The sequence below is a fragment of the Budorcas taxicolor genome, chromosome 19 (genome assembly GCF_023091745.1).
Source record: "Budorcas taxicolor isolate Tak-1 chromosome 19, Takin1.1, whole genome shotgun sequence".
Lineage (NCBI taxonomy): Eukaryota > Metazoa > Chordata > Mammalia > Artiodactyla > Bovidae > Budorcas > Budorcas taxicolor.
Genome location: NC_068928.1, coordinates 35041303 through 35112016, shown reverse-complemented (window position 1 = coordinate 35112016; position 70714 = coordinate 35041303). Strand labels below are relative to the sequence as shown.

Genomic DNA, 70714 nt, shown 5'->3' with positions numbered 1-70714 from the left:
CGATGAACATGAATCTGAGTGAACTGCAGGAGTTGGTGATGGACAGGAAGGCCTGGCATGCTGCGATTCATGGGGTCGCAAAGAGTCGGACACAACTGAGCAACTGAACTGAACTGAACTGATCCAAAGACTTCACAGATGACATTGAGAGAGTGGCCAAATCTTTAGTGGCCTTACAGGACCAACTAGACTCCCTGGTTGAGGTGGTTTTACAGAATAAGAGGGGGTTAGACCTACTGACAGCTGAAAAGGGAGAACTCTGCCTCTTCTTAAAAGAAGAATGTTGCTTGTATGTAAACCAATCAGGAATAGTCAGTGACATGGCCCAACAGCTAAAGGAACAAATCTTAAAAAGGAGAGAGGAACCCGAGCAAATCCCTGGGGTAACTGGAACAATATCTGGAGCTGGACATCATGGCTTCTCCCTTTAACCGGTCCTCTCTTCATGTTCTTTGTGGCACTCTTGGTAGGCCCTTGTTTTCTCAATGTAATTACCCAGTTCATAACCTCGCAGATTGAATCCATAAAGTTACAAATGGTAAGAGCTCAATATAGCCCCCTAAATGATAGGGAACTCTGAATGTCCTACTAAAACATGAGCTAATGCTTTCTACAACGAGTGATAGAAGCCTCAAGAGGGGGGAATGAAGAGGAAAGGTAAAATTTTACCTGCTCCGTCTGCCTCTGTAACTCAGCTTGCTCTTTGCAAAGTCTGGATCACGTAGGTCACGTAGTCTCAGAAAGTGGGGACTTACAATACTAAGAACTGGAGCTTATCTCACTCACCCTTGTCCTGCTCTTCGCAATCGCCCAGTCCCTGCAAATCTGCTTAATCATGCCTGTCCATGTAAAGGTCAGGCATCCCCCTCCCCATCTTGACGAATGCTCCCACGCACACGAAACCCCTTAGTTTAAACCAGTCTATTAGCAGCTAGTGTTGCCCACTATAGTCTGTCTATAAAAACTCTGTAACTCCTTTGTTTGGGGCTCAGAGCTTGTAGTGCACTCCTCTGGGCCCGCATAATAAACCCGAGTTCTCCAACTCTCTGAATGTGGTGTTTGAGTACTGGTTTCTGCAACACAATGCCTTGGTGAATTTGGCTTGCTGAGGAGTCAAACATCCATATTCATCCACTTTATTGGTCTGTACTCTTTTTTTTTCTTTTTCTCAAGTAGTGTCCTTGTGTTTTTGTTATCAGAATAATGCTGGTCTCATAAAACCAGTGAAAATCATTCCCTCTCCTAGTTTTTGGTAGAGTTGGTGAAAGACTGGTATTAATTCTTTTTAAATTAATGGGCAGAATTCATTAATGAAGTCATCTAGTCATAAAACTTTATTTGTTTTAAGGTTTTTGATCACTGATTTAATGTCCTCACTCATTACTGGTCTTTTCAGACTTTTTATTTCACTATGAATCAATTTTAGTTGGCCTAAGAGTCAAGGAGTTTGTCCATTTTTTTCTCCTAGGCCATCCACGCTGTTGGTGAGTTATTTTGATAGTAGTCTCTTATGATCTTTTTTATACGTGTGGTATCAGGTATGGTGTCTCCCCTTTTCTGTCTATTTTATTTATTTTGAGTCCTCTGTCTTGATGAGTCTACCTAAAGTTTTGTGTATTTTTCTTATCTTTTCCAAAACTGTAGCTTTTAATTTCATTTTCTTTTTAGTTTCTATTTCATTTATTTTCATTCAAATGTTTGTTATTTTCTTTGTTTTACTTACTCTGAGTTTAATTTGCTCTTCTCTCTGTAATCCTTCTCCTCCATGGATCACAGCCTTGTCATGGTGCAGGGTCTTGCGTTAAATCAATGAAGCTTTGAGCCAATCCATGCAGAGCCACACAAGACAGATAGGTCATAGTGGAGAGTTCTGACAAAACGTGGTCCACTGGTGGAGGGAATCACAAACCACTTCAATATTCTTGCCTGAGAAACCCATGAACAGTATGAGAAGGCAAAAAGATATGACACCAGAAGATGAGCCCACCAGATTAGAAGGTGTCCAATATGCTACTGAAAAAGAGCAGAGAAACAGCTGCAAAAAGAATGAAAAGGCTGGGTCAAGGTGGAAAGGCCACTCAGTTGTGGCTATGTCTTTTGGCAAAAGTCAAGTCCAATGCTATAAAGAACAAAGTGCATAGGAACCTGGAAAGTTAGGTCCATGAATCAAGATAAATTGGATGTGATCAAGCAGGAGATGGCTAGCGTGAACATCGACATCTTAGGAATCAGTGAACTAAAATGGACAAGAATGAGCAAATTTAATTCAGATGACCATGATATTGATTAGTGTGGGCCAGAATTCCCTGAGAAGCAATGCAGTAGCCCTCATAGTCAACAAGAGAGTCTGAAATGCAGTATTTGGGTGCAATCTCAAAAATGACAGAATGATTTTAGTTCATTTCCAAGGTAAATGAATCAGCATTACAGCAATCCAAGTCTATGTCCCAATCACTAATGCTGAAGAAGCTGAAATTGAAGGGTTCTGTAAAGACCTAAAAGACCTTCTGGACCTGTCACTAAAAACAGATGTCCTTTTCATTGTGGGGATTGGAATGCAAAAGTAGGAAGTCAAGAAATATCTAGAGTAACAGGCAAGTGTGGCCTTGGAGTGAAAAAAGAAGCAGGGCAAAGGCTAACGGAGTTTTGCCAAGAGAACACACTGGATATAGCTTCCAACAGCACAAGAGACGACTCTACACGTGGACATCACCAGATGGTCAACACCGAAATCAGATTGAGTATATTCTTTGCAGCCGAAGATGGAGAAGCTCTATAGAGTCAACAAAAACAAGACCTGGATCTGACTGTGGCTCAGACCTGTATCTGATCGTGAGCTCTTCATTGCAAAATTCAGGCGTAAATTGAAGAAAGCAGGGAAAACCACTAGGCCATTCAAGTAGGACCTAAATCAAATCCCTTATGATTATACAGCAGAGGTGATGGATAGATTCAAAGGATTAGATCTGGTGGACAGAGTGCCTGAGGAGCTATAGACAGAGAGGTTCAGAACATAGTACAGGATGTGGTGGCCAAAACCATCTGAAAGAAAAAGAAATGCAAGACTGCAAAGTGGTTGTCTCAGGAGGCTTTACAAATAGCTGAGACAAGAAGAGAAGGGAAAGGCAAGGGAGAAAGGAAAGATACACCCAGCTGAATGCAGAGTTCCAGAGAATAGCAAGGAGAGATTAAAAAAAAAAAAATGCCAAGAAAAAGGGGAAAACAATAGAATGACAAAGACTAGGGACCACTTCCGGAGAAGGCACTGGCAACCCACTCCAGTATTCTTGCCTGGAAAATCCCATGGGCGGAGGAGCTTGTTAGGCTGCAGTCCATGGGGTCTCTAAGAGTCAGACACGACTGAAGTGACTTAGCAGCAGCAGCAGCAGCAGAGACCGCTTCAAGAAACTGGAGATATCAAGGAAAGATTTCATTCCAGGATGGGCATGATAAAGGACAGAAATGGTAAGGACCTAACAGAAGCAGAAGAGATTAAAAAGAGATGGCAAGAATACACAGAAGAACTATACTAAAAAGGTCTTAATGACCTAGATAACCACAATGGTGTGATCACTCATCTAGAGCCAGACATCTTGAAGTGCGAAGTCAAGTGGGCCTTAGGAAGCATCACTATGAACAAAGCTAGTGGAGGTGATGGAATTCCAGCTGAGCTACTTCAAATACTAGAAGATGGTGCCTTAAGGTGCTGCACTCATTATGTCAGGAAATTTGGAAAACTCAGCAGTGGCCACAGGACTGGAAAAGGTCAGTTTTTCATGTCAACCTTAAAGAAGAACAATGACAAAGCATGTTCAAACTACCGCACAATGGCACTCATTTCACACGCTGCTGCTGCTGCTGCTGCTAAGTCGCTTCAGTCATGTCCAACTCTCTGCAACCCCATAGATGGCAGCCCACCAGGTTCCTCTGTCCCTGGGATTCTCCAGGCAAGAATACTAGAGTGGGTTGCCATTTCCTTCTCCATTTCACATGCTAGCAAGGTAATATTTAAAACCCTTCATGCTAGGTTTCAACAGTTCATAAACTGAGAACTTGGAGAAGCTGGATTTAGAACAGGCAGAGGAACCAGAGATCAAACAGCCAACATTCGATGGATCATAGAGAAAGCAAGGGAATTAAAAAAAAAATCTGCTTCTGTTTCATTGACTACACTAAAGCCACTGACAGTATAGATCACAACAAACTGTGGAAAATTCTTAAAGAGATGGGAATGCCAGACCATCTTCCATGCCTCCTGAGAAACCTGTATGTAGGACAAGAAGCAACAGTTAAGACTGGACTTCTAACAATGGGCTGGTTTAAAATTGGGAAAGGAGTACATCAAGGCTGTGTACTGTCACCCTACTTATTTAACTTATATGCAGAGTACATCATGCGAAACTCAGGGCTGGATGACTCACAAGCTGGAATCAAAATTGCCGGGAGAAAGACGAGACACCTCGGCTATGCAGATGACATCACCCTCATGACAGAAAGCACAGAGTAACTAAAGAGCCTCTTGATGAGGGTAAAAGAGGAAAGCGAAAAAGCACCCCTTGCTGGCAGAACTGCTGAACCCATTTAACTTTGGGCATTCACTGAAATGGAGATTATATCCCATAATTTCTCCAAAAACAGTTAAGCAACAATTAATTGGAAATAATATGACATGAAATGAATGTAGACATGAAGGTTACAACTTACACCAACTCATTCAAAATTATTCTTAGGCAGATTTAAAATACACAGTTATTCAAAATTATACAAAAAGACATAAAAGACTGGGAAGGAGTACATCAAGGCTGTACACTGTCACCCTGCTTATTTCAATTATATGCAGAGTACATCATGAGAAACGCTGGGCTGGAAGAAGCACAAGCTGGAATCAAGATTGCCGGGAGAAATATCAACAGCCTCAGATATGCAGATGACAACACCCTTATGGCAGAAAGTGAAGAGGAACTAAAAAGCTTCTTGATGAACATGAAAGAGGAGAGTGAAAAAGTTGGCTTAAAACTCAACATTCAAAAAACTAAGATAATGGCATCTGATCCCATCATTTCATGGCAAATAGATGGAGAAACAATGGAAACAGTGACAGACTTTATTTTGGGGGCTCCAAAATCACTCCAGCAGCCATGAAATTAAAAGATGCATGCTCCTTGGAAGAAAAGTTATGACCAACCTAGAGAGCATTACTTTGCCAATAAAGGTCCATCTAGTCAAAGCTATTGTTTTTCCAGTAGTCATGTATGGATGCAAGAGTTGGACTATAAAGAAAACTGAGCACCGAAGAATTGATGCTTTGGAACTGTGATGTTGGAGAAGACTCTTGAGAGTCCCTTGGACTGCAAGGAGATCCAACCAGTCCATTTTAAAGGAAATCAGTCTTGAATATTCATTGGAAGGACTGATGCTAAAGCTGAAACTCCAATACTTTGGCCACCTGATGCGAAGAACCAACTCATTTGAAAAGACCCTGATGCCAGGAAAGATTGAAGGTGGGAGGAGAAGGGGACGACAGAGAATGAGATGGTTGGATGGCATCACTGACTCAGTGGACATGAGTCTGAGTGAACTCTGGGAGTTGGTGATGAACAGGGAGGCCTGGCGTGCTGCAGTCCATGGGGTCACAAAGAATCAGACGTGACTGACCGACTGAACTGAACTGAACCAATCTACATAACCTTGTGTTTTGTTTCATAGATCATGAGCTTTGAATTTTAATACACAACACAAAAAGGAAATCCACGAAAAAGGAGCAAGTAATATCATGGTCTTTAAACAGCTAAAGATTTCTACCCTGTGAAAGACCTCCTTCAGAAAATGAAGAGATAAGACAGAAGCAGGGAGAAAAGTACTTGCAAACACATATCTAATAAAGGATTTGTCTCAAATAAACAAACACCTCAAACAGAAACCACCCCACTCAAAATAGGTAAAAGATAGGGACAGACACCTGGCCAAGGAAGACATACAGAGTATACAAAAATATGCTCAATGTCATACACCATTAGGGAATTACAAATCAGCGCAACAATGGGATATCACTGCACACCTGTGAGAACTGCTGAGCTCCCAGAAAATGACAATACCAGTTCTTGGAGGGTGAGGAACAACAGAAATTCTCTCTGCCTACTGGTGGAATGAATGTGCAGCCACTTTTTAAGATAGCTTGGCAATTTTTCCCAAAACTAAGCAAGTCTCACCTTGGGATCCAAAAAGTGTGCTTCCAGTATTTAGGCAACTGCTTTGAAAAATTATATCCAAACCAAGGATGGAATTATGCATAACAGCCCTACTTATAATGGCTAAAAACTGGGAGAGATCAGAAAGTACTTCAACAGATACATGCATAAACAATTTGGGGTACATCCCTGTTAAGGGGAACAGAATACACCATCCCCAAACATTCTTTGGCATAAGGATTATTTTGACCTGATTAGTTTTTTAAAAACACACTGAAGAATTTCAGAAAACTGAGTAAAGTTTGCCCTTTGTGAGGGACATTTACATCTAGAAGGGAAATCTCCATTCCAATGGTGTCTCCCTGTCTATACCAGGAACACAAAGATGACTAAATTGCTAGAAACTCTCATCAGCGAAGTCCTGAGTTAAGCTGCATAACAACCATACCCTTGTTTATTGTGCTTTGCATGATAACCTGTCATAACTGGCCTCCCCCATTCCCCAAAGTCTTTTTTGTTTGTTTTTAGCTGAAGATGTATTTTAAGTGATGACTTGGGCCATTTCAGGGAGTTAACTCAGTTTTCCTGGTTATCTCCCATGTATGAATGATGTATGAATGTATTCAAATTCTCTTTGCTTTTCTCCTATTAATCTGTCTTTTAAGACCTACAGAATCTCAACCAAGAGCCTAGAAAGGGAGAGGAAAAATTGTTTTTCCTGCCATGCACATGCAATGGAGCACGACTGGGCAATAGAGGGAAATGAACCATCAACCCATGGAAAGACACAGGTCAGTCTTTTGCATATGGCTAAGTGAAAGAATCCAGTCTGAAGAAGCCACATGGAGTATGACCCCACTTAGGACATCTAGGAAGGACAAAGCTACACAGATGATAGCAGACCATGGCATGGAGGTCTGAAGGATTACATGTGATACTTCAGGGTAGATACTTGTCGCTATGCGTTGTCCAAACCCAAAGATTTGTAAAGCCCAGGGGGTCAATCATAAGCTATTCAGATTTAGTTATTTCGGATGTAGGAGTGTCACAGGGTGGAATACTGCGACATAGAATCTATTTTAAAAATGTATGGGAAAAACTGTCAGGGTGGGGGCAAAAGGTGCTGACCTGAGTTAACTTTAGAAATGAATGGAATCTGTAGACTAAAGGCAAAACGGACTGTACATAAACAAGGGGCTTTATTTTGGGGGTTCTTTCCAGGGTGTAGTAGCTAACAATGCTGAAACTTCTGCACATGTAATCTGGAAAGGAGCAATACACAGATAAAGGGCAGATGGTGGGAGCCAGGCTCCTCAATGTGGGAATCCAAGTTACGAGAAGCAATAGGAGAGCTTCTACTCTCATAATCCTCGATCTGAGTTTCCTGGGAGGGTGGACTGGCTGGGAAAACACACAGATCTTTACCCTGGGAAGACCCTGCAGGTGTAGGAACATCACACCCCATGTTTCCACCTATATGGACAAGAAACAATCAGACCTCCAAAATCAGCCAAAGGCAGCTTTTAGGACCTTCTTGTCCCCAAATAAAGGAGCACGACAGTCTTGAATTACCCATAAAGTGTCCCAGAATCCAGGCCCAGGGAGTGGAGCCAGGATGGAGGTGCCTGGGCCTCTGACCAACAGCTGGTTGGAAGAAAGGAGACCAGTCCTGAAGACAGGTTTTCCGTGAAGTCTGTGAGCCCCAGTGCCCTGATGGGGACATGGGCGGGGCCTGCAGTGGTTCTGTGTTCCACCTGGGCCATTTTGATGAAGTCACGTCAGCGCCTGGTTCAGAAGTCTCTTGGTGATGTCTCAAACTCTAACACAGCAGCTTGACAAAGGAGCAAGAGAGTGTGCTTCAGAACCTTCCAGAATGAGGGAGAGAGGAGTGAAGTTGAGAGAGAGGGTCCTCAGGAGCTTTTCCTACAAGGGCTCCTGTTGGGAGGGGCTCCGATGGAAAAGCAGAAGCTGGTGGACGACAGGCCCCACCAAGCACTGCCCTCACACGAGGGCCGCTGGGAACCCAGAGGATCTCATTCCTGACTGAGGATACCCTCCTGGAAGAGAGCCGTCCTGAGGCCCACATGCATCTCCTGGTTTGGGATCAGAGTCAGGGTCGGGGTGGGGGACCCTTCAGCCAGTACATGTCTCCAGGTGACACTCCAGTCATCTGACGCATCAAAGGCCACTATGAGAGGACCCTCCCAGGAAGACCTCTGAGAGGTGGCTCTTAGCAGGGCAAAGTGAGCTGGAAGGAGAAGATGCTATATCTCTTCCCTCCAAGTGTCAGGTTTTGAGGGTTCTAGCTGCTGGACCCCATCCCTTCCCTTGCTCACTTGACTTTCTCTCCTACCAACTGTCTCCTTGGCCTTCATACTGGGATAAGGGGAAGGTCCTTAAACACATCAGTAGATCAAGGGATTCTCGTTTACCACCCAGAGGCACAGCTTCTGCCCAAGCCCTTGTCCTCCATGTGTGCAGAGCCAAGGAGGCATTGTTGGGAGCCCCATAGCAGGGGGCCACACTGGGCTGGGCTCATTCCATTATTTGATTTTTAACATCTCCTGAGCAGCCAACATAGATTAAGCCCCAGGCCAATCACTGGGGCCTGGGAGACAGAAAACACCCCTTTCCATCATCAGATAAAGGAGTGCCTGGGATGGGAATAGCAGGGGGCCACTGACCCCAGCCTCACCCCTGACCAGAGCCCTGAGCCCTGAGCCAGACCCTTGATCACACCCAGAACTGGCTCCTCCCCAGAGCACCCATGCCTGGGGTCCATAACCATGGGGGCATCTCTTCTAAGGAGCACAGGCCTGGGAATGCCACTGCCACCACCTTCCCACAGTCCCAAAGTGCCCAGAAGCCCCACAAGTTCTCATGGACCAGTTGGCACTCTGAATGGGTTACCCACTGCAACTGCAGGGGAAGCAGAGAAAATAGCAGCCAGTGGTGGAAATGGCCAGAAGACGTCCTAGAGCTCTGGGGGCTGCTATCCTTCTGTCACCAAAGCACCCTTGGGTCTGCTTGCCTTTGCAGCAATAAAGCCAATCTAGTGACATCCGGTTGTGTGAAGGAAACTGCAGTGTTTACTGAAAGGCAGCAGATTAGGAGGCCAGGGCAGCTGGTGCTCAAAATACAGCAACTCCCAAACTCCCTGGAGGGTGGAAGGGAGGCACGCTTAAAGGCCCAGGTGAGGGAGGGGAGTCACAGAGTAGGGTCAGCTTGTGCCCAATTCTGATTGGTTGATGATGAGGTAACAGGGTGGGGTCACAGAGGTGAACATCATCAGTTCTCAGCCTCTAGTAGCTCCAAGCTCCTGGTCATCAAACAGTTAACTTCTTTCTCTTGGGGGGTTTTTAGCATTTGCAAAACAACTCAGGAGTGTGCGTCAGATACTATTGTGAGGACAGAGGACGTGGGAGAGGGGTCTATTCTGGGAAGGCCCCAAGGGGTCCTGCTTGGATGCACTCCCAGACTCCGTGAGCCCTCCCTCTGGACATGGATTCTGAGCCAGGACTGGTGAGGAGCACTAGCCTAGAGCCCCTATTTGCCTGGTCAGTGATCTTTCCTTCCTCAGATGTGGCCTGGAGTCTTGGAAAGAAATGCTGAGTCTATGAGATTGGCTTTTTCCAGTGGTTTCCTTCCCTTTGGTCCTAAAGCAGGAGGTTGAGGCCCAAAGATGACTTGATGCTGCCAGGGATGAGCCAGAGAGGGGAGAAGTCGGAATTGGGGGTTAAGACCTTCTCACTCACCTTGAACTGGAATTTCTAGTCATCTGTTTGTGGCAGGAGGAGGTGGGTTAGTGGGGGTTAGATGGGGGTCATTTCAGCACCATGGACATGTCTCTGTGTCAGAGCCTCACACCCAGGTAGCACTGCCAGGCAGGCTGGATCCCCTTAGAGAGACTGGGCTTGGAGACTGCTAGTTCTCTGTTCCAGCTTCCATGCAAGTGGCCCATCTGGTGGTGCTGAGGCCATGTCCGCGCCATGGATGTGGGCCAGCCCTGGTGTTGATCACCACCGGTTACCAACAGGACTTGTGATGTGAGCCATGTGGTGGAATTTATAGGAGGATCTCAGCTACAAGGCCCAGGTACGGGACTGTGAGCTGCTGCTCCATGCTGCTGCTGCTGCTAAGTCGCTTCAGTTGTGTCCAGCTCTGTGCGACCCCATAGACGGCAGCCCACCAGGCTCCCCCGTCCCTGGGATTCTCCAGGCAGGAACACTGGTGTGGGTTGCCATTTCCTTCTCCAGTGCATGAAAGTGAAAAGTGAAAATGAAGTTGCTCAGTCGTGTCTGACTCTTTGTGACCCCATGGACTGCAGCCCACCAGGCTCCTCTGCCCATGGGATTTTCCAGGCAAGAGTACTGGAGTGGGGTGTCATCGCCTTCTCCATTGCTGCTCCATAATTGTCGCTTATTTTCCAGAAAACTTACTTGTGGGGGCAGTCTTCTCTGTCAACTCAGATTTTCAAAATATCTACTTCGGTTTGCTGTCAACTAATGTAATAGGACAGAACCTGATTTGAGTCTTAATTAGCTAAAGTCTGGTCAAAGTCCAAAATGCATGAATGTTGCTGAGGAGGGGGCCGCGTGAGGCCAGACAGGGCTGCATGGGAGATCTTGTCCCCGGTGCAGCTCTTGGAGACCCTGAGGCTCGGGGGTCCCCACTGATGCTCTTGTTCTTTGGACATTGAGAAGGACATCAGCTTGAGTCATGGCTGCCAAGTACCTGGTGCAGAGCCTGGAAACCCCTTGCCCGCCAGGGGCGTGGCATGCATGTCTGCAAAATCAGTCCTTGGCTCATTGAACAATAGTGCAAGAACAGCTCCTAGACCCAGAAGCAGCCCTAGCACCACCTGCCCTGTCTGCAGGGCATTCTGATTTCTCAGACCTGCTGCCCACAGTTTCCCAGGATCCTCCTCTGGTCGCCCCTGCCAGAGTGCCTCTCCTGCAACAGCAAATGCCTCCTGCCTTCCCTTCTCTGTGCTCCAGCCATCCTGCAGCTGAATTTTCTACAACAGAGCACAGAGAACAAGGGCCTGACAAGCACACCAGTGAGACAAGCAGTGGCCTCACCATGCCCATCGGAGTGTGGTGTGGCTCCTTAGAGCTTCCTGGATGCCTGGGTCAGTCACACACAGGTATCGCTGCCCCTAATTCTCATTCAACAAAATGTTTGATCTCAGTGAGGCTGCACACCTGTGCACCAGGTGACTCAATCTCCTGAGGTTGACAACTGTGAGGGACAGATGCCATCAGGGCCCTGTGTCTGAGTTAGAAAGGGAGCTGACGCTTCCAACACTGCAGGCTCCTGAGGGCAGGCATCTCACTCCACTCCCTGGACTGGGGATAGTGTGCTTCCAGGGGAGCAGCCCATATGACAGGCCCTTTATCTGGAAAAGAGGAGCAAAATCAAGTGAAGCAAGTTGATGTCTACCATGATGACCTCTTCATCCTAAATACTAGATGGGTGTATTTATTAGAAGGTCACTCTTATTTATTAGAGCTTAAAAAATGGGACATCCAGCAGCATGACACAACAGAGGAATGTTCCAGAACCTTTGAAAACCAAGCAAAGGTGTTCACGCAGCAGTGTTCACCGAAAGGAGAAGAATGCAAACACTGTTCTCCACACACAAGTCAAAGGATGTGACAGTTGTGGGCCAAGTCTGGGGGCGGGCCAGGAATCCTGAGGTCAGGCAGCAGTGCCGTCAAGCAGGGGCCTGGTTCCCATGGGTAACGCCCATCTCCCCCAACCCTAGATGCACTTCTTGAGAGCAATGAACCCAGAAAAGTTATGTTATGTAGCAGACAAAAGAACTCACTCATGGGATTAATGTCTCCAAGACCAATTTGTCCTCCACCCAAAGAGCTAAGCATCTTATTAAACAGGGTCTAACCAAGGACAGAGTCAAACACAGAACCTGCCACACAATAGGTGCTCAATAAAGAAGCACTGAATTAATGTAGCTGCTCATACGTGGAGACCAAGTAAGGGATCTGATGAATCTCACTGCCCTTTATTGACAGGCACTGAAAATATCAGCCTGCTATCGAGGTCTAAGATGGTTAATTATAGAATTCAACACATTTATTTTAAAAGGCATTGCAAAAAGAGTCTTGATAAACAACATACAGCGCCTGTCACGTTCATCCTCCTGGAGATCGACTTATGGGCATTGCAGACATTTAACAAGAAACTCGCATCTACTAGATGTCAGTTTTTTGCAGGTGACAGCTAGAAATATGTCCTAGCTGTGGACATCTATTCACGTGCTCTAGTATGGATACAACCACCTCTCTGCTGCTGCTGCTGAGTCACTTCAGTCATGTCCAACTCTATGCAATCCCAGAGACGGCCGCCCACCAGGCTCCCCGGTCCCTGGCTTTCTCCAGGCAAGAACACTGGAGTGGGTTGCCATTTCCTTCTCCAGTACATGAAGAGCCGGAAGTCGCTCAGTCGTGTCCGGCTCTTCATGACCCGATGGACTGCAGCCTACCAGGCTCCTCCATCCATGGGATTTTCCAGGCAAGAGAACTGGAGTGGGGTGCCATCACCTCTCCGAACGACCTCTCTAGAGGCAGCAAAACATACAAGACATGAGTTGCCAATTTATTTTCAGAAGTTCATGATCATATGCTGGGGGCAGGAAGAAGCGGAACAAGCTTTAAACTATGGTCCTTTATTCTTAGAGACCTCGGTCCCCCATCGACAAGGGACATGCTTGGTTGAAATAATGGCTAATGTGTGTAAAAATGAGAGAGGAAATTTGACCTGCCCTGGAATGTCCAGACTAGGTGTTTTCCAGCAGCTGAAGCAGGTGTGCATTTGGGAGCATGGTAGGGGTGGGTTCTCCAGCTCAGAGGAACCAGGCTCAGGGAAGGAGGGAGGGAGGTGGGGCTGCTTTCCCAGTGGTCTGCAGTGAACCCTGGTGCCCCCAAGACTTCACTGAGACCCCAGCCACCCACGTGGAGTAAACCCCTCAGGAAGACTCTTCAGATAGGCTCTCAAGACAGCACCAGCCCTTGTCAGCACTCTCCAGGGCCCTTTGAGGAGCTGTAGCTGAAGGAGCTGGTGGTGCCTCCCTGCCCCTCCCCATATGGGTCCTGCATCTCATTCCCACAGCCTCTGCTTTCTCTGTGGGACAATCTCCCTCTTGCCCACAGGTATCCTCCAAGAGAGTGATGCTGGAAAGTCTGGTGCTCAGACCCAGGAGAAACCGGCAGAGAGGTTTTATGGAGGCATCACTGCTGGTCTCCCCAGATGGAAAATGCTCCCCTGGGAGAAAAGGGAACTCCTGTGCACAGTTCATAGTAGTGTAAATTGATGCAGCCACTGTGGAAAACAGGAGAAAGCTACCTTCAAAAATTGAAATAGACCTACCATGTGACCCAGCAATCCCACTTCTGGGTGTATATCCAAAGGAAATGGAATCAGTATCTCAAAGACATATCTATGTCCCTTGTGCATTGCCACGTTTCCTGAAAAAGTCAAGATAAGGAAACAACCTAAGTGTCCACTGATGGATGAGTAGATAAAGAGAATGCGAGACGTGTGGTGTGTGCATGTATGTGCTGCAGCCCGCCAGGCTTCTCTGCCCGTGGGGGTTCTCCCTGCAAGAATGCTGGAGTGAGTTGCCATGCCCTTCTCCAGGGGATCTTCCCAACCCAGGGACCAAACCCAGGTCTCCTGCATTGCAGGTGGATTCTTTACCATCTGAGCCTCCAGGGAAGCCCCTATATGTATGTGTACAATGAAATACTCAGCCATCTGGAAGGAAGATTTTCCTCTACCCTTCTAGATTCTTCTGGTTGGTATGAGAATTAAATTGACATGAGGCAGATTAACAGAAGAGCATCAAACTTAAATAACATGTATACATGGGAGAGACCCAGGGAAACTGAATAACCCGCCAATGCCAAAACCCTCACCTTAAATATTAATACCATCTTCAGCTAAAGACAAAAGAGGGTGTCAGGTGGGGATTTGGGACTTCAGTGGGAATGCAGACAATTCACATGGAGATGGGAAAGCCCTGCAGAGGCAGTGGGATGAGAGTGGACTCTGGTCTCCAGGCTCTGCTGACTCTCCCCACTACACAAAACTCACGTTCTTGGCAGATTTCTACAGAGACAGCTCTGTTTCAGGAGCTGTCTCTATATCTAAATTCTATAGGCAGCTAAGAGGGAGGTAAAAATAACAAAACAAAACACTTCCCGAGTCTTCTGTTTTGTTTTTTTAATAATCAACCTAAATGAATCCTCATGCCAGAGAGATATGTTTTCGGGTAACAGATTTTGCCCCCCTACACAATCAAGGACTCAGGCCCCTGGCTGGCTGGGCTCTTCACAGACTTGCACTTCTAGCCCTGGCACCTCCATTCCCAGGTGCTTTTATCTGATGCTTGGACAGGGGTCTTCCCCAGGCACCTTCGAGGAGGAGGGGGAAAACTTGAAGGAGCTTTCCCCACTCTGACTTGGTACCCAGTACTTTTCCACTACAAGCTCACCCCTTCACACCCACCTTGGGTCCCTAGAACCACCAGAGCCTTATGTTGGGCCTACCCCGCAGTGGGATGACCCCCACATGCTCTACCCCACCTAGCCTCAGCAGGTGCACTGTTTCCCCGGGGGACAATGGAACAGCTGGAGATGCTTGCATCATTCAACCCAGGAAGTGATTAAAGGTTTCACGGCTCCATTCGGGGCCTGTGGCTTTACTCACCTACTCACACCTCTCAGCTCAGCTCCTGACAGATCGGACCTGCCCTCGTGCCCATAACCAGAGAAAGCTGTCAGTTCGTAAGGGCTTGTGTGATTAGATTAGGCCCATCGGGATCTTATCCTGCCAAAGATTATTGATCAGTAACTTTAATTCCATCTGCCAAGCCCCTTTGCTCAGTAAAATGGCATAATCACAGGAGTGGCAGCAGGGCAGACACCTTGGGAGGCAGCTGCCCACTGAGGTTGCTATGCTTTGTCTGCTGGGCCTTCGGCAGCTCCTTATCCCGTGTCCCAGCTCTCACACCACCTGGGAACATGCTTGCTCACAGCGTGATCATGATGACCTGAACAAACAAGTAAATGTCGTGAGCAGTGTTGGGTTGATGGGCTCAGCCGGCAGCCATGCTGCCGGGGCTGTCCAGCTGGGTGGGCCCAATCCAGCGGTGCCCCACGATAGCCCAGTCTCCTGCCAAGCGTCAGATGACCTAGGGCTCCACTCCTCTACTGAACTGAGTGGTTGGTACCTGAGACTCTTAGCGGGATGAGACAGTTTGTGGGCCATCATTTTATACAAAGATTCCAGATGCTGCTCTGTACAGACTGACACTTCTGTACCCCATATGTCCTGCCTATCCTGGTCAGTCTGCATGAACTGACCTCAGGTTGTACATCGGAGACGCCAGTTTGACAACTGTCCTGTCATGACATTTGCATCCAGACCACATGTGGGTGATCATGCCAGTGAGCATCTTCCTACTCAGGTGAGCATCTTTCTCCAAAGGTAGGCATGGCATGAAGGAAAATCTACTGGTCAAATCCATACCCATTGTAACATTACTATGATCTGCCCGGTAGCTCCGTGCATATATTTACCCATGGTTTGACCACCCCTGAATGTTACCAATCTTCTCAGTTGTTACCCATCAGACAGCTAACGAGAACAGCAAATAGACTTAGTTTACCTTTTCCAGGTTAGTAATCGTGTTGTCATTGTCCAGGTAGGGGAAAAAAACAAAACCACACCAATTAGTCTAACAGAGACCAGTGCAGCACGTAGAAAGCAGGAGACACACGCAGGGGGCACCCAAGACAAGAGAAGACACACACGGGAAGCAAGGCCATGCCAGCAAGGCCGCACGAGCAAAGCACAGGGCTTGGGGCCCCAGAGCTCACATCCTTGGGGAAGCACCGTCACCTGGCTGCAGGGAGGCATCTGGGGCTGGGCCAGAGGAAAGCTACTCAGACTTGGGATGCAGACCTTGGAGAAGGTCCTGCCCAGAGGAAAGGTGGAACTACAGAGGTCCTGGGAAAAAACACAGGACTTCGTCTTCTTGATGTTACAGTGTGTGTGAACTTGGGGTCAGAAAAGCTTTCTCAAAAGGGACTCCAAAAATGTAACAGCCGTAAGGTAAAAGATTGTTAAATCGGACTTTGTTAAGATTAAAACTTTAGGTAAAAACTATAGCCCCAAACAGGAATGATGTATTTGCAATATGTTTATCCCATAGAGGATTCATACCCAGAACATCTTTTTAAAAATGCTACAAATCAATTTTTTAAGAGAGAGCCCAATTAAAAGCAATCAAAAGTTTGAACAAGTCCTTCAAAAAAAAAACATATCCAAACGGCTAAGAAGCCTCAGAAAGCCAATTCTACTCCATTACTCTTTAGGAAATTCAAATGAATGTCATACACAGCACACACATACACATCAGAATGTCTAAAATCAAACAGACTAGATAAAATATATTAAAGCTGGCAAGATAAGCATTGCTGATGGAGTGTGAATTAGTACTATATAACAACTTTGGAAAGAAAACTGCTTGGCAATATCTATACAGCTGAGCATACACACACACCCTATATGACACAGCCTGACAGGGATTATGGCTTATGTCCATGAGAAGATGTGCCAGTAGGAAAAAGCTTAAAAAAATCAGAGAATTAGAAAGTTTACATCAGTAATCGAACAGATACATATATTTTGATACAGCCAAACAATAGTAGTACCTAGCAACGATGACAGGAATGTCTGTTATATGAAATAATGATATAATATGGATGAATTTCACAGACTTAACATGGACTGGAAAAGCTAGCTATGAAAAAGTACCTAATGTGTGTTTGCAACGATTGAAGGTCCAGGAACCGCAAAGTCCAACAGAGACTCCAAGTGTGGTAGGTCCACAGGGTGAGGCTCACCGAGAGCACAGAGGGCCTTCCTCTCACCTTGGAGACGGATGTCTGCATGCTCCTAGCTGGAGTCCTCCTGCTGTCTCCTAACTCTGCACCCGTCAAGACTCCAGCAGACTACTGCCTCCAAGCAAACAGTAATAGGAAAACTTGGGTCTCGTCATTTCCGTGTTCAAAGAGGAACATGCTTGATCTTATTTATAGGGACCAGCCTATTCCTACTTGTTCCAAAATCATAAAAATTTAAAGATGCATCTGTATTTGCAAACCACATTTGAGATGACGGGCGTTGAGGGTTGCCTATAAGTACAGATGAATACACGACTAATTGCTGTCAACAGTTGGATGAAGAGACCACATTGCTGGGACAATGTCAGTTGTTGTAACGAGCTTAGACACGCTTTGATTACTTACCTTCCAAAAGTCATTCTTTCTGAACAGCAAACGTATTTCTGCAGATGCAGAAGTTAGTAAATTATGCGACATAAAGTAAAATGAATAAGCTTAAAGTTATTAATTGCATTGAGATATTCATTCTGGATTGTTGTTTATTCTAATATAATCCCCCTGGACTCCCCATAAAATTAATTTTGAGTGGATTTTTGTTGATTTTCCACCCCACTTCGAAGAACAGCTGTGTCCTCTAATACCTCATTGCTGAGAAAGAGCAGAAAGTCTGAATGCTATAAATACTGAAGACTCAGCATGTTCATTAACGGTGGATGAGTGTGTGCGGGTCTTGGAGTTAACCAAACGCTCAAGAAGCGACGACAGAAGCAAGCCTTGAGCTTACTTGTCCACAGACCGTGCAACACGATCTAGTGGCTGATGAGTTCCTGCCCTCTGCTGGCTCCAGCTGGAATCCCTCATTTAAGTAGATTCCAGGAAAAAGACCAGGATGGAATGTTTACGGGTTTTTCCTCTTAAACAGAAACAAGCAAAAACAAAATAAAAATATGACCATTCTTAATGTATATCCTTAGTCAAATAATCAAAGAGCAAGAAGCATTCTGATCCCATACGAGATGTCAGATCTACAGTGCTTTGCCCTTCACGTCGTTTGAAGTCATATGAATCCAGGGCTCATGATTGACAGGAGCTCATAATGGCATCTTAGGTGGCCATGACCTCCTCATGCCAGTGTGCCCCACACAGAGGAACTCTATTCAAAGTCAGAGAAAAGAGACAGAGACAACGCTGTCTGCCTCTCTGTTCCACGGCTCTGCCTCTCTCTCTGAACCTACATCTGTGTGTGTTTGTGTGACACTGTACCTACATCTGTGTTTGTGGCTGTACCTACAACTATGTGGCTGTACCTACATCTATGTGTGTGATTGTGTGTGGCTGTACCTACATCTGTGTGTGTGTATGTTAGAGACTATACCTACGTCTGTGTGTGTGGCTATACCTACATCCGTGTGTGTGATTGTGTGTGGCTGTACCTACATCCGTGTGTGTGACTGTGTGTGGCTGTACCTACATCCGTGTGTGTGATTGTGTGTGGCTATACCTACATCTGTGTATGTGGCTGTACCTACATCTGCGTGTGTGACTATACCTACATCCGTGTGTGTGACTGTGTGTGGCTGTACCTACATCCGTGTGTGTGATTGTGTGTGGCTATACCTACATCTGTGTATGTGGCTGTACCTACATCTGCGTGTGTGACTATACCTATATCCGTGTGTGTGACTGTGTGTGGCTGTACCTACATCTATGTGTGTGATTGTGTGTGGCTATACCTACATCTGTGTATGTGGCTGTACCTACATCTGCGTGTGTGACTATACCTACATCCACGTGTGTGACTGTGTGTGGCTGTACCTACATCCATGTGTGTGACTGTGTGTGGCTGCACCTACATCCGTGTGTGTGACTGTGTGTGACTATACCTACATCCATGTGTGTGACTGTGTGTGGCTGTACCTACATCCGTGTGTGTGATTGTGTGTGGCTGTACCTACATCTATGTGTGTGATTGTGTGTGGCTATACCTACATCTGTGTATGTGGCTGTACCTACATCCACGTGTGTGACTGTGTGTGGCTGCACCTACATCCGTGTGTGTGACTGTGTGTGGCTGCACCTACATCCGTGTGTGTGACTGTGTGTGGCTGTACCTACATCCGTGTGTGTGACTGTGTGTGGCTGCACCTACATCCGTGTGTGTGACTGTGTGTGGCTGTACCTACATCCGTGTGTGTGACTGTGTGTGGCTGTACCTACATCCATGTGTGACTGTGTGTGGCTGCACCTACATCCATGTGTGTGACTGTGTGTGGCTGTACCTACATCCATGTGTGTGACTGTGTGTGGCTGTACCTACATCCATGTGTGACTGTGTGTGGCTGTACCTACATCCGTGTGTGTGACTGTGTGTGGCTGTACCTACATCCGTGTGTGTGACTGTGTGTGGCTGTACCTACATCCATGTGTGTGGTTGTGTGTGGCTGTACCTACATTCTATGTGTGTGATTGTGTGTGGCTGTACCTACATCTGTGTATGTGGCCGTACCTACATCTGCGTGTGTGACTATACCTACATCCATGTGTGTGACTGTTTGTGGCTGCTCCTACATCCGTGTGTGTGACTGTGTGTGACTATACCTACATCCGTGTGTGTGACTGTGTGTGACTATACCTACATCCATGTGTGTGACTGTGTGTGGCTGCACCTATATCCGCATGTGTGCTTGTGTGTACAGATGTGTGTTTGCATGCCTGCCTGTCTGGGTGTCTGCCTCACTTTTCTGTTAGTTTCCCTGTGCCTCTCTGCCCATAATCCTGCCTGCCTCTCTGTGTTGTCCATATAGCTTTCTGTCTCTTGTTGATGTGTCTGTTAACGTGTCCATCCTTCTGATTCTCTCTCTTTGTCCATCTATCAGGCTGTATGTTTTCTGGTCTGCCACTTTATCTGTCTCTGTCTATCTTTTTTTCCCCTCACTGAATTCTCCATGTGTGTGCAATGCATATACTGATAAAAGCCCCCTCTTTGATGGGCAGGGCACGTGGACTGGAAACCTTTCCTTGTCAACTTGTTCCTCCAGAGCCAGGGACTCCTCTGAGCCCAAACCCACCAGGTCCTAACCCCTCACCTGCTCCCACAGGCAACCCATGGCCTGAGCCCTAGCCCCACAGACTCAGCATGTCCGCATTGTGACTGTGAGGATCCTTCACGCTGGTGTGTGCATTGGGAGCTGCTCTTTGGCACTGCTGTGTAATATGGCACATACTGTCGTGTGTGTGTGTGTTTAGTGCACGTGTGTTTGTGTACATTTCAGGTGTCTGTGCATGTGTATGTGTGGGTCTATGTGAATGTGGTTATGTGCGTGTGTTGGTAGGAGGCCTCATCACCCTTTCAAGTATTTTCCAGGTAGTCAGTCAGTTCACAAAGAAAAGTTGTCCCTGTCTGCAGAAACAGCTCCCATCTTGGCCGAGGCACCCCACACCACACCTTCCACACGTGCTGTGGGCCCTCCACATGGAGCCTGCGGGCAGTGAGGAGAGGCCAGAGGTCTCGGAGGTTCCTACTGCTGTGCACGGAGGAATAGGCCATGAATGGCCTCCTGGGGGTGTGCAGTACACTGCCTGGGCAGCAGCACTGCTCCTAAGCCCAACCTGGGCCTGCCCTGACCCAGGGCTGTGGTGTCCAAGCTCCCGCCTCAGTAGACAACAAGAACAACCCCAGCCTCAATGCTGAAGAACACTGACCCAGGAAGGGAAAGGAAGCATCTTTCCGCATCATTCCACGTGTGCCAGAAACAGAGGTTTCAGGGAGGGGCTGCGGCTGGCAGGTCACTGCGCTGGCATGGAGCCAGGATCCAGGTGACTGGCCCACTCTTCATAGAGCCAAACCTTCTGCCTGCTAGAGCAGGCTTCATGCAGGCTTCCCGCGGGCCCATCAGGGCCAGGGAGCCCAGGCCACCCAGACCCAAAGCCCAGGGGACTCCAAAGTCTTGCCCAGGTACAGAAAGGCAAGAGGCCCAGGGAACTAGGGAGGTGCTAACTTCAATCATCCAGGTCGATGATGACAGTGGCCTGGACTGGGTGGAGGCAGTGGGATGGAGAAATGCATTGGGGCTCAAAACAAATTCTAAAGATTTAAAAGGTCAGGGTGTTGCACCAGAGTGGAGCGGGGCGGGGGCGGGGGCGATTCAAAACAGTGCAGAGATCTGGTTGAGCAGTGAGAGGCCAGCGCGCTCCTGCTTGTCCTTGAACCTCAGCTTCCTCATCTGTAAAGTGCTGTTGAAAGTCTGCATTCCAACCATCTTTGGAGTCACTCATCACTGAGTTCTCCTGGGTGTATGTGTGATATGTATACTGATAAACTTCTGCTTGTTTTTCCCTTGTTCCTCTTTTATTAGTCCAATTTGCAGGATACAAGCTGAAGAATATGGGAAGATAGAGAGGAAAACCAACTTTTTCCTCTCCTACATCAGAGAGGGGCTACCTTGTCTTGGCACCTCTGTAGGGAACACCAGGCCACCTAATCTCACACTCGGGAAGGGTTATAACTGTGTGAGAGCCAGGGCGGGTGGTCAACTCACAAACCTCTGGGGCTTCATCTCCCAGGCAGAAAAACAGCGGTTCTCAGTGTAAGGCAACCGGACAGCTTAACATCACCTGGGAACTTATTAGAAATACACATTTGGGGACTGCCAAGGGCCGGATGGATCAGAACTCACAGTGGTATGAGCTTAAAGAAGTTCTGGGAGATTCTGATGTAGCCCACAGCCCGTTTTCATGGCCCTCCAGCTAAGAATAGTTTTGCATTTTTTAATAATGGTGGGGTGAGGGGGAGTGGGGAGTGGAGTCAAAGAGTAATAGTCTGTGCCATGTGAAAAATATATGGAATTCAGATATCAGTGCCCATAAATGAGACCTTATTTGAACAGTAATAATAATGGCTTTGCTGTCAGGCTAACGGAGCCATGCTGCCCCCAGTGACCTCGTAGCCACAAGCCTACAGTATACATATTCTCTTGGACCTCTGCAGGAGAAGTGTCCCTGCCCTGCCCCACAGCAGCGAGCCTGTCTCCAAACCACTGGGCCTGCAGGGCTAGAAGCCAGGCCTGCACGCCCACCAGGGCTCGGGGAATGTACCTGGGTGAGAAGCATGTACAGCTCTGTGTTCTCACCTCTAATGAAAAGTGACCATCCTCTTTTACAGATGGAGGCAATTCTGCCACCTGCAGAATGGCGGGGGTGGGGAATGTGGGGAGGTAGGGGTGGGGTTCTTTGCTGGTGACTTTCTGGAACCCTTGACAGTGAGGCTGTGCTCACCTCCAGGAAGCTGGCATCAACAGTTAGTGAGGAAACAGGGTTACTGCGTGCATGTTCAGTCGATAATTCGTATCCAACTCTTTGCGACCCCACGGACTGTAGCCCACCAGGCTCCTCTATCCATTGGATTCTCCAGGTAAGAATGCTGGAGTGGGTTGCCATGCCCTCCTCCAGGGGATCTTCCCGACCTAGGGATTGAGCCTGCATCTCATTGGCAGGTGGGTCTTTACCACTAGCACCACCTGGGAAGCCTGTAGTTATTAATATCCCACAAATTTTTTCGTTTGTACTTTGTTAACTGTTCTGCATGAGGATGGGTTCCTTGGCAACCACAGGTTGTTTCATTTTGTGCACTTTTGAAAAGGATACCGCCACACAAACTGTGCAAGCCTGCAGGCACCTCGCAATTGGGCCAACATGGAGGAGGCCTCCTGGACCTACGCCTCAGCCAGCTCCACGGCAAGGCCCAGGCCCCTCCCAGGACAGGTCAAGAACGACTTCCCGTGGTTCTTTTACATCTTGTGGGAGCAGCCCAAGCTGAGCACCTACAGGGGGCCAGGCACTGGTTACTCTGGGTGCTGGGGCTCCATCGTGAACAAGAGAGGACCAGAGCTCCTGCTCTGGAGAGGCTGTGGGGCAATGCTGCAAGGCCATCACGGAGGGCTGAGGAAGGCTGAGGTCTGGAGGAGGTCGGGCCCTGCATGGGGCCCTGTGCGGTCTTCCCCACCCCAGCCAAACTCTTCCTTTTACTTCTTCCTATGCTCTCACTCCAGGGGCCTTTGCTGGTGCTGACCCCACTCTGGGAAGCCCCTTCCCATATACCTGGGAAACCTCTACTCATCCTTCAGAGCTCAGAGGAAATGCCTCTTCCTTGGACCCATTGGTCCCTCCAACAAGGCCTCCCCTGCTTTGTCCTTGGGGCCTGAGCATCCCTCTCACTCAGGGACCGGGCCCGTGGCAGCGGCTGCGGCAGAGGTGTGTCTCGTGCATCACCGGACGCCTGTACTGGGGTGAGCCCAGTGCCCTGTTGCTGGGTCGTTGCTCAGTGGACCTCAACTGCTCCTTCTCTGGAGAATCATTCAGGTTTAACAGGAGCCACTTGGGCCCGAAAGTGCTGAGAGGCTGGGCCTCCCCGTGCGGAGGGGCCACAGTTCACACGCCTGAACCCAGGGTCAGGTGGCTGGCCCTCAGCCGCTCCCACGTCTGCCCTTAAGTTCCTCTCCTGCTTCTACTGCTTCCTTCACCAACCCCTCAGGCCACCCCACCCCTTGCCACTGAGTCACGTGCACATGGATCTATTGCAGGCTCACACCATTGAATGTCTGTCCCCTGATTCCCTAGAGGGATGTCAGGAGCTGGGCCTATCCTGCTTCCTCCCAGGGCTCCAATACCTGGCACACAGTGGCAATTCATAAATGCTGTCAGAGGAATAGATGGGGCTCCTGTTTCTCACGCAGGGAAACTGAGGCCCAAAGATGGCCGATCATAAACAAAGGCAGAAGGCCTTTGAGACCCCAACCCAGCCTTGGGTAAGGACTACTCCTGTGCTGTCTCAGCAGCACTGACAAGAGGGGGCTCAGGGCCCTCAGTTGACTCAGACTCCCTGGAGTGCCAAGCTCTCCACCCTCCCTGCCCTCAGACTGAACCGCTCTCTTCCCAGCGTGGCTGGTGGCTGGCCTCTGCCCACGTGGGGTCAGGGGGAAGGTGGGAGCGGGGGCAGCAGGCTGGTGAGACCTGAAGGCTCCTCTCTGGCTGGGAAGCCCACAGGACCCGCCCTCTGCCCACCCATCTTCCGTCAGATGAACACACAGGGAGCGCATCTTACCCTGCTCCCGGCACTAGGCCCTCAGCAGTGGGTTGAGACACACCATCCCTGCCCACGGGGAGCCTCTGCAGGGGGCCAGGAAGGATGGGGAGGTGAGTCTAGGGGAATGGTGAGGGGGTGAGGGGAAGGGCGGTCCAGGCAAAGGGACCTTGGGCAGGCCCTGGAGTGGGGACAAAAACGTGCTCTCAAGGGACTAAAGGGAGGCAGGGTGCCTGGAGCAGAGGGGGATGAGGAGGGCAGGATGAAGGCAGGTTGGATGGACAAGATCCAGTGTGGAAGGAAGCCGAGAAGGGCTCACAGGCAGTGTGCGAAAGGCTGGACTCTGGTTTGAAGACCACTCTGGTCCTGGTGGAGAATGGCCTGTGGGAGGGGGAGGGGGGTCCTTTGAGGACACTGCTGTGACCTTGACTCCTTGGCACTGAAGAGAAACCCATTTCCAACTTCCTCCCGAGTCGCATGCCTCCTCAACAGAAGGTGGACTTGGGGAGACCCTCTGGCCAGCCTGTCAGTCCTGACTAGGAGGGCGGTGGCCTCAGTGTCCAGTGACCAGACACAAAGGCCACATGGGGCACTGGGGCTTGAGCCCTAGCTCTGACCCCAGATCAGATAACTACCCTCCCCGCTGCCCTTGGGCAACACCCCCAGTGACCCTGAACTGACCTCCTCCAGGACAATAAGCCTGTCCCATGATCTCAGATTCTCCCCACCCTTCCCGCGACCCATTTTTACCTGTTTTAGGGAAGATTCCAAGGTGGACTCATTTCATCCTCTAGGAGGTGGGAAACAGTGGAGGCAGCTAGTGGGCATGGCCACATATGGATGGGGGCCTGAGGACTTGTGTTCCAACCCGAGGGCACGGTTTCAAGGCTCTTGCTGATTTAACGGGCTCTCTCTTTCACTCTCCAACCAATCTGCAAGCTGGCCACTGTTGGGAATGCCCTTCTCCACCGATGGGGAGACTGAGGCCAGAGGGGGAAAGGAAGCCACTCTTGGCTAGTGATCAAGCGTGTGGCCTGGGGTTGGACTGAGTTGGGACTGGCCTGAGGGACTCCTGAGCTCCAGCTGGAGCTGGGTTCTCCTGCCCGGAGGCCTGGCCTGGTGGTGCTTTGGCAAGAGCTCTCAGGGGTGGGAGTGGGGGGCAGTTGGCAGGGAAGGCCACGACTGGCTTAAATTCTGGCATTGGGACCCCAGGGGAAGCTCCAGGGCCAGAGGAGGAGAGCACCCGCCCCCTTCATCAAGCCAATCGCCTCTGGGTCCAACCCACAGGAACACGGGCCAAGAAGCCTTCACAGGTACCACAGCCCCTTGCCCCACCTGGCTCCCTCTCCAGCGGCCTGGAATCATCGCGTGGATCTTCACTAACACAGAGGGGTCTCCACTCAGGCAAAGTCTGGGCAAAAGGAAGGATTCTTTCCTTGGGGGCTTCTTCCAACAGAGACCCTCAAGGTGATGATATCCTTAGCCCAGAACAGACCAACGTGTCCACACTGCAGCCGCACGAGCCTGCACCCTGCGGCCCTGCTGCCCCCACTTCAACCCCTCTCAGCTCCCCCACACCAGTGGGAGCCAGGTCTGCCTCATTCTGGGGGCTCAGCACACATCAGCCCTGCCCTCGCCAAACCCTTGCAGGAGAAAGGGAAAGGGAGGCACAGGCCTGGGGAGGACCCCGCAGGGGCCCAGGGCCCAGCTGTGGCGGCTGTTTGGCACAATTGGGCCAGGTCACAGCCTGAGGAGCACGCAGGGGTCTGCAAGGAGGCTGCTTCTGTCTTCTCTGTCCTCCTTCATCAGCCTCTGGGGGAACCCCCCGCAGGTCAGGGGGTGTTGGGTGGGGGTGGGGGGCACCACACCAGGCAGGGCCTTTCAACACACATCTGCACACGGCGCCGCTCAGGGAGGCTGAGATGAGTGTAGTGTGGTTTAGTCTTGTGGCCTACTTCTCCAGACACTCTGTGTTGAAAATAACATGAAAATTCTCCTCGTTTCACCATTTAAAATATATTTGACGTCGATTTGCCCTTTGCAGGGGCCTCCTTCCCACCAGGTCCGTGCCCGCACTGGGACCCTCTGGGGGCAGGGACTGGGCGGCACAGCACCAGCAGGTACGGCAGGCAGGGGCCGTGTTCTGAGAAGCACACCTGGGCCTGACCGGACAGAAGCAGTCCGCAGACGCACACACCACCCATGGCAGGCAGGCGCAGCTCTGCTGCCGGAGCCTGGCACATGCGTGTACGTGTGTTTGTGGACAGATGCACACAGGCCTCCTAACATGCAGTCATATGCAGACGCTCACCTTTGGAGGTGGCACACTCACATACTCGTGTGGCTGCCACCTTGTGCCAACATGCACAGAAGCCTCACCCTGTCACCCGTGCCCCTTCCATGCCCACATGGACAGAGTCGGGGCAGAGGGCTGGTGGGACCACAGCTGGGGTCTGTCAGTGCTGTGTGCCCAGCCCCGCACCTGGAAACACAGGAACCAACAGACAGACAAACAGACCCATGGGTAGACACACACGGAGTATCACACACAGACGCCACCTGCCCGGATTCACACACACGTGGAGATGGTCGTGGGCACACATCTGCAGGACACTCCCATGCACAGACTCGAGCACTTCCAGGAAAAGCCGTCACTGGACACACTTCACTGGCACATGAATGAGATGACTCAACATGGGAATTCACGCCTCGGCTCTCACACACTTGGCTCCAGGCCCCTCCCCACGTAAGCAGCTTGCTTTCTCAGGACAGAGGGCACCTCGGGCAGCTCCAGCCCCCGCACCACCAGGCCCAGGCTGCCAGGAAGCTTCCTGGAAATACCACTGCCAGGGGGCGGGGGCAGAGCAAGTTTGTACCCCCACCTGTACAGCACACAGGCCACATGTGACCTACACCTGTGTGCACACAGACTCCCACACAACACACGTGTTCTGCACACACACAGCACATGGCACACTGAACACTCAGTGAGTTCACACACTCCATACCCCACACACAGGCACACACGCCCCAGGGACCACCTGATCCTGCCTCTGCACACACAGCTCCTCCATCTGCCCTCCTGCTTCAAGGGCACTAAAGAGGGAGACTATTTTGGTCTTTAGCACAAGCAATAAATAAATAAACACAGAGGAGGCAAAAAGCAGATAGTGGAGTTTGAAAACACAGCATCTGCCTTTGGTGAGGGATGAAAGGCAGCTCGGAGTGGCCCTCCTGCGGAGTCTGTGGCCTGAGCCATCCAGTGTGAGCCTAGGAGGTGGACAGGCCTGAGAGGAGGGGCCCCAGGCCACTCGAGACAGCTGGGGCCTGGGTGGGGTGAGTGGAGGGCTGGCCCGGCAGGCCTGTGTGCCAGCCCCAAGCGACCAGGGCCATCTGCTACCTTCAGGGCTCCCACGGGGCTCCACACCACCCCAGGACTGAGGCTGAAGAAGCCCAAGGCTCAGGGCTGGGAAGGAGAGAGGCCCATCCGGTAGATCTTGAGTGGACGAGCAGCCTCCACCTGCCTCGGATTGACCCTTTTGACTGTTCCTGACTGAAAGTTAGGGTGCAGTCTGAGGCCAGGGCAGGGCCATCTGGCTGGGAATGGACAGTCTGTGCCGGGACCCGCATGGCCCCTGACCTTGGGGCAAGCCTCCAGCTGCCTTGGGGTTGGAGGAAGGGAGGGGCCAGAGTCCTAGCACCTCCTGGTCGTGAGTTGTCCCACAGCACCTGGGCAGGTAGGCTGGGGAGATGCCAGCTTGCTAGTGACTGAACAGCCCAGTCATATGTGAGTACAGTGCTCTCAGCAGTCCCGGGAAAGGCCCAGGCTCCATCCTGAGGCCTGGCCCCTGCCAGCTGCTTTCTCCATCAAGAACAAGCCTGTGCTGGGCAGCTCTTGGGCTGGCAGAGCCAAAAGCCAGTGACAAAGAACCCAAGCCTCTACCAGACCCAGAGGTGTGTGCTGACAAGCTCACCTTTCCTAGGACACTCCTGTGTGTTCAGCATCAGGGCACAGCCCAGCTGGGCCCCGCCCGGGCACACCTGCACTGCTCGCCTTGGAAGGGTGGGGTGCCAGGTCAGCCCAACCTCTGCAGACAGAGGAGTATGGTGGAGTTGGGGGCTGCGGAGAGGAGGCGTGAATCCAGTAAAAACAGTGACAACTGGAGCCAAACTCCCAGGGTCTCTAAGGCACGACTCATGCTGGGGCCCCGTGGGGATGGGGCTGAAACACTTCCTTGGAGTTGGGGAACCCAGCTCTCCTTCCCATGGAGCCATCCACCCCCACAGTTCTGGGGAAGGCCTCTGGGCAGAAAAGGAGAGAGAAGCAAACAGGAGAACCCGGCAGGTCAGGGTGGGGGACGGTGGGCGGCAGGTCCCATCCCGGCCCTGAGACACGCCTCGCAGGAGGCACAGAGTCAAACTTGAAAGCTCTTCCCAGACTCTTCCTGGCCCTTACCCCCACCCCAGTAACACTGGAAAGCTTCCATTAGGATCATTAACATGGTCTCGGTATTGCCATCACAAATGAAATCCAATTCACTTTGTGAGCATAAACAATGGGGGTGAGCCCCACGCCTACCCTGCAGGCTGCACCATCAGGCACATGTGCCGTCTTCATGGAAGAGAGGCCTGCCCAGCATCGGGAACTTGCTGGAAACTCCACTCAGCTACTTGTATTCTAGCAGACTAACAGAATTCTAACTGTCCTTTCTCCCCCCAACAAATTATAAAAATCAATCACATGTTAATTTTTTTTTTTTGTTTGTAAACAGTCTTACTCAAACTAAGATTGAGAAAGCCAAAACTGGTGTTTCACCCCAAGGTAAAAACCAGTGAGGCACCCTACTGCCTGCTGGCCTTCGCCCACAGAGGTCGGGGGGCTGGTCAGCCGTCTCTAGACAGGCTGCAGCTCCCTCCTCAGGCAGAAGGCCCTGGCTCCTGCAGCCCAGTGCCCGGAGGCCACCTCCCCACCCCTGGGCCTTCCCCAGCCCCAGAGGCAGCACAAGCCACCCACTCTCCCGCCAACATTCCCAGGCGTTGTGAAGAAACATATAACATCTAAAACGCTACTGAGTCTGCAACCAGGGCCCAGGCTCATCCTGCTCAGGCCCAGAGCCCTCGAGGCGCTCAGGCCTCTCCTTGGCGGGGCAGATGCTGCACCTCGGCCAACCGACGGCAGCTCAGATCTCAGACTCCCGTCTGTAAGGCCGTTGCTCGAGGGCTGTGCCGGCCTGCGGCCTGTCAAAGTCGCGCCGGGCCTGGGGGCCAAGGCTGTCCTGCTCTCCGTCCGCCTCGTCCTCCTCGTCACGGCTCAGGAAGGCCAGCTCGTTCTCGTAGCAGAAGGAGTTGGTGCTTGGCAGCAGGAACTTGTTCTCCACTAGGTCCTTGGCACTGCAGCGGGGTGTGGATGGCACCTCATACGTCTTGTGGAAATGCGAGTAGTCGATCTTGTACTGGTTCTTCTCCTCAAAGAGGACAGGCTCAAAGCGGTGGCCCCACAGGATCTCATTGGCCAGGTAGGAGCTGCGGGCCTGTGTGGTCATGGCCGTGGCCTCCACCATGCCCTCTAGGATGACCACGATCTCGAAGTCATCCGTTTCCAGGTCCTGCCGGCTGATGCCAAACAGAGGGCTGGCCTCGTCGATCTCGTGCAGGATGGTGATGGGAGACACCAGGAAGATGCGGTCCAGGCCCTTGTCAAAGCCGACATCAATGTCGATCTGGTCCAGCGGGATGTACTCGCCCTCCTCGGTGACCCGGGGCTTGATGAGCTGGGCCCGCACGTGGGCCTCCACGATGTGGCTCTTGCGTAGGTTGCCCACGCGCCACATGAGGCAGAGCTTGCCGTCACGCAGCGCCACCACCGCATTGTGGCTGAAGAGCAGCGTCTGCGCGCGCTTCTTGGGCCGCGCCATCTTGGCCATGATGGCGCCAATCATGAAGGAGTCAATAATGCAGCCCACGATGGACTGCGCCACCACCATGAACACCGCCACCGGGCACTCCTCGGTCACACAGCGCAGCCCGTAGCCAATGGTGGTCTGCGTCTCAATGGAGAAGAGGAAGGCCGCCATGAAGCCGTGCACCTGCAGCACGCATGGCGTGCGGCCACGGGCCTCCGCAGGCTCCAGGTCCCCATGGGCCACCGCAATGACCCAGAAGATGACCCCGAACAGCAACCAGGAGGCGAGGAAGGCCAGCGAGAAGATGAGCAGCATGTAGCGCCAGCGGATGTCCACGCACGTCGTGAACATGTCCGCCAGGTAGCGCTGCGACTTCTCATCCATGTTGGCGAACTCAATGTTGCACTGGCCGTTCTTCTTGACGAAGCGATTCCGGCACCTGCGCCGCGTGTGCACCTTGCCATTGCCGAAGCCGTTGGCGCCCGACATGGTGACCAGGTGCAGCCCGTCCTCCTCTGAAGATACGATGCTGTAGGGGTTTGTGCGGCCGGACGCAGTCATCCAGGAGGTGGGGGCAGCGGGACCCCGCTTGACCCCAGACTGGCTCAGGGTTGGGCAGCCCCTGCAACAGAGAGGATGGCAGGGCTGATGGTGGTGCTGGCGCAGTAGCTGCCCTCTTACCTCCGTGCCTCCGCCCCCGGCCAAGCCATGGTTGCGGAGACCCAGGCTCACCCACAACCAGCTCCTAGTCCTCCCTCCCATCTCAGCCAGCTCCTTGCCTGCCTCCATCCTCCCAGCTGCTCCAGACAAGAACCCTGGGTTCTTCCTTTTCCCACCAAGGGCTCTGCTTTCCAATATATTCAGGATTCAGGATCCAGCTCCTTCTTCTACCCTCCCAGCCTGAGGCCTTGAAATCACCCACGAAGACCAGCATGAAAGCCACCATGCTGGCCTTCCTGCTCGGTGCCAGTGCCCACGGCAGCCACCAGGAGTCAGTCCATCTCGTCTCCAGCCTTGCCCTTGCTCGCCCTCAGGCCCACCTGGACACCCTCCTCTGAGCCCTGGCTTTGATGCCTCGGGGGCATCTCCCAGGGCCTCCCTGCACCTGAGAAAACCAGAACCCCACTCGAACCCCACACATCCCTCCCTGTCCCCATAGCACTAGTGACCACAACAACAGCTTGCTCAGGGCTGCACAAGCCGTCCCACCACAAGACCACCAGCTCCCTGTGTACAGGGGTTTGCTGTTTGTTCATGGCAGTTTCACTCTGGGGGCCTGGGCCTGGGCCTGATGGACACCCTAGGCTGGACCCACCACCCTCCTGACACTCACACCTCCCCCAGGTGCCTATTCTCACTGCCCATAAGCGAGGCCTATGGCCTCCCCATCACCAAAGGTGGCTAGAAGGGGGCCCATGAGTCAGCCTCCAGAGGGGTCACTGACTGCTGACCTCAGCCTGGGGACCTCCGCCACCCCTGCCTTCCTCAGCTCTAAATAAGAGCATGTGGGGAACACTCAGAAAAGTCCTCATCCTCAGGCCACTCAGCACAGCACCTGGCTGGCACACACACTCGCACACTGGGTGGTCCCAAGCCACACCCTACAGCACTGTTCCCACAGCCGACAAATTCCAATCTCACTGCTGGGAGCAAGCATCCAGGCCCCAGATGTGCGGGTAGCCACCCCTCCCCATGGCCCTGCTGGTTCTGGGGCAGCATCTGTAGGTGGGAGATCCCAACTCCACTTGGCCCCATGGGTGGGCACTGAGGCCATGTGGCAGTCCATGTCAGGCACCAAGCGGGAACGACGTGGCAGGGCACTGATGGACCCCACGCCTCCCCAACTCCAAACCAGTCACACCACGAGGTCAGAGCCAGATGAGCCTGGGAGTGCTTGAATGCACTGAGACGCTGAGGCCCCAGAGAAGGTCCCAGGGCGGCCAGACCAGGAGAAAGGGAATGGAGGTGACAGCCAGGAGGTGGCAAAGTTGGGATCAGCCCTGGTCTGCAGGATGGGGTACAGCCAGAGCTGCAGAGAGGGCACCACCTCTGATCTCTGCTCCAAACACCTGGGAGAAGGTGGAGGTGGATCCCACTCAACCAGCCGGGCTGCAGACCCCTCCCAGGGGCCGTCCATTTGCCAATGTCACTGGATCCCCAGGTCTGGCAAGTACACAATGCTCCCAGCTCATCCGCCCACAGAGAGAGCAGGCCAGACCCATCAGCAAACACTCCTGGGTCACTCCTCAGCAGCCCAAGGAGGTAACTACTGTGGCTATTTCTACTCTCTGGATGGAGTTTCAGAGAGGTCAAGTGACCTTCCCAAAATCACATAACCACTAAGCAGGAGAGCTGAACTCAGAACTACTTCTCTCTGACACAAGGTCTTCCAACGTGCAGACCCCAGGCTCTGCGGCAGCTCTCCTCACACTGCCATTCTCCCCTACAGCTGCTGCAGCTGACCACCTCACCCTGGGTCTGAGGAGCTGAGGCCTGAGGCTATCATGGTGGGCGCTGCTTCTGCCTGGGCCAGGAGGCAAGGAGCCGGTGGTGAGGGTACCCCAGGGACTGTGCCTGGAAGACAGCCCAGCCCAAGATCCCTGGGCCTTCCAAGCAGAGGTGACCAGGATGGGGCACTCAGAAGCCGGCAGCATGCCACCAGATTGCAAGGGGCAGGTCTGTGTGGCCGGGAGGACTTGCGGGATGTCCAGCAGGTCATGGCTGCTCCGGGTAAGGCTCTGAGCAGCTTGAGGCCTGTAATGAGGACAGAATCAAAAGAATCAAAGGCCAGGAGAGCCCAGACTGGCACGACTGTTCCCAGCAGCTGGGCAGCCTCACGTGGAGGCTGTGACTTGGCCAGCTCCCGGGCAGGTGGAAGGTGTCACAGAGACCACTGGCAGTCTACCTGGGCTGGGTGTCTATGCCCCACCCAGACCTATTCTATTGAAGTTTCTCCTAAAACCATAGAGAAAATCCACAGGCCACACTCACAGCCACTCCCCCACTATTCAGAGCTGGAAGCTGGTACTTGGAGCAAAGTCACCCAGGCAAAGACCCCTGGAAGCCAAGGAGCAGAGACACAGTGGGCAGCTCTGTGTGCACATGTGTGCATGTGTGTGTGCGTGAGATGCCAGGGCTGTGGGGAGCCCTCACAGGCACTTGTGAACACACCACCACAAAAAAAGGCTGAGGAAAGAACCCACAGTAGGAGCCCTGGCACCACAAACTTGCCAAACATGCAGGGACCCTCCACACACAGAAGGCAAGGTTGCAGGGCTCTGTGGTCTTCAAGGACTCGGTTTAAGAAATGTGGGGGACATCCCTGGCGGTCTAGTGGTTAGGATTTTGCACTTCCACTGCAGGGGACCTAAGTTGGATCCCATCTCTGGTCTGGGAACTAACATCCTGAAAGTTGCAGGGCATGGCCAAAAAAAAAATCCAAAGTGGGACAATATCCTCAACCAAGACGTACAGGCCTACCTGGCTGCTGCTCAACAGGTACATACGGTTAGATTAGACTGACAGGAAGCTAGAGTTGCTTTGCTGGAAGAGGCCTTAGCAAGCAAGGAGGCTAGCTCTCCATTTTATACATGGGAAAACTGAGGCTGAGACTTGTTCCAGGTCACAAAACACCTCATGGGCCAGGATGAGATACATAATAAAGACAATGGTTAACACCACAGCAGGTGGAAGCCCAGGTTGACTGGCAGGGGTCCCAGAGGTTGTGAGGAGGGAAAGAGGAGACAGGCACTGGGATCTCCTGCCTGAGCCAGGACAGGCGACTACAGCAGCGGAGGTGGGGTGTGAGATACCCCCAGTGGGCTGGACCCAGAGAGCCCCAAGGGGAGGCAAACCTGTCCTAATCCCAGCGTCTCCAGAGCCGGCATGCCCGCCGGCCACGGCACCCACGCACAGACGCTCCGGCACCCAGCAGACTCAGTGCCCCAGCAGGGACTGGGCTGGGAGCTTTTAGGCAGGCAGCTAACACGTGACTACCGGTGGGGCCGAGTCATCAGGAGGTGCCTCCGGATGGAGTGGGCCACCCTCTGCCAGGTCCCCTGAGGCTCTGGGCCTCAGGTTTCTGCAGCATCCAAGAGGAGACCAGGCTGAAGCCAAGAAAGCACTAACTAGTTGGGCTGATAGAGGGGCCACTGAGGAGGCGCTCAATGTCCCCGGCCCTGGGAGGCTTCCCAGGTGGCAGGACCCCTGCATAGGTGTAAACAGGGTGATCACTATTTGTCAAGCACTTACTACCTGCCAGACACTAAGAGCTCAAATAGGTCATGTAATCCCTTCTTATGACTTTCTGGGTAAGGAAACTGAAGCTCAGAAAGCTTCAGTCATTTACCCAGGGTCACACAGCCTTTCATAAGTGAGCACCTAGTGTGGGGGGTTGAAGAGAACTCAACTTCCCATCTCCTTATCTCCTCCAGGCCCCAAGGCCAGATGTGGACATGACACTGTATTCCCAGCCTCAGTCCTCAGGGTCCCTGCAATGCCACGTGGTGATAAGACACAAATAGCCCCTCTCTCAGCACACAGAAGCAGAGGCAAGACCCTCACAAGCACCCCTGATCTACGGCCATTCAGGCCCCGCTTGGAACATCCAGGGAAGGGGCACTCACTACCTCATGGTCAAGTCCTTACAAGTCCATGGTCAACTGGAAGAATCCTTACAAAGCACTTGTCTCAGGGAAAGCCAGCATGTAACCTACAAACACCTCCTCTCCAGTCCCTGCCCAAGGCAGACATCATTAATCCATCACAGAGCACTTTTTCACTACAGCCTGTGGTGGCCACACCCTTTTTTCTAATCCAGGCACTATCTATCAGACTCAGCACAACAGCTTGAAAAATGCAACCCTTCATCTGCAGGTGGGGAGACGGAGGCTCTGAGAAGGGTGCCTCACCCAGTCACACAGGGAGCAAGCGGTCTGGGCCAGGCTTGGAGGGTGCACCACAGGGAGACAGGGCAGCTCAGGGTGCAAAGGCAGGAGAGGGGCATCCCTGGAGTGGGGAGGGCAGGCTGGCACCTCAGGGTCCAGTAAGCAGGCTAAGGCTGGTTGGGGAGAGCCCAACACCTCTGCCCTCACAGTCTGGGGTGATGATGGCCATCTCTTGTGCCTGCCCACCTTTCCCAGACACAGTCCTTCCCCTTCCCCAGATGTCACCCCCAGGCTGCAAACATTTGGAATACACACTGTGCAGGCCTTCAGGGTGGGGCCCCTGCCAGGCCCACGTGAGGCCTGAGGAGAGCTGTGTGCTGGTGATGGGCCTGGCCGACGCTCAGCTGTCCCTGGGCCCTCCCCACTTCCAGGCCTACCTGCCCAGTTTCCAACCACCAATACCAGTCTTTCTGCCTGTGCAGTGGCAGGCCAGGGAGCAGCTCCCCACTACAAAGAGCACACCAGGGGCGCCTACTCTACCAAAGCCCACAGGGCCCCTCAGGCCTGGGCCTTCCTCAGGCCTCTGGGCTGCTCTGCAGCAAGGACTCCAGACCCTCAGCCCACCACCCCCCATGTCCTCCCAGCCCCGCAGAGCCAACAGGCTCCTCCTCTTCTCCAAAGCTCACCCCTTCCCCCTTCTTGCCCCCTCAGTCTCCTTGTTTCCTCACACCCCCAGCACCCTATGGGGTCACTGGGCAGCCCAACCATTTCCCCAGTCACCCCAGCCAACAAGCCTGGCCTCCTCCCTCCTCTTCAGCCCCCAAATCCACTCCCTCCCCAGGTCCTGTGCATTTGATCTCCTGAATGATCAAAGCTATCCACCCACTCCTTGCCCACAGGCCCCTGCTGTCCAGGCATTGCTATCTGGACACTGCAACAGGCTCCTTACGGATGTTCCTGTGGTGACCCTCGCCCCACGTGGTCCAGTCTCCAAATCACAGCTAATGGGAATGCTGGAAATCCATCGGTTAGGAACCAGTGGAAGCCCACCACTTCCCTGAGGCCCTTTTAGATTCTCTGGCCCTGGGCACCTTCTGTCAGGACCAGAAGGTGCTTTTCCACCTTGTGTGAGAGTTGGTTTTGCCTTGGCCCCATCTCTGGCCAATCTCAGAAGTCCAGAGAGATTGAGGAAGGCCTGGAACAGAGCGGGCACCCAGTAAATGTTTGCTGCTCAGACAAAGACAAGGGAATAAGCTGCTGAACAGAGGCATGGATGAGGAGATGGAGGAATCATGAATGAGGAGACCTTCACATTGCATGACCGATGGGTGGTCAAGCGTGTAGATGGATAAATGGGGCTGACAGGTGGATGCACGGACGGATGGAGAATGACTAGAGGGGTGGATTAGTTAGGCAGGTGAGAAACGTCTGGATGAGTTGGGTGGATGGACGTTTGAGTGGATTGGTGGATGGACGGATGGATTGAGCGGATGGATGGACGGATGGATAGAGTGGGTGGATGGATGTTTGAGTGGATGGATGAATGAGTGGAAGGACAGATGGACAGATGAATCTATGGATGGGTGAATGGGTGGGTGGGTGGATGGATGGATGAATGGGTGACTGGATAGCTGGCAAGGGAGGTGAATGGATGGAAGGATGGCTGGATGGCTTGGGTAGGTAGATGAAGAGTTAGATGGAAGGAAGATGGATAGAGGGTGGATGAGAGGTCACATAGGTGGGTGGATGGGTGGATGGGCAGGTGGGTAAAGAGATGAGTGCCTGGATGGAAGGATGACTGGGTGTACAGGTGCACACCCATGACCCAATCTTACCTCTGGAACCTTATCTTCTAAGTAACGGTGCTCACCAAGCAAGTGACTGTCTTCAAGGCTGCAGTAGCAGTGACTGCCATTTCCCCACCAGCTGGAGAGGCCTCAGAGGCTGGAAGACCCTGAAGTTGACAGAGCACAGTTACCATTCTCCTTGCTGGGGGGAGCTCAACAGTCATAAACTCCCACACAAGCCCCCATTTCTGCTTGCTTTCCCAGGACCCCGTGGAAGGTGGAGATCCCTGTGAGTCTCCCCATAACAACCCTTCAGAACCAGAGAAAGGCAGTACGATGCGGGCCCCCAGAGAAAGTGACCGCTGGCAGTTACTGAATGCCTACTATTGCATGCCAGCCACTTGGTAGGCGCTTCACAGACACCAACTCAGGCAAGCCTCACGACATCAGAAACCGATGAAGTCAGAGCTGCTGCTGCTCCTGCTGCAGAGACGGGGCACTGTCGTGGTTCTCCTCAGGTCAGAGGACCTCAGGGTGTGACTTGCGTACCTGGCTACCTGCAGAGCCTTCAGCACACCAACCACAGGCCCTGCTGTGAGCGGACAGCCCCTGCCTTCCTCCGCAGCATGCCATAATGTCATGGCAGGGGGCAGGGGGAAGGGGGCATCGGGGAGTCTTTGGAGGCAAGCCCACCTGAGATGTCCTCTGGGCACAGTGCCCATGCAGGCCACTCTCTTGCAGCCACCATTGGCGGGCATCCACAGTCACGCTGGATCTTCCAGCTGGGATTAAGGGTGGTGAGTCAGCCTCATATCACAAGCCTTCTCAGGCAGTGCCAGTGGTGGGTTTAGAAGCATACAAACCCAGTTTCAGTTGCAACTCTGCCTCTCACCAGCTGTATGACCTTGGCTGAGTCACTTCCTGGCTCGGGGCACCTGCTCATGCTTTTAGGAGGTGGCCTGGCTGGTCTCCCTTCACTCTGGGCTCACCTCAGGACACCCAGCCCTCAGCCTCCTGCTTCCCCACCCCTCATGGTTCCCAAAGCAGCAGCCAGGGGCCCTGCCATTGGTCCCTCTAAAAACGGTGGAGTCTCAACCCCAGACTCCCAACAGGTAGCTGGACTTTTGACAGAGAGGACTAGTTCCGGGGCCTCTGACCTCTTGTCCTTCTCCTGGAGTGGACACCCACTGTATCTGGCCCTGGGTGCTGGGTTCCTGGCCTCAGTGATACTTCAACCTTCACAGCCCACCCTGAGGGATAGATGGGAAAACTGAGGCTGAGAAGGGTGAGGTCACCGAGAGCTGGAACTGAGCAGGGGGATGACATCTGGCCATGGGCAGGGCAGACGGAGGAGCGCCTGCCTCCCACTTCCTGGGGTCATTCGGCCTGCCTTCCCTGGCTCTCTCAGCCTCTGCCTGCCTGCTCCCTAAAACGGGCTCTCTCCTGTGAGGGAAGCAAACCAGCTCCACAAGGAGGAGACAAAGCCTTTGAGTAGAGCAGGGACCTGCCCCGGGTCACACAGACACAGAGTGAGCGGCAGCTCAGGGACAAGAGCTCAGGATCTGACACCCTCCCAGCTCTCCATCTTCCCCTGCAGCGGCCACGGCCCATGAGACAGGTGTGACCTCCAACCCTCGGAGGCTCACTAAACATACTCCTGAGGGGGATCCACAGTCCTGAACAGGGAAGGTCAGAGCATCTTCAGCTGGTAAGGATGACCTGATGTGACAGCGAGACTGTCCCTCAGCCTCCCAGCAAGGGAGAGGAGCCCTCTGCTTTTCCCCCAGGACCATCCTGTCAGTCAGGGGCGGGCCCTCCCCCTTGCTGCTCAGCCTTGCTCCAGTGCCATGGGGGAAGTGCACTGGGCACCAGCCGGGCACCACGCGGTTCCACCACCACAGTCACCATCCTCACCAACGACAGCCTCCCCTGGAGGGTGGGGCTTGGGGATCAGCGAGCCTCAGCCCTGCATTCGAGGCCTGATCACCCCCTAGCTCCCAGTGGGAACTTCCCTGGGCCTCAGGCTTCTCATCTGCAAAATGGGGAGGCTACAAAGAGGGTGTCCAGTGCAGCAGACGCACAGTAAATGCCGGCAGTCCCAGTATTCTAAGAGGACGACACCCTACTGTGTGGCCCGGTGCATTGCTCTCAGGATGCACCCAACAGGCTCTGAAGCAGGAGAGCCCTGAGCTCTGCAGGGGTTGGGTCTGGCCGCCCTGCCCCCACCCCCCAGCTCTGTGCCCAGGGTGTCATCTCTGGCAAGGGTGCCCAGTAAGTGCTGGCTACAGGAACCACAGCGACCACAACCTCTCAGGCCCCTCAGATTCCGTGGCCTGGAGACAGGGGCTGGATGCACTGACCATAACGCTAGGCTGAGCCAAGCAGCCAGGAGGGATAAATGTCCACTCTCTGAGCCCCGAGATAAAGCCAAGGCAGGAAGTTCTGGCCCCCAATGTGGAAGACAGGTCATGCCAGGCACCAGGAAATACTTCCGAGGGTATTTTTATCTTGAGAACATCCTTCCACGAGGAGTAGGAGCAGGAGGGAGACAGGGTGTCCTTGGCCCCGGGCCCCTGGAAGCACCAGAGGACAGACTCCTGGTGCCCTTTGCTAGAGTGGCCATTAGAGACACTGGCCCATCCCTGGGCTTCCGTGGGTCCCGGGACCAAGTGGGGCCTGGGGGATCTTGGGGTTACTCATGGGGCCCCCAGCTCTGCTCAAACTCACTGTGTGACCTAGGGCAGGCCCCCGTCCCTCTCTGGACCTCCCTCTGGGAGGCAAACTTTCCTGAGCGCTCACTCACTGCTGGACTCAGCTGGGCACCAGGGGCTCTGTGATGGACCAGCAGCGTTTGTCTACAAGGGGCACCTCACCAAGCAGGAAGACAGCGAGCTAGGTAGCAGCCATAACGGGCAGGGTCAGAGGCACGGTCAGAGCCTTTGGAGGCCAGGGGAGGAGTGTGACTCAGTCGGGGGGCAAGGGACTCCCTGGAGAGGGCCCAGCTGAGACTGACCACGCACTGCCAGGAGCACTCGGGGTCCCAGAGAGCAGGGTGCGCACTGGCTCTGCTCCTCACACACTAGGCCTTGGGCCAAGCTCGCCCAACTCTGAACTCTGCTCCTACTACACGTGAGGGGGCTGGCCCTTCCAGCACCTGCATTCAGCTGAGCAGGGTGCAGAAAGAGACCCTAAAAGCAGGGAACCTAGGTGCTGAGTGCCTGTGCACTTCACACCAATGTGTAGAAGCAGAGGTGCTGAGAGGCCCTGTACGTTATTTTAATGAGTTTGGACTTGGCCCCAAGGGCAATCAGGGTGCCAGAGAAGAGTTTGAAAGTATAAAACCAGAGGCAGCGTGGCTTGCATTCCAGTCTTGTCTCTGTCCCTTCCTGGATGACCTTGAGCGAGTCATATAACTCTCCGAGCCCAGTTTTCTCACCAGTGAGATGGGATGAATAATGGTATCTATTTCATGTGGTCATGATGGGTTTCATCAGGTTAGTACACAGAGCTGGAAATACCCTGGTTCCCCCACACCTTCCCAACACCACATCTCTGAGCCTCTGACTCACCCTGAAGGGGGAGGGTCACAGGTCCCTCCATGGAGGGCCTGGACTGGACTTCACTCCAAGCAGGAAGGGGAGAGCAGATAGACAGGATAGGAGGGACCATGCAGTGAGCAAAGGCACTGTGGTGTCTGTTTTCCTTACAGCTGTAATTTATCAATCTTCAACTTAAGTCTCAAACAGTTTCTAAGTGTGTACAGGAGAGCAGAGACCTGAGACAAAGGGACAAGGAACGCCCTGGGACATGAAAGGCCATGAAACAAAAGGTTGGAAAATCGGCCACCATAAAAATATTCATGATGTTGCTTATTAAAATACATTATAGGCAAAATGGATGGTAAATGATACGTTTGCTATAGAAAGGGCTGATATACTTAGTATATAAAGGGTTCTTATAAATCAACAAGAGAAAAGGACACAGTGGGGATGTGAACCCCCCATCCTCAGTGGGGGACGTCTCAGGAGTGTCCACACCCAAAGCCTCAGCCTGGGCTGGGCCCTCAGCTCAGAAAACCCTGCTCTGTGTTTCATCTTTCAAATTCCAAGGATGCCTCCTCTAGGAAGCCTTTCAAGATTTCCCTGGGTCCCCTGCTGCTCCCTGCCAGGTGCCGGCAGCACGTTTCTTAGAACCCTGGAAGTGAATGCCTAGCTTCTGCTGAGTGTCTGGCACTGCACCCAAGGACAGTTCAGGTGAGATGGCCCACGTGTCTTTGAGCAAGGAGGAAGAAAGTTGCAGAGAGAAGCATTGTGTCCACCATCACCAGGCCCTGAGCAGCAGATCCAAGCCCCGCATCCACAACCTGGCCTCTGTCCCTCTGTGTCCAGCCACCTCCTCCCTAAGGAGCCCTCCTGACCAGGGGCCACCTTGCTTCACGGCAGGCTGGGCACAGTGTGAAGCCTTCCAGGCAAAAGTCATGCAGGACACAGCCTGACTCCTGGCCTCAGTGCCCCATGGACCTGGAGGCTTGCTAGGGGAGCAGAGGGACAGTTGTTTTCTCAGTTTCTCTCTTCTCCCCATCCTCATCTTATAAATCTGGCTTTATTTTGGGAACAGAAGATTCAATAGGAAGGCCTGACAGACCTCTGAGGTCCAGGATTCACCCTGGGATGGGCCGGAAGCTGTGCTCTGAGATCAAGAGGCTGAGAAAACAGGGTGGGCTTCCGGACGACCAATCATTCCACCCAGGATGCTCTGGAGAGCTGGATTCTAATTAGAGCAGGGTTCTAATGCCCCAGGGATGGGGCATTCACTCAGCAGACACCGCCTGGGCCTCCGCTGTATGCAGACACGGTGCTCAGGGCCAAGACTGGGTGGGGGCAAGGCAGACAAAAACCACGCTGGGGAGGAAAGAACCGAGTCATACCTGAAGCAGAGTGGGCAGAGGAAGACCTCTCTGAGGGGGTGACACGTGACTTGAGGCCTGCAGGAGGAGACAGCAGTGTTCTTGGAAATATGCGCAAGGACAAAGACCTTGAGGCTGGGATGTTGCTCCATGTGCTCAAGGAACTGGAGGGAGGCAGCGAGGCTAGAGCTGTGTGTGCCGGGGCACCCGAGCCTCCTCTTTCTCATCTGCCAGCAGTAAGAACAATCCACGCCCCAGAAATGGCTTTTGGAGGAAACGCTCCGACGTCCTGCCTTGCTCAAGGAGACTGAGGCTCAGGGTGGCAAGGCAGCAAGCTAGAGGGCGTCTGAGCCTCTGACCCACACAGCCTCACACTGGCCTCCACCACAGATGCTTTTCCAACCCTAACAGCTGGAACTGTGCACCCACGTGGACACTTTGACACGGGCTACTTCCATTCACACTACGGTTCCTTCGGATAGTCACAACACACTGGGGCTCAACTCAGAGAGGGTGAGCACCATGCCCAGGGTCACACAGCTGGTCCACCCAGAGCTGGGTAGGAATCACTGAGTCCAGATACAGGGCCATGGAAACCAAGACTCTGGCACTGACCACATGTCTGGCCCAGATGTCTCCAGGAAAAACCAGTTTTCTCCAAGGGGCTCAGGAAGCTCTCCCCAGCTGCCTCTCCTTCATGGCAAACCAGTACTGTGGGAGGCTAGGGGCTGCAGAGAGCCCAAGACTAGGGGACAGGGGCATGAGGTCTGGACCGTATTAGGCCCTGCTGTGCTGTGTGGCTTGAGCCACTGGCCCTCTCTGAGCCTGTGCCCAGGAAGATGAGGTAGATTGTGGGGGCAGTTTCCCCAAGAGCGGGAAGGGTGGCCACTGAGAGCCCCAGGAAGAGCTTTCTCCTACCTGGAACTTTATTTAGCACCAACTGTGTGCACCTTTCAACAATCCTGAGACTCCCCCAAGAGGAAGCAACAGGGTCAGAGATAGAATACAGTGCCCCAAGGCTACAGGCTAGTCAGTGCCATTCTCAGGCCAGACATCCTGGAGAGGTTGTGCGTACCCAGGGGCTGGGGCCCATGACCAGAAGCCAAGGGATGGAGGCTGCTCCCGCCTTCATCTGCACCGTCAGCACTGCCAGCGGCCGGGGCTGGGGAGTCCTCCTGCACACGGTCCCGGCCTCGCCGGCTCCAGCCTGCCCTCCTCTACAGCTGAGCTGCGTGTTTACATGACTAATCTCTGTCTCATTTCCAGATCTGTGAAAGGGACCCAGTTCTATTGCCTGCCTGTTAGTCTACGCACAGTGCCCAGACCCCAGTCCAGCACACAAAGGTATGCACACACATGTGCATACATCCTGCAAAGACAGCCTGGGGTGTGGGTGCGTGTGACTCCAGCAGTGTCAGAGTGTGCACGCACGTGGCCCGAGTTTGTTTCCCCAGAAACAGATCTAGAGTGGAGGGTTTGGGAGGTGACTGGAGAAGGACAGCAGCTGGAAGCAGGTGCTGTGGGAGCTGGAGGCTGCAGCGGCCGGGAGACAGGGTGCTGTGTTCATCACGCAGCTGCGTGGCCAGAGGTGGCACTCATGCAGAGACCAGGGCATGGGGAAGAAAGCTCTCACACTGACCGGTGCACATCCACACCCCTGCTCCTCTGGGAACATCAGCAAAGGGGCCTGGGCTGTGTCCTCACGAGGGCACATCTGCGCCTCCATCATGCCGGGGCTGGACACCATGGGGTGAGTCTCCATGTGTCTGTTCTTGCACACGTGTATCTGTATGTGTGAGCTGTGTGTACACACATGTGTAGGAGGTGTGACATAGCCATGCACGCATGTTCAGCTACACGCATGTGCATGCACTGAAGTCCCTCACCTGACCCTGGCTGCAGCTGTGGGGTGAAGCCTATGGCTGGCCTGGTCACCCTGGTAATGGGGCAGGAGCTGGCTAAGCTGGGGTGGCCTTGGTTCAAAAGAAAAAAAAGCAAACCACTGAACACAAAGAGGAGCAGGAGGGCTGAGAGGGCCAGGCTTGGCCCAGGCTCCATTCGCAGCCGGGCCTGTCTGTCCTTGAGCCAGTGAGGGCTGCCAGAGCCAGGGCGCGAGTGCTCGACCCAGTGGGCAGACAGTCCGTGGGGTGGCTCCCTTCGGAGCCCGGGGAGTCCACCTGGGAAGGCAGCAGGCAGGGGCGGGGACTGGGTGGGGCCGCCCTGCAGGTTCACCGGGCCCCAGAAGAGGGCGCTCCAGACGCCAGGCACCAGGGCCGCTGGGCCGAGCCGCACGCGTCACCCTCTCCCGCCTGTTGAGGCGCTAACTGCACCTCCGCCTTGAGGCCGGGGCACTAAGCCGGGTCGTGTGATGATTATTCACGAGCTCCCGTCCCCTTCCCGTCCCCACGACCAGCTCGTCAGCCTCGCTGCCCTGCCGGCTGGGGAGGGAGGCGGATCCTTGCTCGCAAACATTGCCCGCTATTTATATCTCATCAGACGGAACCAGCCGGGCGCCGCTCCCCGCAGGCAGCCACCCAGCAGCGTCAGGCAGAGTCGAGGTGCGCACACTCTGCTCAGGAGCCTGGGCCAGACCTCCGCTCACAGCTACAGGGGCTTTGCCCTGCCTGCTCACTGCGTCCTGAGAAAGCCCTTTGAGGTAGGGTCTGCTGCTGTCCGCAGAGGGCAGATAAGGAAGCTGAGAGCTAAAGTGACTTCTCCGAGGCCAAACAGCCTATAAGACGCAGAGCTGGGGACGAACCCCCTGCCAGGCCGCCCCCAAAACCTGAGCCTTCGCTGCACAGCACAGACCTCCCCAGTTGAGTCCCAGAGGTGAGGGACTCATTATGATTCCTGTTTTAAGAAGAGGAAACTAAGGCTCAGGGAGGTGAAGGGACTTGCCCACGGTCATGCATCCAGGAAGGGAAGCCAGACATATGACCCTGCCTGGTAATCTGCCCCAATCCATGCCCTGGTGACCCTCCAGTGCATGCAGGGGACAGCCCCTGAGGGGAGAGAATGGCTCAGCATAGCCACTCCCCACTGCTACCTGAAGCAGAAGCCATGTGGGGCCCCTTCACCTTGCGAGGTGGCCCTGCCTCAACACCCAGCCCACCTTCCAGACAGCTGTGGAGGCCAGCTTGCCGGGCTCTGGTGCCTCCAAGGGCCCAGCTGTCAACACAGGGACAAGTGTGAAGAGGCTTGGCATCCTACTGCTAACCTCTGACCATCACCCTCACAGGCAAGGGGCCCCTCACTAGGCCACAGCAGCACTGGATGGGGGATTCCCGTTATCCCTGGCTTCTCCTGAGACCCTGGGAACCGAACCAGCTAGAACTCTGGCTACCGAAAGGCAGTGCGGGCCTCAGTGTCCTCATCTGTAAGACAGGTGCAGCCAGGCCCTCGAGACATGGGGCCCAGCACTGGGCCTTCACAGTTACCGCTCAGCCTGCGGCCACAGAGTAGGCTTTCATGTTGACGTTTGCAAACTGGGAAACAGCCCACCTGCGAGCTACAGAGCTGCATGGGCTTTGCAGTGTGCCAATTCTGGGCTCAAATTCCATCTCTGACTCCTTGGTTGCATGTCTAGGCACCTGGCAGCCCCTCTGAGCCATGGTCTCCCTGCCTTCCCGCAGGCCTGTCCAGGTGTGTGCCAGACTCCACTTCAGCTTCAGCAAGCGCCTGAGAGCCAAACAGCTTCTCATTCCACTCAACCCCAAGGCCAGGGCAGCAGACACCCCTGAGGGACACCTCCACCTGGGCCTCCCCTCCGGGGCCCAGTGAGGGCCCGCAGTGCTCTGGCCACAGGACACGGCCCCTCCCTACCCTCCCCCAGCCAGTCCACTCCCCTGCCTGTGTGCTGACTACGTGCAATCCTAGGGTTTTGGTCAGACGAGGCCAGACCCTGGGCAGGTCACTGGCCTCTCAGGGCCTCGGGTCCCATCTGTAATGTGCGGGCATTCAGATGTGACTGCTTTGAGGACTGACAAGTTCATAAAGAGCCTAGAGAAGAGTGGCCACCACCAGCATCATGAGCAGCAGCAGCATTTCCGTGCCAGGCACCAGGGGGACAGCAGGAGGGACCCACTCACTCCAGCACTGGCCATGCTGTGTGCTCGTGGTCTGTTTCCAGGCCTGCCAGGCCCCAGGAGCATGTCCAGGCAGCCCTTTTCTGTGGCCCCAGCACAGCCTAGAAAGAATTTCTGGGAAGAAGACGAATGCACGTTTTCCGATGGTTTGCCTCTGGCAATGCGGAACCCCAGCAGCTCCCACTGGCAGCCTGGGTTTCTTTGTGTCACACAAACCCTGGCCACACTAGGTGTCCCGAGCTTCTGGATCTGATTCATCACTGGAGTCCCCCAGCACAATGCCGGGCAGGAGCAAGGGCTGATGTCTGTGTGCAGAACCAGAAATGAGTGTGCACGCCCACCAGGGCTTTATCTCGATGCTCTCCCTTAAGCCTCCCAAGAGTCTTGCTTTGACATCAGAAGAAACTGAGGCACAGAAAGGTGGCCTCTGAACGCTGAAGACCATGTGGGCTGTGACCAGCAATGGCAATAACCCCCTTGAGCCCTGGTGGCACTCCCAGCCCCGAGCTTAGGGAAGCCACATTCTAGCCCCAAAGTAGGCCCTCAGTGGAGACGTGGAGGCTGGAATGTGGAGCAGGAGGCACCTGGAGGCTGCACTCGGGTCTCTGTGGCCTGCTCTGTATAATGGATTGTAGGTATAAGCCCAGCACCCGGCAGAGGGCACTCAGCCATCAGGTGTGGAAGGAAGGGCAGGGGGTCCTAACTGTCCAGGGTCCACCAGCCTCCTGCCACTCAGGCCTCCACCTCCTATTGACAGGTCACCGGTTCAGGGGTCTCAGGCCCCCAGAGGGGCATTAAAGGTCCTGACACCAGGTTAACAGCCAGCAGACAGTGATGGCCCCATAAGCAAAGAAGAGGAGGCGGCAGGCCTGGCACAAAGGCAGGGAGTTGCAGAGACTCTGTGCCCATGAGCAAGGGCAGCATGGGGGTGAGGTGAGCAGGCCGGCCCTGAAAATAGCCAGGGATGTGGGGACAGACCATTTGGGGCCCTGAAGTCGGGCTTCTGAAGGCTACTCTGTCAGCCACAGCCAGACCTTAGACAGAGGCTCAGAGGGGCACCTCAGGCCCCAGAAAGTCCCCAACCCCTCTGAGCCTCATGCCGTCCTCTGTAAATGGGCTAAGAAGAGCACTGGCACCTCCTGAGGTCGCCTCAGGGAAGCCATGCGTCAACACCTAGAAAGCCCAAGGCAGCAGGAGCTTTCCAGGAGCATGCTTTCCCGAGACCCAGGAGCCCGCCCTCCCTGCAGCTGGGGAGAGGGGTGGAGAGGAGACGGGGTCAGAAAACCCATGAACTGGGGAGGTGCTGGGACAGAGTGCAGGCCGGGGACAGCAGAAGGCACTGGGACCTAGAAGTTACTGAGGGTCTGAGCGCAACACTCAGGGCAGGGGGCCCAAAGCCTCAGGTGCTGCGCACACGCAGTGGCACGGCTCCCCCACCTGCACCACTGGCTGCATCCGTGTCACTGTCACAGTGCACAAACCCCTCACTCCTGCTTACATGTTCAGACACATGCCCTCCACACAGTCAAGGCCTGTGCAGCCACGGAACACACAGCCAAGCACCCCTCCTGCTCACTGGCCGTCCACACTGTTTGCCATTCACACAGCCTGACCCTGTCTACAAGACTGGTCCCAAGCCTACCCTCTGAACCCAGTTGCTTGGGCTCTACCCCCTAAGGATGCTGTGTTGTAGGAAGGGGGACACAGAAAGGAGGGTGGGGGTCCGTGAGACCCTGCACTCCCACAGCACCCACACCCCAGGCCAAGGGGAGCCAGGTGGCTTGGACTCCCTCCAGATCCAGCCACCAGCATAGTGCTGATGGGAGCTCCTGCCAGCTCCTCAGTGCTGACAGGCTGATTAGGGGGTGGGGGGCCAGCTGGGCCCCTGCCTCCCACTGGAGCAGCTGCAGCCTTTGAGGGGTGCCACAGGAGGGGCTCCTGTCCCCTGCCTGCCTTTCTGCCCTCCTTGCAGCAGGCGGGCCCACCCTTCCCTGGGGAGCCCACGCCTGGGGCACTGGGCACTGCAGGGCTCACACACATCCACAACTGTGCCCCTTAAGCAAGCACACGCTGAGTGCCTACTGTATGCCAGGCCTGTGGAACCCTCATGGCTCCACTTGGGTCTGGAGTGGGTGTCGTGACTCTAGCGCACTCCCAGCGCCACGGGGCTCAGGGGCTCCTCAGTTCACCGCGATCCACTCCTGTGAGGGCACACACCAAATATGAGGGCACACACGAAAGAGACATGAGCCCAGTCGCAGCCTGACACTCCTGACCCGGTGAGAGGCGTCCACCCCAGCCTCTCCCCTCAGGCCCCCTCTTGGTTCCTCCCCAAGTCCACATGGATCTCTGCTCAGACGACCCTGCCCTCTCACAGGTTCTCTGGTCATTAACCCAGTCACCCATGGACATGTGAGGGCCGGGATTCTCTTTTTCCTCAAGAGTGTTTCTTAGAGCAGTTTTAGGTTTACAACAAAATTGAGGGGAGGGAATAGAGAGTTCCATTTACCCTGACCCCGCACATGCACAGCCTCCCCGTCATCAATATTCCGCAATAGAGCAGGACCTTCGCTACGACCCATGGCCCTGCCTGGGCCCGTCAGCATCACCCAGAGTCCACAGGTCACATCAGGACTCACTCGTGGTGCTGTACGGCCTGTGGGTTTGGACAAATGGACCAAGACTTGTATCTGCCATGACAGTATCACACAGAACAGTTCGCCACCCTAAAAGCTCCGTGCTCTGCCTATCCATGTCCCCTTCTCCAGCTGGCAACCACCGACCTGCCTGTTGTTTCCATAGGCCTGCCTTTTCCAGAACATTTGGTAGGTGGAATCACATGGCACAGCATGCAGCCCTTCAGGACTGGCTTCTTTCACTTCTTTCATGTGTACGGCTAAGTATGCATTTGGGTTCTTCCATATCTTTTCATGGCTTCAAAGCTGGTTTCTTTTTAGTGCTAAAGGATACTGCACTGTCAGGGTGGACCACAGTTTATTTATCCATCACCTGCTGAAGGACATCTTGGTTGCTTCCAGGTTTTAGCAATAACCAATAAGGCTGCTAGAAACATCTGCATGCAGGGTTTTGTGTGGATGTAAGTTTTCAGCTTCCTTGGGTAAATACCAAGGGATATCACTGTTGGGTCATACAGTAAAGTATGTTGAGTTTTATAAGAAACAGCCAAACTGTCTTCCAAAGTGACTGTACCATTTGTATGCCATCAGCAGTGATGAGAGTTCCTGTTGCTCCACCTCCTCGCCAGCCCTTCTAAAGGTATGGAGCGGTGTCTCACTGTTGTTTTAACTTACCCTTCCCTGCAGATAAGTGACATAGAGCATCTTTTCATATGTTTACTTGCCATCTTTATGTCTTCTTTTGCTGAGGTATCTGTTCAGGTCTCTGGTCCATTTGTTTCCTATCGTCTGTCATTTGTTCTCTATTGCTGAGTGTTAAAGAGTTTTTGCTTTATTTTGGATAACAGCCCTTGATCAGATGTGTCTTTTGCAAATATCTTCTCCCTGTCTGAAGCTTGCCATCTCATTCTATTGACATCATCTTTCCCAGAGCATTGAATTTTAATGAAGTCCATCCAGCTTGTCAATTATTTCTTTCATGGATCATGCCTTTGATATTGCATCTAAAAAGCCGTTAACTATACCCAAGGTCATCTTAGTTTTCTCCTACACTGTCTTCTAGGCGTTTCATAGCTTTGTGCCTTACATTTACATTTATGACCCAGCTGGTGAAGGGTAATGTGGTCTGTGTCCAGATTAAGTTCTTTGCATGCGGACATCCAGTGGCTCCAGCACTGTTAGTTGAGAGACTATCCTTGCTCCACTGTACTGCCTTCGCCCCACTGTCAATGATCTGTTGGCTATGTTTGCGTGTGTCTATTTCTGGGCTCTCTATTTTGCTCCATTGATCTATCTGTCTGTTCCTTTGCCAATCCCACACTGTCTTGATTACTGTAGCTTTATAGTAAGTCTTTAAGTCAGTTAGCATCAGTCCTACAACTTTGTTCTTCCCCTTCAATAGCTGGCTGTTCTGGGTCCTTCACTTCTCTAATAAACTTTGGAATTAGTTTGCCGATATCTACTAAATAACTTCCTGGGATTTTGATAGGGATACATTGAATCAATAGATCAAGCTGGGAATAAGTGACATCTAACAATAGTGAGTCTTCCTATCCATGTACATGGAATATCTCTCCATTTATTTAGCTTTTCTTTGATTTCATTCATCAGAGTCTTGTTGGATTTATATCTAGGTAGTTTCTTTGAGGGCTTCCCTGGTAGCTCAGGTGGTAAAAAATCCACCTGCAATGAAGAAGACCCGAGTTTTATTCCTGGGTCAGGAAGATCCCCCGGAGAGGGGATAGGTTACCCACTCCAGTATTCATGGGCTTCCCTGGCGGTTCCGAAGGTGAAAAAGCTGCCCGCAATGCAGGAGACCCAGGTTTGATCCTGGGTCAGGAAGATCCCCTGGAGGAGGGCATGGCTACCCACTCCAGTATTCTTGCCTGGAGAATCCCTGTCGACAGAGAAGCCTGGCAGACACGACTGAGCAGCTGAGCACAGCACAGTTTCGTTGTGGGGGTGCTAACGCAAAGGGTGTTGCGATTTTAGTTTAGGTTTCACTTGGTCACTGCTAGTGTACATGAAAGTGATTGACCTTTGCACATTAACCTTGTATCCTGCAACCTGGCTTTAACTGCTTAGTATTAGGTTGGTGCAAAAGTAATTGCAGTTTTGCAGTGTTAACCTTCGCCATCTTATGTTGGAATACATTCTTAAATAAATGTGGTTAGGTTATACATCATTTTAATGCACAGATTTTGATTTATTTTTTTTCTAATGACTTACTACTTGCTATTTATTTTATATGTAGTTTAGACTATGGAAATGATGTTAGACAAAAAGAAAATTCAAACAATTTTCTTATTTGAGTTCAAAATGGGTCATAAGGCAGTGGAGACAACTAGCAACATCAACAGTGCATTTGGCCCAGGAGCTGCTAGCAAAGGTACAGTGCAGGGATGGCTCAAGAAGTTCTGCAAAGGAGGTGGGAGCCTTGAAGATGAGCATAGTGGCCCGCCATCGCAAGTTGACAACAGCCAACTGAAAGCGATCATCAAAGCTGATTCTCTCACAACTGCATGAGAAGTTGCCAGAGAACTTAGTGTCGACCATTAACAGTCATTCAGCATCTGAAGCATATTGGAAAGATGAAAAGCTCAATAAGTGGGTGTCTCATGAGCTGACCCAAACCAAAAAAATCGTTTTGAAGTGTCATCTTCTCTTATTCTATGCAACAACAACAAACCATTTCTCTATCAGATTATTGTGACATGTGACAAAAAGCGGATTTTACATGACAACTGGTGATGACCAGCTCAGTGGCTGGACCGATAAGAAGCTCTAAAGCACTTCCCAAAGCCAAATTTGCACCAAAAGAAGGTCACGGTCACTGTTTGGTGGTCTGCTGCCCATCTGATCCACTACAGCATTCTGAATCCTGGTGAAACCATTAAATCTGAGAAGTACACTCAGCAAATTGATGAGATGCACCCCAAACTGCAATGCCTGCAGCTGTACTGGTCAACTGAATGGGCCCAATTCTTCTCCATGACAACACTAGCCTGAATGTCACACAACCAGCACTTCAAAAGTTAAACAACTCTGATTATGAAGTGTTGCCTCATCCGCCATATTCACCTGACCTCTCGCCAACCAACTACCACTTCTTAAAGCTTCTCGAAAGCTTTTTACAGGGAAAACACTTCCACAACCAGCAGGAGGCAGAAAATGCTTTCCAAGAGTTCATATAATCCCAAAGCATGGGTTTTTACGCTACAGGAATAAACACACTGATTTCCTTATTTCTCGTTGGCAAAAATGTATTCATTGTAATGGTTCCTATTTTGAGTAATCGAGATGTGTTTGAACCTAGTCATAATGATTTAAAATTCACATCTGAAACTGCAATTACATTTGCACCAATCTAAACAGTTCCACAGGCTTCCCTGGTGGCTGGGTGGTAAAGAACCTGTCTGTCAGTGGAGGAGATGCAGGAGACAGGGTTCGATCCCTGGGTTGGGAAGATCCCCTGGAGAAGGAAATGGCAACCCACTCCAGTACTCTTGCCTGGAGAATCACATGAACAGAGAAGCCTGGTGGGCTACAGTCCATGGGATCGGTCGCAAAAAGTCGGACACGACTGAAGCAACTTAGCACAGAGCACGGAAATACTTTCTGGAGCCTTTGTGTCAATTTCTTCAGATTTTCTACACAGATGATTATGTCATTTGTGGGTAGAGACAGTTTTATGTCTTCCTCCCCAGTCTGTATATCTTTTATTTCCTTTTCTTATCTGCTTAGCCAGGATTTCCAGTAAGATGTTGAAAAGCAGTCATGAGAGACAACTTCCTTGCCTTGTTCCTGATCCTAGTGGGAAGTTTCTCATCGTTCCCACTAGGATCTCATTCATCGTAGGACGTCAGCTCTAGATTCCTGTAGGTGCCTTTAGCAAGTTGAGGAAGTTTCCCTCGATTCCTAGTTCACTGAGGATTTGTATTATAAACAGATGTTGGCCGGGCTTTGTTTCCTCCCCTGGTATGTCCTGGTGCTTGGAGGAAGCATCAGCCCACGGCAGGCCCTCAGTGGTCACCTCTGGAAGGAACGGGTGCAGCATGTAGAAAAGGCTCTAGCAGGAAGAGGGAGAAACCACAGCGCTGGCCTTGGGTGGGTGAGAGTGGAGACGCCGAGTGGACGTGGAGCACAACAATCCAGTCACAGGAAAGGGATGAAGGCAGGATAAAGGGATGCAGGTGGCAGGAGGTGGGAAGTCACAGGGAAGGGATGCAGGTGTGGTGAAGGGGTGCAGGTGGCGGGAGGTGGGAGCTGCAGTGGGAGCAAGTGGAAGGCTCCTCTTCAATTTTCTCAGTAATGGGGCGGCCACACTGTTGGCTGAGAGTCCAGGAGCCTAGAGGGGAGGCAGGGCCCCAGGACCAAGATAGCAGCTTCTGGATGGAGAGGGAGGAGGTGGGTCTGGGACCAGAGCAAGAGAGGGGTCCATGCAGCACCAGAGCAGCAGAGGGTCATGCCCTTTAAATCTCATCTCCTGCATGTCCAGGAGGGACAGGGTGGGCTCAGGAAGCAGGCGGCAGGGGACCAGGGCACCAGGGATGGTTCTGAAGGGCCCTCTAAGTTCCACTGGCTGCACACTCACCCTGGGAGGCACGGGCGCCACCACAGCCTTCTGTGGGGCCAGGGCCAGACACCCCTCCCCTGAGGTACCTTCTTTGCTCCACCAGCCCCAGTCCTTGCTGAGGACTTCTACTCAGGCCACGTGAATTCATTTAACTTTGATCCAAAGTGAAGTGGATGGGGGATGGGTCGATGGGCAGCGCTGCTCCACCCCAAGCAGCTCTGCCGGGCTCTCGCATCCTAGCCTCTCAGCAGCACTCCCAGGAAGGTCTGTGGAAAGTCCAATGCGCCCACCTACGCAGAAGCACAGAACTCAGCCCTGGGAGGGGTCGGGGCTCCTGGGACAAGGGGCTGATGGAGAGATGGGAGCCTCACCTCTGCCTAAGGAAAGGATAAAGGAGGCCTGATCCTTACCCTGATAGCTTTAGCAGAGCCCTGGCCTAAATCTTTCCCTTGCATGAGCCTCTCAGCACAGAGCAGTTGCTCAAACAATGACCTGTCTTCCTATCCTAGTTTTGTGGAAGTAAAGATGAGGGAGATTGGACCAGCCCCAAGTCCTGTGGCTGAGGTCTCAGAGGATGGAGGGGGGAAGGTCATTCAGCCCCTCCTCCTCTTGAGCCTCAGTTTTCCCACTGGCAAAATGGACAGGCCGCTAAGAACCCTTCACCATCTAGGCTTCTGAAATACTCCTAAAACCTGGCACACAGAATCACGTTTGAAAGGGCAGACTTGGCCCTGTTTCTCAGAATAGTGAGGCTCAGAAGGGTGAAGCTGCTTGCCTGGAGCCACAGACAGGGCAAGGGGCAGCCCTACTTAAATCTAGGCCAAACTGGCTCATGCCCAACACTGCACCTGGATCCTCAGCCCAGGTCTCAGCCTTCCCTCAGGGGAGAACCCAGCAGGACCCATGGCCTTCCTACAGGACCGCATGTCTTTGGAAGGTCCTGGGGCCTCCAGCCTCGGCGCTTCTCCACCTGGCCGCCTGCCTCCCTTGGTGCCTCATCTCTCAATCCCTGCCCCTCTCCCAGCCAGTACATTTGAGAATTAAATGAGACAAAGTTCAGGAGAGCACTGTGCGCAGTGCCTGGAACCAGAACACACAGTAAACAGTCATCTTCATTATCATCTTTGGGTGCCGAGTCTCAGTGAAACATCAGAGCACTTCCTGAGAAATAAAGGCACCCAGTGACACCATGGGTTGCTGAAGTCACTGCCAAGGCAGGCATTTTGCTGAAGCATCCAAAATATCCTCATGGTCACCAGGAGCCAAGGGAGGGGGCTGAGGACACCCAAGCTCCCGGGGCAGCAACCTCAGGCCAGCAGATCCCAGCGGCTCAACAGCACATCAGCCATCTCCAAAGGGACTCTGCCTGGCAGCCTAGGGATGCAGCCAGGACGGGGGCACAGGAAAACTGAAACCCAACTTTCTCCCTCCAGTGACAGCAGGCTTGCAGGGAAACCAAGACACCTGGGGAGGCCCTGCAGGCTCCAGGTACAGACGAACTATTAGAAGCGAGAGGCTGGGCTGCTACATGAGCTCTCTGAGCCTCAGTGTCGGTATCTGGAAATCGGGCAGCTGGTCGCCATCCTTGGGTCTAACCATGAGGACCCACCAGGATGAGAAAGGGTGCCACATGTGGCAGGGGCACCGAGAAAGACCTCAACCTGGGGAAGGACAAAGGTTAAGGAAACAATCGCTCAGCAGGAGCTAGCAGCAGCCAGGAAGGGAACCACAGGAAGGTATTTCAACAGGAAGAAAAGCTCCTCTGGCTCTAAAACAAGAAAGGTGCCCATGGAGGCACTGACAAGGACAGTCTCATCCTTTCTCCGAGGGGCAGGGCAGCCACCACCCTGGAGGGCACATCGCTAGTGGCTCTAAAAGTTGCCAAGGAACAGGCCCTCTGACCCAGCAGGGCTACATGCAGACTTCTTGCTTGCATGGTCCTGGCACAGGACCTCAGGACCCGGGTGATCACAGCAGCGTTATGTGGGGTGATGAGGCTGCTCACAAACCAGAAATCCAGCCCAATGCACGCAATGCAGGCGACTGTAAAACCATTCTGCTCATGGACGTACTGATCAAAGGTGCCATCTACTATACCTCTCCTGTCCACTTCCTCTTAGAGTTCCCAGCAGTCTGATGAGGGGGAGGACCATCAATACCTCCACTTGCAGATGAGCAAATAGAGACACAGAACAGTCAAGAAGTCTGCCCAAGGACACACAGCTGGTAAGTAGCACAAACCAAGCATACTGAGTATGCTTCTCTCTCCAAGATACATTGCTAAAAACTACATATTTTTTTTAAAGGAGAAAAAAAATCAGGATGCAGGGCAGCATACCCAGGTTGAGTGATGGCTCTCCCAAACTACGTGTTCACCCAGTACCTGTGAATGTGAGTTCCTTTAGGTAAAGAGTCTTTTCAGGTATAATTAAGCAAGGGATCTGGAGATGAGATCATCCTGGATCATACACGCTAAGTCACTTCAGCGATGTCCAACTTTGTGTGACCCCATGGACTGTAGCTCGCCAAGCTCCTCTGTCCACAGGATTCTCCATGCAGGAATACTGGAGTGGGTAGCCATGCCCTCCTCCAGGGGATCTTCCCAACCTAGGGATCAAACCCATGCCTCTTAGGTCTCCTGCATCGATAGGCAGGTTCTTTACCACTGAGTCATCAGGGGAAAATGGCCCTAAATCCAGGGACAAGTGTCCTCTAGAGAGGAGAGAAGACTCAGGGAGCAGAAGGCCATGTGAAGACACATGGCAGGGACATGTCTGCCAGCCAAGGAACCCCAGGAGGCCTCAAGGAGGAAGCGACTCTGCCAAAGTCTTGAATTCAGACTCTGGCCCTGCAACTGAGAGACAATAGCCTGCTCTGTTTTAAGCCCCCCAGTCTGTTTTGACTTGTTATGGAAGAAAGTAGTACAGACTCCACCTGCTGCCCACCATCCCACTTCCATTTTCCCCTTGGGACCTAGCTGACTGACGTCCACAGGACGGCAGCCCCACGCAGGGCAGTGCAGACATGTCAGCTGTGCACATTTGTTCAACCACTTGCCCTCATGTTCCCAGTTCCCAGATGAGCAGCCTGAGGCCACAGGCTCAAGTCACAGCTCCCAGGGGTGCTGCTCCCCCACCACCCCCTCCACCAGTGTCTGATCTGAGGCCCACCAGGAGGGCAGCTGGGTCAGGACAGGACCCAGAGCTTGGCCACCTCGCTCTGTAGCCTCAGGGTCAGGGCATCTGCCGCAGGATTGGGACAAAGCCCACAAGTGCCCTGAGGCTATAGCTGGCAGGGCCAGCAGAGGAAAGAAAGAGGGTGGCTGGGGTCTCCTCTGCTATGAAGCCCCCAGGGAAGGGACAGGCCATTCTGTGGCTGCCCCCAAGGACTTTTGAAGGCATCCCCTCCAATGGTCCTGAAGGCTCCTGGAGCCGGGGTGGGGGTTGCGGGGGGGGGGACTTGGCCACCCTGGCCAGGCAGGTGCTGCTGACAGCTTGAGGCACAGCGGGCCAAGGTGATGGGCACAGTTAGCCTCCGGCCTGCATGGCAGAGAGGCTGGGGGCAGGGAGCAAGGAGGCTGCCCTGGCTGCCCTGGCCGCAGAGCTGGAGCGGAAGGGGGATAAGAAAACAGATTCCCAGACAGAGGTGTGATGCTCACATCCACTTCACAAGAAGGACTGCTGAGGCTCGGGGTGAGCACCCCAGCAGTCCTCTCAACTCAGCCTCGCAGACCCTTTCCAGGGCCCCTCAGTGGGGCCAGGCGGGGACCGTCCTGATTCTTCCAAACCAGGTAACAGGAGTGATGGTGGCACCCAGCAGGAACTCAGCAGCGGACTGAGGGTGACCGTCCCCAGCAGAGGCCTGCTTCCCCGGCCCCCACCACCCCCAGGGCTTCAGAGGAGCAACCTGGCCAGCGCTTCCCCTTCAGGGTCAGGCACCACACTGGCCTCAGCCTCGCATTTGTCCATGCTGGGCCACACGGTCCCTGAAGGTATGGACAGCCCAGGTCTGACTGCAGCAGGGTGACCTACCCATGGGTGCTAAGCCAGGGCTCCACCCTGGGCCCCTGGAACCAGGATTTCTGAGGGTGGAGCCAGATCTGGATTCTCCAACTGCTGCCCGAGGAGGCTGAGGAAGGAGGCACCCCAGCAAAGATCCAATACACCTCCCAGGGCCAACATACACCAGTTCTGAAATTCCAGGTTCTCTGTCCCAAAGAGGCCACAACCACAACTCAGAGCCCACTGCCTGGGAACTTGGGTGGCTGTGCATTCCTAGATTCCACAGCTAAGATTCCATGGTTCCAAGGCTCTGACAGCCCTCAAGCCAACACCATCAAAGGAGATAGGATGAAGCCCCAGGGGAGGGGGCCTGGGGCACCAGCATGGACAGCAGGGAGGGAAGATGAGAAACATGGAAATGGGAATGGGGAGAGAGACACAGGGCGCTGCCGACATGTACTGGTGAAGCACTCGGACAACCCAGAAAGTTCTCTAATGACAGTCACCTCAAGTGCATGTAGCTTCGTGGTAGGGGTGAGGGGAAGACAAAGTTTGAGAAAAAGAAATTCATTTCTATCCTTAAAATTGTCTGATGCTTTACTATGAGCATGTAACACTCTTGTCATAAAAAGCTGTGATAATTAGCAGAAGAATATGACAAAGTCTACGCTTCCTTAAGTGTCTGTTCACTTGTTTCATTATCCCCCCCAACCGAGACATCAGTTCCCAGGCCCCAGCCCCAGGCATAGGGCATAGCAATGATGCTTGCTGGAGACTTAACTGTCAGAAGAATGAATAATGCTGAATTCTGAGCTCCTCGAGGCCTGTGTCACTAAAACTCACCCATCGGAGACCTCCAGGGCTCTTTGAGAACAGAAAGAGAGCCCAGCAAGGATAGCAAGATCCAGGGGCCCATCCCGAGGGTGTCATGTGAGAGGGGCTCCAGGGCCCTGCCCACACCCTGCCTCCACAAGATCATGGCCAGGCCCCTGGGAAGCCCCACCTCTCAGCCCCCACCTGCCCCCAGATCCCAGCTCCTGCAGAAGTCACCAGCATCCATCCTCCTCTGCCCTCCCAGTGACAGTGACCCAGAGAGGCACCTCTGGTTCTGGAAAGAGGCCAGATGAAGCCAGCTCCCCTTGGCACCCCTGGCCCAGCTTGGCCTGGAACCAAGAGCCCAGAGGCACAGGGTCGGGGCAGGGGGTGGTGTGACTGCTACCACCCAGAATGCCAGCTGCTGGCAGAGATTTATTTTTGCTTTAAGTGCTGGGGAATTGCAGGCTGGAGCGGCCAACTCAGGGGGCTTGGGTTGCAGCTGGAAGGAGAGGAGGTGGGCGGGGAGCGGGGGCACACAGCCCCTCCCTGACCTTGGCCATCGGCTGTTCAAACACACACACAGAGCTCAGTACCTCGCTATCTCCACGTTCCCCCCACTCACCCACCCAGGCCAGCTCTCCAAGGGATGCCTCCAAGATGCTGTGAGGAGGCTTTAGGGGCAGAGGGTCTCAACTGCTGCCCCCAACTCTGCTCCTAGAGAGACCTGCCACCTCCAGCTGGGGCTGTCCCTCTCAGGCCACAGGCTCCCCACTCCTACAGTGGGCATGTCCCACCGTCCTCTCCCCCAGGACACCCCCACAGTTGGGGACCATGGCCACAGTGAGCTGGTGGGACCAGGCTGTGTCCCAGAGGTGAGCTCAGGAGACGAGCACTCAAGGTACTAACACTCCAAGGGAGACTGAAAGGAAACAAGACAAACACGAGGGACCGCTTTGCCCAGAGGCCCGAGAGGCAAGACCTGAAGGTGATGAGGGCAGAGTCAAGTGGACATCTGCAGGGGAGTGTCGGGGCAGGAGCTGGCCTGCGTGCTGGAGGTACAGAGGGGAGGCAGCAGGATGGCCTGAGGGAAAGAGGAAGCAAAGGCACAAGGAGGACCAGTCTGCAGTGCCCGGTGGACCGGGATGAGGAGGGTCCAGAGCCCAGACCCCAGGGGCCACGCAAAGAGGGCCACGTGCGGTGCTACCTGACTAAAGGCTAATTCGGGGCCCAGGGCCCCCACAGCCTCATGCAGCCTTTGCAGCCGCCACTGCAGCAGCTGGGCAGGAAGACGGAGCAGCGGGACACAGGTGGGGTGAGCGGAGGCAGTGGAGCGGGGAGGCGACTTGCCTGCCGTCGCTGGGCCTCAGTTTCCCCACCTGTCCAAGTGGAGGAAGGTATCAGGGGAGGGGCAGTTGTGCCCGTGTCACTCACAGCAAAAGCCCCAGCACCAGGCCACGCCCTATGCCACGGAGCCCCTCCACTCCACACCCCATTTGGTTTAGGACCCCCAGAGGCACACACAGAGGCTCACATTTCACTGTCCCGTCCTGGGCATCTCAGAAGCCTCCCCGCCTGGTGCTTTGATCCCACTTCACAGATGACAGACTGAGGCCCAAGAGGAGAAGTGACTCGCCACAGTCAGACCACCGGCTGCATTTGCCCCAGTTGTCTGCCCCAAAGTCTCTCCCGAAATAAGGAGATCCTTGAGGGCAAGGGCTGGGTCTCCATTTACTCAACACCCATTTATGAATCACCTTCTGAATGCCAGACACTGCACTGGGGCCACAGCTCAGCAGAGAGCACCAGAGTCTCCACCCCGGGAGCACACTTCTGCTGAGGCTCTGCGGCAGAGAAAGCAGCCCAGACCCAGACCCACTGAACATTTACAGAGCTCCTACTGCATGCGAGGCCTTAACCAGGCCCTGAGGACACAGCAACCTGGGAGCTGGGATGGCGGGCAGGCACCAGGCCCTGTAGGGGAGCAGCCCTGGGTGCAGGAGCCGCCACAGTCAGCCTGGCGCAGAGACGCGTCTGGGCGGGGTATCTGGGGGATGCAGGAAGGTGGGCTCTGGGTCGGAGCCACATTCCAGTCTCTCCGGGAGCCTCCCTGGGACTCAAAAGCTACTGCCACCCTCTGCACTGGCTGACCATTAGGAAATTAAATCAGCTGGCAGAGTGCTGGGCCCTCAGCCAGTGCCCAGTGAGGGCTCCAATTCTGCTCTCGGCCCCAGATCCTCTGGAAAACCCGCCTGCCTGAGCCTGGCCTCACCCCCACCCCCAACTCCATCCCCACCCCCACGGCTTCTCTGAAGCCTCTGAGCCTCCTGCCCTGCCCGCAGCCCAGTTTCAGGCTGGCTCTCTTTCATCTCTGGCCTTCCCCTGGCTGTCTCCCTACCACATGGCCAAATTCCTCTGGAGCAGCCATCCTGTGGACCAAGCCCACACCCACCACACCTTCCAAGTGGCCAGCCCAGCCTCCACCCACTTGCGGTCCATAAGCTGCCTCCCCCAACCCCTCCTCCAGGTCAGCGGTGGCAAGGCTCCAGCTGCAGCCCCAGGGGCGGGGCAGGTGTGCCCAGTGTCACTCACAGCAAAAGCCCCAGCAGGGGCCCAGCAACGCGAACAAGGTGAACCCAGTCAAAGGACAGCCAGCCGGAGCTGGGAGGAGCAGGCTAAGAGTGGGATTCAGGTGGGCCCTGAGGGGGCTCCAGCAGCCTCCTGCCTGGAGCCAGACAAGGGCCACAGAGGTTTCTGGGAGTGACACTGCATTTGCTTCCACTCCAGACACTGTGCCAAGGCTCCGGGTGCCATGCTTGGTGCTGCCAGCCATGGCCCAGGGCACCTGAGGCCTCGTCAGGCCAGAGGAATCTGCCCACAGCCAAGCCGGTCCCAGTGCCTCGCTGTGACCGCTGCTACTGTTATCACTGCTGTTGCTACTACTTCACTGCCTCAGGGCCACCAGCGTTACCTTGTCCCTTTTGGGCAGTCTTGAGAGGAGGGACAGGAAACCCAACAGGGCAGCCCTCTGGCCTAGGGAGAGCAAGGTGGAGTTTTACGCTCAAGCTCCTGACAAGCTGTGTGGCTCTGGGCAAGATCTTACCCCTCCCTGGGCACCTTTTCCTCCCAGTACAGCACAGTTCACTGAACATCCTTCCACCAGGCACATATCTCAGGGGGTCCCCTCCTGAGCAACCTGAAGCCCAGTGGGGGTCTGACATGGCAGTTGGGCATGGGAGGAGGTCCAGGGAGAGACCAACAAAGTCAGGATCTGCCCCTTTCACCAAGGGAAGGTCCATCCCACTCAGGGCTAGGGAGGGGGCTCTGCTCTACCCTCACCTGGACGGGGGCACAAGGTAAGGTCCGGGACTGGGAATTCAGATGTGCCAGGTGTGTCCCAATCACAGTGGTAAAGAATCCACCTGCCAGTACAGAAGACCCAGGTTTAATCCCTGGGTTGGGAAGATCCCTTGGAGAAGGAAATGGCAACCCATCCCAGTATTCTTGCCTGGAGAATCCCATGGACAGAGGAGCCTGGCAGGCTACAGCCCATGGGGTAACTAAGAGTTGGACATGACTGGGCACACAAACATATACACACACAGGTGTTTGTAAACACCCAGCATTTGTAGAATGCCCAGTGCATGCCCTTAGCAGTACATCAGTAGAGAAGAGGGCCCTCCGCTGCTGTCCAGCATACTGGTGCCCCCTTCTTGTCCCCAAGGATGCTCAAGCAAACCCCTCCCCCTTGCACCCTGCTCTCCCTTGGGGTCTTGGCCCCACATGGTGGAAGCCCCCTTTCTGGAGCTGCCAAAACCCAGCCCCCTACCTGGAAGGGAGGGGCTGCCTGAAAGCTGAGGGGCAGATTTTGCTGGGGAGTTTCTCTGGGATGGGAATCCAGCACGAGGTGGGGGTGCTCTTCTCACAACGGAGGAGGAAGCATGCCGCAGGAAGGCCAGAAACCCCCCGCTCCATGGGTTGTCCCCTCCCTGGCCCTCCCTGGCCACATGGTGGCGGCGGGACGGAGACCTGTGGTGAGGCACTGCAAACGAGCAAACTAGCACAAGGGGAGGCTGGGGTCCAAGTCCGGCAGCAGCCAGGGCCTGGCTGTCCTTTGCACCTAGGGGCAGGTGAGGGGTAGGCCAGAGGCTACCACCTTCTGGGTTCACACCTTCGAGGAGGCGGCTGCTGATTTCAGCGCCGTGTGGGCGCCTCTGTGCTCCCAGGAAACGGAGCCTGATAAACCCCCGGCTGCGGGACGGGACATGGATATGGGGGACAGGAGGTCCCCAGCACTTTATTCCAGGGCCCGTCCTGGGCACGGGAGAGCAGAGAAGAAGCAGGCAGTGGTCCCAGGCAGTGCAGTGCTCCGGGAGGATGAGCAGCCCGGGAAGCAGGGTGGCCAGGTCCTAGCAGATCCAGGCCGTGGGGAGGCAGAACTAGAGACCACCTCCAAAGAGACACTTTCCTGTGCCCTCCCTTTCTGAACACAGGTGTTTAAATATTCACATGACATGTGCACACTCGTCAGAACAGGCCTCGAATCCCATCTGAAGCCCCACAGGAGCTCTGCACCCAGCTGCTCTCTCCGGGGCCCCTCCCCGCTCCCCAGGACGTCCAGAGCAGACCGCAGCACGGTGAGGGGACCCCGGCCCTGAATCCGTCGGGCTTCTCAGCCAAGGCCCCCCGCTCCGCGATCAAGGCCGGTTTCTAAAAGCAAAGGGAAAAAAAAAAAAAAGGTGCGCCTGGACTCGCTGGCTAGCTCACTCGCCAGCGGAGAACACCGTTTCCAGAATGTTTTTGCTCCATTAAAGCACAGAAGATGGGAAAAAGAGCCGACTCCAAGGACCCGCAGCCCTTGGGCCTGGGGGCATTTTCCCGGCCTCCAGTAGTCCGCGCTCCCCTCCGCATCCCGACCCCGGTCAGGGGGTCTCCGGAGAAGGTCATGAGTAAGACTGACGCTGCCCACGAAAGTGCCTTCCCACGCTCCCTCCCGAATCTTTTCGTGCAAGTCGTCCAGAAGGGGACCGTGGGCGCCTCAAAGTTTCCCGGAGCGCCCCCAGGACGAAGGTTAGCAAGAAGCGAAGTTCCTTGGTGGCGGCGGCTGGAGACATGGCAGGGGAGAAAAGCTTGCAGTCAGCATTTCCTCCGATAGCTCATCAGGGAGGGGGAGAGAGGGGGGAAAAAAAGGAAAAAACAGAAAACGAGAGGACGAACCAAGCCCGCCGTCCCACCTGCCCTGCTGCGGCACCCTCTTGCTCGGTCGGCCCGGGAGGGGACCTGCGGGGAGCTGGAGCCGAGCCCCCGGGCGCTTACCTCGGTCAGTGCCCTGGGCACTGCGCGCTCCGCGTCCTCCGAGCTCCGGGCGGCTGTTCCTGGCCCCGGCAGCCGCCGCGCTGCCTGCATCGCTGCCGCCGCCTCAGGGCAGCCCCCGGGGGCGCTCCATGCTGAGGGGCGCGTCCGTCTGGGCCGCCGATCGCCCCGGTCCAGCCGCGGGTCGGGGGCGCGCGCCTGGACGGCGCCCCCGGTTGCGGGGCGCACACTCCGGTCGGCGCGGTTGGCTTCCGTCCCTCAGTCCGGCGGCTCGTGCGGCCGATCCAACCCCTCCCCCGCCTGCTGCTATCTGATCCCAAGCTGGGCCCGGCGCGCTCCCCTACGCCCAGGCGCCCCGCGCCTCCACGCCCGCTTCGGCCGCTCGCCCTCAGCTACGGTTCCCCGGGAGGCGGTGGCAGAGGCAAGGCCCGGAGAAGGCGGGGAGAGTGGAATGGAGGGCGAGGAGGCGGCAGGAGACTGAGGCTCGGCGCGCTCCCAGCTCGGCGCCCGGCTGTCAGCAGAACCCAGCTCGGCAACAACTCTAACTCTCAGCCCAGAGCACTCCCGCTCTGCGCCGCTCCGCCGCCGCCCCCGCCCACGAGACCCAGGCCTGACCGGGCGTCCCTGGCCCCGGCCCCCCTCCACACACAGACACACCACCAGCCACTTGCGCACTGGAGCGCGCGCGCGAGCGTGCACACGCGCGCGCACACACATACACACACACACAGGCGGAGGCATGTCCTCCCAGGGACCCACACAGGTGCATGGCGAAGGCACACACAGCCAAGTACACGAGCTCCGGCGTCTGGATCCACACATGCAGAATGCACGCTGTGACATACATGACGGTTGCAGGTGCACAGGTGCGATAAACACTCCTACTTCCACGTGCAGGCTGGTGGCTGCAGGAGGGCACCTGTGCACAGATCTCAGCTTGCACATTCCCATGGACTCCTTGCCCGTTGCACACCAGGCGTGCACACTCAGACACACATATTTCCCCCTCTTTAATAGAATTTCTCTCCTCATCTTGTGCTCTGCTTGACTCTTCCTCTCTCCTGTTTTCTCTCTGTGCTCCTCCCCCTGCCCTCTTTCTCGGAGGACCTGACCCCCATGTGACCCTCTTCTCTTGCCACCCCTGCCTCTGCCTCTTCCCAGCCTGTTCCCACAGGCTTGCCCTTCAAGCCTCCTGGGGCCTATTGTCTGGGCCTCAGATCTCTCAGCCATTGGCAGGGCCCAGGCCTTTCATCCAGGCACACAGACCTGCCCTGCTGGACCTTGGCCTAAAAGGGAGACCCCATTTTATCACCAGTCTGAACCCTTGCTCAGCTCAGGGGCCACAGATTTGGGCCAAGGAGACAGGTCTGTGCCCAGAGCAGCCGCCTCAAAGAGCTCTCCGGCCCCTCAGCCTCCAGCTCCCCCTTTAATGTGAAATATAATTATGTGTCTGCACAGCAGGGAGACTGGCTGCAGGATTCTAACCAAGGAGGATGGCTTTCTGGCCACCGCCCAGATTGCTGGCGGCTCAGACAGAGCGGTCTACAGGCCCCACCAGCCCCAGGCTCCTAGCCCCAGGCAGCTGGCGGTTCAGCCTGGCCAAGGCCACCCAGAAAACTCACCCCAGGCTGTCCAGAGTTGGAGCCATACCAGGTCTTCTGCCCAGCGGTGGTGATAGATCCCCTCACCTCCCTGTGCCTCACTCTCCTCGCCCGGGTCGTGCAGCTACAGTGAGGACTGAGGACCAAGCATACCCAACACCCTCGGCAGGCTCACGGCGGAACGCTGACCGAGCGCTGGCTCACAACCACGCTCCACTGTTACCACGACACTGGCCCTGTTTCATGAGTTCAAAAGTATATCTGCCCCCAGACTGAGCGCCCTTGCCTTGACAGCTTGCAGCGGAGAGAAGGGGCATCCCAGGAGATCCCAGCCACAGCCCCTCCCCCCACCCACTGGCACTTGGTGTCCTGGTTTTCTCCTGCTCCCTGGGGACCAAAGGCTCTCAGGAAACTTTTCCTCGCTCTCCCTCATGGTGACCAAGGAGGGAAGTAGCTCAGTTCCCCACCCTCCCCTGCCCAGGTTCCCATAAGACAGAGAACAGAGTACCACCCTAGGAGGAAGGGGCCCAAGACACCCAGGGTCCCCAGAGGAGTCAAGACACCTCTCAGCTGGGAGACAGTTCCAGCAAACGGTCTCAGCTGAGGAATAGACAGGAATACCTTGGATCAACTCTGTGTCAAACTCAAGCAGTTCTTGGGACAAGGGCACCCTCAGCACCAAGTACAGAGCCCCCACCCAGAGGGACAGTCTCAGAGCTAGTCAGCCGGACCCCGGGGCCCCAGCCTCCCCCAGAAACTTTATCAGAAGCATTTCCCAGAGAAGCCGGCATCTTCCCAAGGTCATCCAGCAGAGGTATAAGCCTGACTCCTCAGGCTCTGCAACTCCCTCCTGACCTGCCTGCCAGGTGGGAACTCAATTCCTAACCTAATCACACCCACCAGCAGCCACTATGGGCCCTTGGCTGGGCAACAAAGGTCACCAGCTTCCCTGGGGAGGCACTCCGATGTTCAGATGCAAGCACTGTCTACCTGTGGGCAGAGAGCTCATGGCCCGTCCGGGGCACTGCCCACAGCAGAGGGGGGCATCACACCTCCTGATGTGGAGGGGACCAAGCAGGGCCAGGTAGGGGAACTTCGGCTCGCCCTGTGAGGCAGGTCCCACTTTCTTCTCTGTAAAACAAACCCCCTCCCATAGCTGTGTGAGAAGCCAGTGAGATGAGCAGGACCTTTAGCTACAGCCAGCCCTTCCCAGCACACCTTACTCTGAAATACTCTCTTCCACTCCAGGGTGGGGCCCAGGCCCTCCCAGCCTTGAGTGAGGCACACAGTAGCTGTTGAAGAAACATTTGCCGAGCCGGGCACTCTCAGAGCCACAGACAAGCCAGAAGGGCAAAAAGCCCCTTGGCCCAATTGAGCTGCTCCTTTATTTGAGAAGTGTGAGGCCCAGAGACTAGGGGCTCCTCCTGAGCCATAAGGAGCAGGGGTGGGTGAGGAGGGGACCCCGCACGCTGGGGTTTACTGGGCTGAGTGGCCAGCAGGCTCAGAGCTGCCAGCTCCTGTAACACTGGCATCTTAATATGACAATACCAGCGTCAATTAACCAGTGACTGGAATGTGAAAACCAGGCAGTACCTCACTGGTACCTCGTCCTGCAGGCTGCCGCCCTGAGGCTCCCAAGGTTCCTCTCAGTATCACAGCCCCAGGAACTGCCTCCTCCCAGGAACCTGCCCAGGTCTCTCCTTCCTCAGCAGGAAACCCTCAAAACATACAAGGGGCTCACAGCCACCCAGGGCAGGACAGAGAACCAAAGTCCCAGTGCTCCGCACCCTCAGCCTCCCTGTTCCCGACACACTGCCTGGCCATCCAGGCCTCAGACGCCACCAGCTTGGTTCTGCTGCTGAGCCCTCCTCCCAGGTTGTTCTTCCTTCAGGGGCACCTCAGGGCACCTCTTGGCGAGGCCCGCCCACAGCCTCCCTTCCCCTGTTTTGCTTTCTTCCCAGCAGGCCACTTTCTGCAGAATCTTGTTTACTGTCGGTCTCCTCCAAGGTATGTCAGCTGTATGAGGGCAGGGAGAGCCTGCTCACAGCCCACAGCCCCAGAACAGTAGGAAGGGATTGCCTGGGGAGGATGTGGCAGGTCTGCAGGCTGAGGCTAAGGTCCTCTGTCAGGGGTGCTGTGGAGACTTGACTGCAGGGAGAGGTCCAGAAAGAGACAGCTGGGAGCTCCTGGCCATGCATTCCCCTGTCCCCAGGCACCTGCAGGCCCTGAGCTGACCCTCAGCATCTATCTGATGAGAACAGAACTCCAGGAACGGAGGGCAGCCCTGGAAACAGGACACTGAGTCCTGCCCAGCCGGTCAGGAAGCAGGCATTGATCTCAGCCTGGAGCGGGCTGGCTGACGTCTCCCTCCCACAGGCTCTGCACTCAGCCTCCTCCCCATGCTGCCCCGCGGCTGCAGCTGTCTGGAGGTCAGGGGGCAGCACCAGGGTGAAGGCCACTCCATCCAGTGTTTCCTGTCCTCTGGGCAGGTGCCGTACTGGCTGGGCCACTTAGGAGGCCTCGGTGGTCCACATCCTCCCACTGTTTGGGCCCCTCTCCTGAGAATCTTACCCAGGCCAACCCTGTGCCCTCTGCCACCTGCTTGCTGGAGGGATGGCTGGAACCACAGTGAGCCCAGAATACAAGTGACCCACGCCTGGCTGTGAGCTTTGCTGTGATTGGTTGGGGGTGGACATGTGATTGAAGCCAACCAATGAGAACCAGCCCCAAGACTTTAAATTAGCTGGGTGATGAACTCTGTCCCCAGGGGCTGCTAGGGACACGTTTGCCCCACTGTGGGCTCAGCCCACCTGAGAGGACCCCCTCCCAGAGGAATGCAGAGGTGAAAGTGCAAAAAACTGACTCCAGACGTGGCCGTGGGAGCCCCTTTAGAGCAATCCCTGGGCTCTGCTCCTAGCGTCAAGGGGTTGCTGAGGGGATAAGCAGTCCAGCAAGGCCTCCACACCACCCCCAGACTTCCCGAACCCCTCTCTCCTCCTCCTTGGCAGAACCGTGGGGGTCCAAGACCTTCTCCCTTCCTCCGGAGGGGCTATGACCTGCAGGCCCAGGCCAACAGGAATAAAGGGCAACAGAGGAGGGGAGGGAAGTCGCTTCAGCTCTCACAGTTAAAAATTGCTTTCCCCAAGGAGGCCTCTCTGCTGGGATAATCCACCCAGTGGGCACTGCCTGCGCCCATCGCAGTCTCCACAGGGGCCGTCACCCACCTATGGAGCCTCTGCCCCAGGACCAGCCCCCCACCCCTCCCTCCTCAAAAGGGGGCGGGGCTGGAGCTGTCTGCCTCCGTCTCCTCTCTTCTGAACTGGGCCTGACTCCGAAATAAAGGTAGACCTGTAAGGCCAGACAACGAGAGTGAATTGGCCAAGCCACCATCTCCACTTCCTCACCAGCCCCCGGAGGATCAAGAAGCAGAACAGGGCCTATTACGTGATCCCATTTATGTTTAGAACGCTACAGTTAGATTTGCATCAGCAAAGCAAAACTTCTGGAGGTCTGGAGCCTTTTCCCCTCACTCACTTCCGTGTGGAGGAAAATGTCCACCCTGCTTCCTGAGTTCTCTGGGCTCAGGCCAGCCTGGAGGGTCCCTGCCCCTGCAGCAGCCCCCACCAGACCCCTCAGCAGGAGCTCAGCCTCCACCCTGAGGAACCAGAGTGGTTTGCACAGTACAACAGGTGGGTTTCAGGGCTGGTCGTTTTTGTTTGTTTTTTCTTTTTAATTTTGTGCAGAAAGCATTTATCACTTCAGCATTTTTTAAGTCAAGTTATCTTGTAATAAAGTGACAGGGTGGACAAGGCTCCCTGGTGTCCTAAGGTCCCATCTCAGGGATCAGCCTGGGTGGAAGCGCCTATATAAGGAGCACCCGCAGCCTGGGCTCTTAACAGGGGCAGGGCTGGGGTGGAGGGAGGGAGGAGACTTGGCTCCTGCCCTCCCCTCCCATACCTCTGTGTCCTCTGCTGTGGAGCAGGTGCAATGAGACCCAGGTATAGCGCCCAGCACCTGGGTGGCCCTCAGATGCTTCACTGGAAGAGCAGACAGAAGACGCAGCTCTCCCAGCACAGTAGGGGCTCCCTCGGCCTCGCTGGTGCCCCCGCCCTCCCAGGCTGGGTCCCACGCCTGCCCCAGGCACCCACAGCCTCCCAGCTGCCCACACCACATCACTGTCCTTCTCCAAGCCTGATTCTCCCTCAGATGGAGGGCTCCTCAAGAGCAGAAGGGACTTCCCCCGTCCCTTTCCCCAAACACATTCCCCTTCCAGCTTGGATATCTCCCTCTCCATTGCATCAGAACCACCTCCAGCCTGGGTCACCTGCCTGCCTGCAGCCAGGCCCTGACATTTCAATCATGGTCTGGCTACCACTGGCCAAGTTAAGAAGACACATCCCTTGATGCTGGGGATTCATCCCACACCTGGGGAGGTGAGGAGCACACAGTTTTGGGGAATGAGGACCATGCTCTGGTCTGGAAGGACAAGGGTCCGGAAGTGCCACAAGACGGCACTCAGTAGGTGCTCGATAAATATTTGCTAAATGAACCTAATGGGGCAAATTCTTTAAGACACAGTGAAGAAGCACAATGCAGAAGAGACGGGATTGGATGTCATCAGTGTCTGTTGCTTAAGCAGGGTGTATGCGCACAGACAACCTAGGACACCTTCTGGAAAGACGCCAGGAACTGACTCCCCAGAGAAGGATCAGGAGGTTAGCGGCAGGAGGGAGATGTGCTGTTCTCTGTGGGTCAGTTATGCCTTTACACCACCGTCAAGGGTTCCATGCACAACCCCACAACCACCACCACCCACACATCAATTCATTAAAAATAGCCCAGGGACTTCCCTGGTAGTCCAGTGGTTGGCAGTCTGCCTTAGAGTGCTGGAGACATGGGTTCGATCCCTGGTCCAGAAAGATTCCACATGCCGCAGGGCAACTAAGCCTGGGTCAAAACTACTGAAGCCCGCATGCCCCGGAGCCCATACTCCACAACAAAAAGAAGCCACTGCAAGGAGAAACTGCATGCCCACAATTAGAGAGTAGCCCCTGCTCCCTGCAAATAGAGAAAGCCCTTCCACAGCAAGGAAGACCCAGCATAGCCAAAAATAAATAAAAGCTGGAGGAGAGAAGGGGCTCCCTGCTGCCCAGGAGGCTGGTCCAGAGAGCCATCCTGACTCCCCTACCCCCGACCCCCTGCAGCTCCTTCCTGTGAGCGCTCCTTCCAGCTCCAGATTCCCCGTGGAGCTGTCCAACCCCGTCCTGTCTGTGGTGATTAATAAACACTCTGTGATGACCTAAATCTCGCAGAAGCTCCTTGGGGACAGCTTCACCCTGTGCCAGGGGCCAGGAGGAGCTGCTGCTCTGAGGGACAGGAGCGCGTGTTTCCCCAGTGGTCTGTAGGGGCCTGCACACCTGTGCCTGCCCTGTTCTCTTGGCCCAGTGCTACCCCTACTGGCATCTTGGCCACAGGCTCAGAGCTGGAGGAAACCCTGCCCCCAGACTGGCCCATCCACAGCTGGGGACAGTTAGTACCACCTCCATTTAAAATCCATTAGCCTAGGGATGGGGACAACAAACACAGAATCAACTATACATCCTTAGAGCCCAGCCCAGCCCCAGGGAACAGCCCTCTGTGAACACAGAGGGTTCAGTAATGACCACAGGTTCTGCGGTTAGATAGGCTTGGATTAAAATCCTGATACCATCACTTATAAGCTGAGTAACCTTGGCTGGGTTACTTAACTTCTCTGTGCCCTAGTTTATTCCTCTGCACAATGGGGACCATACTAGTGCCTACCGTGCAGGCACTATGGTAAGGATGTGCCATGTGTACTTAGCTGCTTCAGTTGTGTCTGACTCTTTGCGACGCTATGGACTATAACCCACCAGGTTCCTCTATCCATGGAGATTCTCCAGGCAAGGATACTGGAGAGGGTTGCCATGCCCTCCTCCAGGGGATCTTCCCAGTCTCAGAATCAAACCCAGATCTCCCACATTGCAGGCAG

General features: G+C 54.2%; 1 protein-coding gene across 3 annotated transcripts; it reads right to left on the bottom strand.

Annotated features, from left to right (window-relative positions):
* Positions 1 to 26227: 26227 nt before the first annotated feature.
* On the bottom strand, positions 26228 to 67322 carry KCNJ12 (potassium inwardly rectifying channel subfamily J member 12). Of its 3 annotated transcripts, XM_052657154.1 has the most exons (4): positions 67276 to 67296; positions 41701 to 41757; positions 36822 to 36940; positions 26228 to 30722 (listed from the first exon to the last, which is right to left on the bottom strand). In XM_052657154.1, the coding sequence occupies exon 4, from the start codon at positions 30659 to 30661 to the stop codon at positions 29378 to 29380; it is 1284 nt and encodes a 427-aa protein (XP_052513114.1). In that variant the 5' UTR covers positions 30662 to 30722; positions 36822 to 36940; positions 41701 to 41757; positions 67276 to 67296; the 3' UTR covers positions 26228 to 29377. The 3 variants fall into 3 exon arrangements, with proteins under 3 accessions (XP_052513114.1, XP_052513115.1, XP_052513113.1); XM_052657155.1 differs by lacking the exon at positions 41701 to 41757 and having other exon boundaries at positions 67276 to 67322; XM_052657153.1 differs by lacking the exons at positions 41701 to 41757; positions 67276 to 67296 and adding an exon at positions 63107 to 63231.
* Between the last annotated feature and the right edge of the window lie 3392 nt (positions 67323 to 70714).

Bases quoted from the DNA above. Each gene is read 5' to 3' on its own strand.
- KCNJ12 (XM_052657155.1), bottom strand. From the start codon at position 30,661: ATGACTGCGTCCGGCCGCACAAACCCCTACAGCATCGTATCTTCAGAG.